Here is a 58,340-nt window from a genome sequence, read left to right on the forward strand (position 1 = left end):
ATGAGAACTGTGATCAATAAATTGAAATGTTGAAAAAAAATGGTGTTCTGTGTTGAAGTTTAGTATTTAAAAGGGTAAGAATAGGTCAAAATATAGTATTACAGCAAAACCTGTGGAAAAGTAGTGAAACGTGGGAAAAATATACAGTAGACGAAATGGGAAGTTACCGAGACAAACGTGTGTTCTCTCGCGCCATGAACCACCTCAGTCACATAAAGAATCTCAGTGATCCCACAATCTCATTTTATATGATACAAACTTAAAACATTGAGTCCTACATAATAATATCAGCATTGCAGGTTGAATAACAAAGTAGAGATAATTGGTTACTTTAAGTAAACTGATTAAGTTATCTGATAATATTATTTCTTTAGTCTTACTTTATATTCATGTGCATTCAAACCTAAACAGGACAACTGATCTCTTTGCAGCTGAGTTGAACCTGCAGAAGTCAGGAGCTGGCCGTGTGCTGCTTCACAGCCATTTTACATTCTCATAAGCTAATTAGAAGTGAGAGAGCAGCGATGTCCTGCAGCCCCTCTGCTCAGCACTTCCCACCCTGTAAATGTTTATGGCCCTGACCCAGATTGCATAGCAAGATTTGAAGGATTGGCCCCCTGTTGACTCACAGCTTGATGGTGACTGGCAAGCTCTCCCCTATCTCTTTGTTTATTGTGTCTCAGATTCTTCAAGTTTGACCCCCTCATCCCTCCCCAAACTGCATTTCCTTTAGATAATTGTGTCAGGTTGGGAATTAATAGCAGATCAAATCTCAGAGAATAGGGGATTCTCACAGTTTCCACAGAAAAAAAGTGCTAAATCTGCTGTTGCTCTTGAGTTTTTCGGTAATGTGTGACTTTGGCAGCGCGGTATTGTTACTGCTCTGACTTATCATAAGCTTCTTTCATGTGTCCGATAGTGAGAGTGGACGCCGTGGGTCTCTCGCCATACAGTGAGTCCTTGTTTTCCCCCCTGTTCCAAAGCTCCATTGTTTATTGATGGAGGCAGTTGTCATAGTCATGCCATAACAAAAGCCTGACTATTGCTGTGTTTACCTCTGCACAGGAACCACTGGGCAATTCTCCATTAAATTACAGCCATGTGTGGGCCACCAATCTCTTCCCCCACCCTCACCCGCCCCCCCCCCCCCCCCCCCCCGCTGAACCAGATACACACAGATCTCACTCTGGTCGAGCAGGATATTAAACTATAAGCATCCGCGTGACCTGAAAATCGAAGCCTGAATGATAAAATAAAACACAGTGACTTTTTGCTGTTGTTAAAACACAAACACGACAAATAAGTGACGGGGATCTGGAAAGAATTATGAGCCAAAACTAAATCTGAAGCATTTATGACCTGCAGAAGTTGTTTGTGGAATGCTGTGGCACAAAATTTGCTCCTTCCCCCACCCCCAGCCTCTTGGTTTCTGTGGCACTCATCTCACTATCTCTACAGAAACAGACCTGGTTTACAGACACGGCCCTTAATACATCCTGTTTCACTCAGGTGTCACAAACATTTGCATTTCTATTAAAAAAAAGAAAAAAAAACTCCCTCTCTTCTCCTACCTTTTGTATGAATTTGAAGACATTTCTAAAACACTGGAAAGTTCAGTCTTACTTGTGTGTGTGTGTGTGTGTGTGTGTGTGTGTGTGTGTGTGTGTGTGTGTGTGTGTGTGTGTGTGTGTGTGTGTGTGTGTGTGCTGGAAATGTTGAGGTTTAGACGTCACACTGTAGGTCGCATACCACAACTGACCAGACTTAACCTCACATTCAAGGCAATAAGGAAGCTTCAAGAAGCTTCAAAACTGGTCCCTCGTCAAACTCGCACGGCCACTATTCTTGCGTGTTGGTCACGCAAGCCAGGTGATTGATGCACGCAACATGAATACTTTATCCACAATATACATGATGGACTTAAAACAGGAGGTCCAGAGAGATTAAGACAGCAGTTTAAAGTTCTGGCTAAATATATGGACTCAATTCTCATCTTAATTTGTTTTTTTTTTCTTTTTAAACCTTTAAATTTTTTCATGTTTTTTTTTTTTTTAAAGAAAGCACTGTGTATCCCTGCTTTTGAAAATAGCTAGTTTAATAAAATGTATTTAAGTTAACATTAGCATTCGAAGCATTAACATTTCAGCTTTCTGCACAAATTTATTCTGATAGAAACAAGTAAACAAAGCTTATTAGTCAGAGGTATGATTGTCCAGCAACAGTGATGTTCAGTATATATATTACACAAATACATATACATATGGTCTAAAATACAGCAAATATGCGCAGCATGCAGTCTGGTATGGGAAGCATGTTACTGGGTGGTGCATGCAGAGTTCAGGAGTCTGATCGTCTGTGGGTAAAAACTCTTAGATAACCTGGATATTCTCAGTGACATAAATCTGTCAACAATAACACAGATTGACTCTGTTTTTGTAGAGGGGGAAAAAAAAAAACAAGAAACATCAACATGCATTATCTGATCACTTTAAAGCAATTTATAGATTTTTGCATTTCATATTTGTTGACATGCTTTTCTGGGTAAAATCTTTTACCGTATCATCCAGCATACTGTTTTCTGTTTTCAACTCAGTTTTAACCCCTTATTTTTGACTCTATTTCACAGCAGTGATGGTTCAAAGGGAAAAGTATTTCAGTTGGTTTTAGTTTATTTCCAAACATATTACCTGTATTAGTTTTACAGTGTGGTGTTACTTAATTTTTTCAATTGTTTATATTGTTTTTTTTTTTGCTAAGCACTTTGAATAGTACCAACCTGCAAAAAAAAGCGCAATAGAAGTATAATTTTGACATTATTGATTAAATACCATCAGTTTCTTTTCAATTCTCTGAACAATCAATGGATTTAAGTATTAACAAGAGCTCCTTTAAGTGGAAGTATTCCCTGTTTACGCCTATGTGTCCGGCTGACCGGTCCATGCATGAGGCAGCCTGTATATGTGCAATGCTTTTGAAAAGAGAAACATTCAGTGGGGAAAAACAATATTGGCACAGCAGACAAACATCCAATACCTTTCACCTCAATGCCCTCGGTCTCTATTCTAGGCTGATGCTACCCAACAAAAGAACTAAATACACATGTTCATGAAAAGGAGGACATTGGAAGGGAGTTTGCTGATCAATAATGAAAACAGTCTGACACTATAGTAATTGCAGAGAGCCATTATACTTGTATTTTCTGGATAATGCCATGTTTAGATGATTGAAAACCAGGGAAAATGACTGTATAGTCAGTCTTAAGAGTGTGCCTGCCAATAAATAAAAAAAAACTGATTACCCACAATCCCAAGCTTATGTTGTAATATGACTAATATTAGTGGAAAGTAAACACAGGAGCAGCGTATAGTCCGAAAAGTACAAAAGGTCACCTGAAGTGTTTTTATTCTCGTGTGCATGTCCTCGGCATTTTGTACCCTTTCCATAGGAATCAAGTCTTGCATGAAAAAAAAAGGAAAAAAACCTTTCCGCCTCTGTCCTTTGTGTAGGTTTAATGGCATTATTTATGACTACAAGAGGGGGAATGTTTCAAGGGGCACCTGGAGAAGGCCAACACAGGATAAAATAATAAAACGGATCTTGGACATACACTAAACAGAAATTCAGAAATTCTGCAAAACCGGTGAACCGTTAAATGACACACACACACACAAGGTTTTAGTGTCACTGAGGAGTCACAGCGAAACTGCACTGGTGTTCTCAGAATTTTTGAAATTTAAAAAGCAAATTGATATAAACATGCAAGATCAGAAACATGAATAGTGATACACGCAGTTATAGTGAAGAGTGCAGTGGCGGGATGCGCTCTCTCCTCACAGTGAGCATGTCCCAGTGTTATTCATCTCCATTTACACATGTACAAGACAGTAAAGGCCTGATTTAGTAACATCTTGCACACCGATTTGTTACATGTCAGTGTGACTCAATCTTCAGTGGATGAACGTCAACAAAGTGTGCCTGTTTAAGTACTCACAATGCTTTAGTAGATCAGCCCCATAGTGTTACTCTGACCTATAAAAAACACAAAAATAGACGTTTACAAATGTTTACATTAGAGACATTCTGTGTAAAGATCAAATAAGTGTCTGACCAAGCTCCTATTCTAAACAAGACTGAACCAAACAGTCTTTTTTTTTTTTTTTTAAACTAAAAAATAGACTTCTTAGGTTTTGACAACGGCACGTGAAATAGCCCATCCGTCCCATCTTGGGGGGCTGCGCCTTTCATCTTTTACTGAGTCCTAAAAAACACATGTTCAATTCACAATTCCTCAGCAAGTGTTGGGCCGTTGGTGTTCGTCCACTGCGAGGTCGTCGTAAAGCGCCACATCTGAGGAGCGTCTCACAGCAATCTGCAGAGTTCACAGCAGATCCACAGACAATCCTTCAAAGCTCACCGGATGGACGGAGCAATAAAATAAACATGATGTGCCAAGTGTATGCAATACAAATATAAACATTGACAAAAAAACAGAGATTTTACATTTTATAGCATTAAAAGATATCTCAATTGGATAAAATTGCTATTTACTGTATAATATTTTACCAAATCATGCTGTCACATAATTAGTTTTAGCATATGAGGTATAAAAATGACCTTGATTCGGACTAAAATGACATTGAATGAATATTTTAAAATGGACTTAACATCATTTGTCCCAGATATCTATAAGACTCCACAAAGATGATAACACAATTGCAATTTGTTTTTTCATATTCTAAGGCTAAAAGCTTTCATCATTAGATGCTCCGACTGGGAGGAGCAAATGCTTCACCTGAAGTGATTTTACACATTTCAGTACAACCTGTCTTAATACACTGAACAAAAATATGAGAGCACCACGTTTATAATGTGAGCATTTCCCCTCTAAAGTCGGCTACAACGGGTCTCGGATAATCTTGGAGGTGGAGACGCTGGCCGTGGAGGTCCGGCGCTCTGCGGCTGTGAGGCTGGTTCGATGTACTGCCGAGTTCTGTGAAACACGTTTGGAGGCGACATATGGTGGAGAAATGAACATTCAATTCACGGTTGTGGTGGACATTCCTGCAGTCAGCATGATAAATGCACCCTCCCTCAAAACTCGGGACATCTGTGGCATTGTGCCGTGTGATAAAACTGCACGTTTCAGAGTGTCCTTTTTATTGTGGCCGGCTGAAGACGCGCCTGCGGAGTAATCCTGCTGTCTAATCAGCGTCTTGATCGGCCACACCTGGGTGGAAGGAGCATCTCAGCAGAGGGAAAGTTCTCACCAACACAGATACAGACAGATCTGTGAACACTATTTGAGGAAAAAAAATGGTCTTTTTGGCCTTTTGTATACAAAGAAAACGTCTTAGATCCTTGAGTTCAGCTCATAAAAAATTACATTATACAAAAGTATATTTTTTTCACACCACTATTTAATTGTGTATTGTGCAAAGAAACTTTGGAAAAAAATTAGGTTAAAAAAAGCTACTCAACTCTGTCTTCAGTGTAGATTTGGATTTTTTTCACATTCAAAGCTATTTTTTATGACTATTTCCTGTTTTATTAACATTAGACTAACATCAAATGATCACAACAGATCAAAATATCAACTCCTTCATTTTTAGAAAAAAGAATACTATTATATGCTGAAAATGTTCAATAATGTCACTTTTATGCAGATAAACTTATTTATATTCATTGTTTTTTTCACATATCCTGTAACTTTCCCTTTTTTAAAATATAATTTTGACCTGTGTATCTTTGATGTTGTTTTTCTGAGAGACACCAACCATGGTACAATATGACATGAAAAAAACCATCATTCATTCTGTCATTTATTCATTCAAAGTAGTATTTAAGTGCAGATATAAAAAGGTTCAGAATATAGATGTACAGCAATGTTTTACTTTTTTGTCCATATATAGGGGGAAAACACAACTTTTCAAAACGCTGACGTGCGTGGGCTCCAGGATCATGGTTAACAGTGCTTTTCTGCACATGCACAAGCAAATGGCCAAAAAAACAACAGCGACTTCCAGAGTGGGGTGACTCCTGGTTCATTCTCTTGGTGGTTTTATAGTTGAGAGTCACTCATAACAACAGTCCAACCAAATTGTCTGTCTGTCTGTGCAAATGTTGTGTACTCGCGATAATGTTCATAGTAAAACAGCAGCCGTGACCTCAGTCATAACCATCTGTGAACCCTTCACACTGTAAAACATAAGACCAAAGACATGGCCATCACTGCCCTTCTTTTGTCTGCGACGGGCATATTTCATTGTGGGTTTTTTTACAATGTCAATAAAAGCATTCAGTTCAAACTGCATGATCACTGAAAGAATTTAATTTTAACTCCCCATTTTTCATCATCACATCACTGAAGATCAAAATAAGGGAGGTGATGAGTGACAAAGTCAAAGTATGATAGAAAAAACATCTTTTTTTTGAAGTCATCAAATAAAAGTCATTGGGGACCATCTGAGGAAACGCCGCTCACCACAGTAACAACAAAGAATCTGCTGAACCAGGAGCTGATTTTGGAGCTCTTTTGAGCTCTCAGTATTTAATGCATGTAAATAAAACATCTCTCCACTGAGACCATGCGATTAGTGTGGTGAATGTACACTTTGTTGAAAAAGCGCTGTTGAGTTTAAGAGTGAACAACACAAATGTTGCAAATGCCTATAATCTGACGTTATTATGGTCGACCGGCTCACACATGAACCACAAAGTAAGACATAGTGCCCATGTGCAGTGCTACGTATTTCAGAAAAGTTGAATTTTCTTGCAATCCTGTTGTGTAAGAAAACAGAATTTCACAGAAAAAAAACATAAATTCGCAGTTTTTGATTGAAAATGTCATGTCTGAAAAAAAAAAAAAAATCACAGACAAGGTAAATGCCACAAGTTTAACTCTTTGGACACGATTCTTAAAATGTCTCCATCTCCACCTCTGGCTGATGTCTTTCCTGCTCTCACTGCTGAGTTTTTTCCCCACCTTCTTCCTTTTACGACTGAACACTGAGCCTTAAAAACCACATGTTCAATCTACAGTCCCTCAGCAAGTGTCTGCCTGTTATTGTTTGTCCACTGCAAGGTCGTCGTAAAGCTCGGCAGATGACGCGTCTGAGGAGCTTCTCTTCACCTCGCGGCTAAATTGAAACTCCACAGGAACTCAAGATTGCGCCCAGAATATAGAAAATAAGCGCCCCTTTGTCACTGACCAGAGGTTGTTTTCCAACTGCACTGCCAGCCATTTCAGGGGCCTTCTGTCACGGCTGTAGATTCACTATTGTCAGAAAGTGACCCAGTCATGGACATGTTATTGTGTCAGTTTTCTCTTTTCGCTGCTGCTTTTTTTTTTTTTCCTTCTTTCAAAAAAAAAAAAAAGAAAGAAAAAGTAATGACTGTTATTGATGAGCACGAAATGGCCACAATGGATGTCAGCAGCCAACAAATAGTATACATGAACAAAAAGAAAAGAAAGTCAAGGATCTATATGTCTCCGTGATGAACTGCTGGAGATGGATTTCTATTCTTTCACACAATGATGCCTGATGAATGTGCCAAGAAGACTTTTTTTTTATCATTCTTATTATTTTTTTAAGATTATTGTTTTATTCTTGTACATGTTTCACATTATCTCAAGCAGTTGGCCATCAGCTGATCTCCCTCCGGTTCCCACAACTGCCGTTTTACAGCCGTGCACAGTTTGAGTTGTTTGGATTGAATGTAGGAGAAACTGTGCATTCACATATAGTTTCTTATTGGGGCAATAAAGCGTCTAGACAGCACTCCCCTCTTTTTCACCTTCAACCTGTCCCTTAAAAGGCATTTGTTTATCTGAATGTATTGGCCAGTCTTTTGTCCCACGCTTATCGGCGCTCGCCCTACAGAACACAAGCTGTGGTATTTTTGCCTGGAGAAACAAGGCGGAGGGACCAAATATTAAAAAATGTGGCAAGGTTACTTAAACTTCGTATATTGCAGTGAGTCACTCTGTTATGCAGGTCGTGCAAAAGGTTCCTGACTGGTCTGCAGGAGTCACATTTGTCACCTCAATCTATGAGGGACGATCACAACATTAAAAAAATTTCATTCAAATTTTTTTTAATTTATAAAACTGCAGTCTGTGCACACCTTGACTAAGATATACATCTGACGATGTATACATTGAACTCAAAGGTAAAGTCGAGTTGAGAGCAGAACTCCGGCTTCAAGAGTGTAAGTTTAAACCACCGTTACCAGAGAAAACACTTCTTTTGAGTGGCCCTCTCCAGAAAATTTGCTGGCCACCCCCGACTGTGATGCATCAACAAAGCTATTTTAACATATTTTGCTTGACCTGCTTAATAAACAATGCATTCCTCTGTGATTGATCTTATCTGTGTCTTTTCTGCTTCAGTTTAACCTTCTTCTGCTTTAGTTTTCTTTTGAATGTGACCTTTCTTTTTAATTCCCAAACATCAAGAGAATTTTTACCTTAACGCGTTTTTGCAGCAGCATGTTTGTTCCCTCTTTTATGCTTTGTGCGTGTAAAATAATGCCTGAAATGAAATTTTCCCACACTTTCGGTCACCTCTGATCCAACGGTGTGCGTGTTTGCAACATTTGTGCACAGCTTGGTATGTGTTTGGTAAGCAATGCTCCAAAAATAAATGCATGTCTGCGTGAATTAGAGTGAGAAAACTAAAGACAAGACAGAGATTACATTTAGATTTGATACTGCGACAGATGAGTTGTATCATCATCCAGAGTCAGAAGATGAATTTCCAGAAAAACAAGAAGCGTGAGTGTGATGTGTTTTTTGTATACAGGGCTTGATCACCATGAGCTGCATTAATTAACCCCCCCTTTAGTAATTTATCCTCAGTGACATGAAGTTAACTTCCAGGAATGTGTCGGGCTCAACAAGAATGCTAATGTGAAGAAGAACTAACAGAGTTCATCCTGTGTGGAAATCCAAGATGGTGAAATATAATTATTACTGCAAATATGGTAAAACTCTGGCGGCTGCAACTTTAACTCACAAGATCAGAACTAAATAAAACTGTATATGGTGTGGTCCATGGTTCTGTCATTTCATCCTAATCCAGATTTAAAGAGTGACGTGTTCTTGAGTAGCTAAAATGCCTGCATCTGTCGCCTTTATTTGATAAAACAATCCGTTTTGTCATTTTTCCACATATGTGAGTGTGTTTGTGCTGCTGTTGGTCTTTAGTGATGAATTCAGTGTCTTAAATAAATAATACATCACAAAAGATACACTCAACAATACACCATTAAACAAGGGATTCATCACTATTGGTAATTTATTGAAGTATCTGAACTAAAATCTGCTCTGGTCATGTTCTTGCTCCTTCATATAATCCAGATCGTTTTGTATTTGGTACTTCTGTGATGGCTGAATGCATTTTCTGAAACTAAAAAAAAAAAGCAACAACAACCTTATGTTAACTAAAATACACTAATCCCTGCAGCTTTCATGTTGATTTGATAAAAAATAAGCTGTGTTTGGTCATTTGTTTAGGATATAACTACATGTGTGAGACTGCTGCTGTTCTGTGAGGAAAATAGTTTCTTCATCAAACATGGAACCGCAAAACAAAAAAAGATCAAATCCAGCAATTCTCAAGGAAATCATCACTGTTTGAGGGTGGGTGAGGGTGGGTGAGGGTGGTTTGGTTATCAATCTGTATGGTGACATACGGATTGATAAATAATGATCTGTAATGTTCCGAGTAAATTTAAACTATTAGAGCAGATGTAATGTAGTAAATATGAGGATAACTGTAAAATATCATATCGCAATATGAAAGCTGAATGAAAATCCTTTGGTTCTTTTTCTTTGATAGAAAACATACATATTTGTGCTATTTTGTAAACTCTTTAAAGCCTACTCTCTAATCCTCTTATAATCACTGTGATTAGCTCATGCTTAAAACTGAATGCAAATGTGTTCTTATCAAAACACAACTGAGAATTTTGCACTTTTCCTCTTTGTTTAAAGAAAGAAATAATGTTAAGTGTTATTTTCTAATCTGGAGCCTTTAAGAGCTTCTTTGATCAATTCAGACTCATTGATGAAGAATAGGTCGCCATAAACAGATCATCTCTAACAATAGTTAATGAACTCATCAGTGGTTGTTTATTGAAATCTGTACAACTGCAATAGTATCATGGGCATGGTAATACATTTAAACTCTTACACAGATATATGTGATAGTAAAAGTAGGGGAAAGTGCCATTTCAAGTCACAATATTAAAGTTAAATGTGTGAAAATGTGATATTATTATTCCATGTAATTTCAGAGAACTGTTTTCTGTGTTAGCTGTTCCATATGATCCTGATGTAAGCTTGAAAGTGTGTGCATTTTCTCCCTTCTTGAAGCAAATCTGAAAAGTTACAACAACAATAAAGAGTTATTTATGCAATTTCCTTGTTTATTTCATGAATAAACTCACGCTTGTTAACATTTTCACAAACAGCAACACTACTGCTGCTCTTCTGTGATTAACTTAGTGCCCTCAATGAAAAACACATCCATACAAATCCATTATCTTTCACTTTTTTCAACCAAATCAGCCTTGGAAGTGCTTAAGTGACATCTGTATTAAACTGTACAATCAATTTTATGATCCTTGATGGTAAATTACAACTTTGACAACACAATTTTGTTAGTGGCTTTGTTTATTTCTTTATAAAGGACACAAAAGCAGAACTATATTAACGCCATCATAAAAGTTCAAAGCAAAAACAACGCATCCATAAATCCCCCTGTTTCAAGTATCAACTATTGGATAATGTGAAGAGGTTTGCATGGAACCTAACAGTGAAATTAAAACAAAGTACCATTTCAAGTTATATTACTGAATTTACAAGTCAAAGCCTGCATGTTTTATTTTCTTTTAATAGTGTTCAGTAATATTTTTAGGGGGCATCTGAAAAGCCTGCTTTAAAAATACAACATAAATATCAGTTAAATATTTTAAAAGTGTACATTTTCTTTGTAATGCTTGAGGTCAGTTTTTAATTATTTCAGAATAACCTTGGCACTAACAGTATAAAGAGTGCTGTAGATGTGCTTTGATACTTAACCTTTCCAGAACAAGCATTTGAGAGTGACACACGGATTCCTTTGCTGCAGAAACCTTGTGAAACCTTGGGTTAAAGTTGTAAAATCTGATTTTGGTGCGCAGGAACGGGGCTGGTCAGCACTTTGTCACTGAAACCGACTCCACAAAATACGATCAAAAGCTCCTTTTAACGGTTTATACACAGACGAGATTCAGTGCGCCGATTGAGATATGGTTATTTCATTCAATCGGGGCTGTCGGAGACAAACGAACAAGGAAAGAGAGCTCTAAGTTTGGGTGTTATTGACCCTGCCTCCATCGCGCAGGCCGGCCACTAGCGTGCGTCCTCCCGCCCCCTCCTGGCACTGCGCCCCGCTCATCAATAGAGAGCGCATTTGAATAATGTGTGAGCCTTTGGACTGGAGCCAATCAGCTGTCAGGGCACCGTGATAAATCGCAATGCATTATTGATAATAATAATTACGTTGACATGCGCATTTCTACTTGAGGGGCTAATTTTCCAAGCCGAAGAATTTGTAGGAGAAGGGGAGGTATATTGTCTGTACCTCTCTGCTCCTGATGGTTGCACCATGTCGCGGCGCAAGCAAGCCAAACCGCAGCACATCAACTCTGACGAGCCCGGATCCATAGAAAATGGTGAGTTTTTACGCACGGGGCACGCGTGTTTTGGCACCGGGAAAGTTCGGATTTACTTTGCACTGTAGATGATCGACTTTCGATCGCGAACTTTAGGCTTCTTGTTTGACTTTTTAGATCGTTTCTCTCGCACTTTGACCAGTGGCCGGTCCCTCTGAACTGACCAGGAGTTATAAAAAAAAGATAAAAAAAAAAAAAAGGAAAGAAAAAATCCCTTCGGATTCCGGAGAAGCCATACATTTTGAAATCAGGTGCGACACGAAAAGTTATACTGTAAGCTTTTATTTTAGAGTGTTGTAAGATAAAGTTGCATTTAACAAGTTGTTTCACCACTTTTACGCACAATTACAACTTTTTCTAGAAGTGAGGTTGATTTGTGTGAAGATATTGAACTTTATTTTTGGTGTGTTGGGGTTACCTGCATTTTGCTTCTTCGCACATTCTAGAAGTATTTGGGATGTTGTGTGGCAGAGTGATTGGCCATCGTGGTTGGAATATGTCTGGTTTCTTTAAACCTTTAAAGCTTGGTGTATATATCTTTTCAAAATGATTAAATATTTGGAAAATATAAGTTTATATCGAATTTCTATCACCGTCCTTGATGTTGCTTATGAAGTTCTAATTTTGATTAACAATTTGGTAAGACCACTAATAAAACTCTTGTTTCTATATTTTTAATGTATCTATTTTTGTAAGTATTTGCAAGAAACTTCATCTTTCGAACAAAGGTGCCCTCCTAAAAACTGTATGAAATGTGACTCTGGAGTAAGCTGACCTAAAGGCAATAAATCCCCCAGTTTAATGCATGACTGTTTCCTTTCGTACATATGTGGAGAGGTGGGGGATGGAGCACTGGCCTTTATGTGGAGACTGGGTGGGGGTGCGTTTTGGTGTTTGCCATATGCAAGTTCCAGCGCTGCCGGAGACCTCACCTTATAATTAGGAAAGTCCTGCTTTCGGAGCCCGTCTTGTGCCGCACTGCAGCCGGGTTTGCGTCTGCCGTGTGCGACGCGGCGCGCGTCAAAGATTTTGGCTTTTCGTGTGAATTGCGCGCACATTAATACAATGTTTAGTCTGACCTCGTGCCATATAAAGGTGATCAGATACAGGTCATGCGCCGTCAAGTGGCGGACCGGAGTGCTGCCGCCTCTTGTATTTACACAGTTGTGGTTTTACGCACATCGAGGAGACCTTGCCTTGTTTAAATCATATGTGCGCCCTTGGGTTTTTTTTTTTTTTTTTTTTTTTTTTTTTTTTTTTTTGCTGTCCCGTGCGTAAACGTGTGTGGCATAAACATGCTTTCTGCATCATCGCGGTGCAGTTGGTAACTTTTTCTTTTCTTTTCTTTTTTTCTGACTGACGCCGCTTCTGACCCTCCTGGTGAGCAATTAACAAGTCCAGTAGTTTTCCTTGGGCAAATGCAAACAGGTGGTCTGACCCCTCCTCCAGCTTTTTGGAGGCATTAGCATTTAACAATACACCCAGTTGTGAAAGTGTCTCTTGGTTTGCAAGTAAATTAAAATGCACATTTCCAGCATGCGCGATGCGTTCACATGCTGTGATAAATCCCCGAAGGTAATCAGCCTGTTTAAACAATTGGCAACGCCAACGCTTCCTTATTTATTTATAGTCTAGCAGTTTCAGCGTCACATTAGTGCTAAAAGTGTTTGATTTATTGCAAGATCCAGACTTTAAATTAATTTTCTGCTATTTGTAGTATTCTCATAAGTATGTCAATAGAAGTGCCCAGGTGTCTTCATTCCTTTTTTTTTTTTTAATGCCTCTTGTTAGTTTCTTATTACATAAACATAGTGCTTCAGTGCTCAATGTATGGCCCTTTGTCTCTCTGGACGTTGTTCTGGGTAATGTCAAAGGTAGATGATTGCCCTCTGCTGGCTCTGTGAACAGTAGTCAGATTCAGCATTTTTAGAACCCAGTGCAGAGACTGTGTGAGAGAACAAACTATAAAGAACATTTGATTTGATGAATGCACTGCATCTGACAAGCTGTTAAAAACAAAAAGAAAAAAGTGCTTTTATGTACTATACACAGATCCCAGTAATCTCCTTAGAAAAGCATGATGATGATACTAATAAATTGTGTTTTCTCTTGTTGAAGGGATTCATCAAGATAATCAATCTGAAGAGGCTGAAAGTGAAGTGAAAAGATTCAGGATGGATGAAACCAGAGTTTGCAACAAGTGCTGTGCTGAGTTCTTTGACGAAGCAGAGTTTGAAGAGCATGAAAAAAATTGCACTAAAAATCAGCAAGTGGTCATCATGAAAGACGGAGATGGCAATGAAGTGCCCGAGGAATATTCACAAGATTCTCCTGAAGGCCACGTGAATGACCAGGACAGCCATTCCAGCAATCATTCCATGTTACAAGCCAGCGCAGACCACCTGGACAGGACCGAAGAAGACTTGAGCATGAATGCAGAGGACTCAGAAAACCAGGATCAGGGAGAGTCGCCTGCCAGTCCTGCGATGACATATGAAACTTCACCCAAAATGCAGGATTCGAATGCTGGAGCTGAAACCATGGCTGACACTAAAGTCGCCGTGTCCCAGCGACCTTCAAACTCGTCTCTGGCTTCGTCACAGGAAGCTCTGCAGGCCATCCCGGTGATCCTGGAGCAGCTCGTGTGCCTCCAGCAACAGCAGCTACAGCAGATCCAGCTCACTGAACAGATCAGAATCCAAGTAGCCATGATGACCCCACAGGGTCTCCAAGCATCAGCAGGGGCAGCAATGGACCCTTTGAAAGCTCTCGGTGCCCATTTGTCTCAGCAGCTGTCTGCTGCAGCGGCCCTGATCGGAAAAAGAACTGGTACTCAGAACCTTTCCATGGAGACGTTGAAGCAAGGTAAACTACCTCTACCCACTGGCCTCTCTACCTCCCTTCCCACAGGCTTGAGCTCAATGGCTTCAAAAGCGGACATTTTGAAAGGTGTTCCTGATCTGGCAAGCCGTTTACCTGCCCTGCTGCCCCAATCACCTGGCATTTTGGGTTTCCCGGGCGCGTTCAATGGCATCCAAGCCGGGATTGAGTCCTCCAAAAAAGTAAAAGCCAAGATGCTGAACCTCCCGCCAGAGTCAAAGAGTGGGGACTCCCTGTACAAGCACAAGTGTAAATACTGTGGAAAAACGTTTGGCAACGACAGCGCCCTGCAGATCCACCTGAGATCTCACACTGGAGAGAGGCCTTTCAAGTGCAACATCTGTGGAAACCGCTTCACGACGAAAGGAAACCTCAAGGTGCATTTCCAAAGGCACAAAGACAAATATCCAAACATCAGCATGAATCCCCATCCTGTGCCAGAGCATCTTGACAATATTCCCACCAGCAGTGGCATTCCTTTCGGTATGTCTGTCCCCATGGATGAGTCTGGTCTTACTGAGATGAAGCCAATGTTGGGCCATGCAGCTACAGGTTTCAACCCGGCATCCATACCAGGATTCAAAACCTCTTTTGATGGTTTTAGTGGCGATCCATTTTCCCAGGGACCCTCCCCATCTACAAGTGATGCCTCTCCATCTGTTTCCTCCATGTTTAGTCAAGAAACAGGATTGGATCCAAGTCAGAAAGATGCTAAGGATTTTCTTGGAGCACTGCATCATATGAATGGAAGTTCCCTCGCTGGAGAACAGAGCTCAGGAACGGCGAAACTTCAGCAGATGGTGGACGGCCTGGAAAAGAGGACCAACGACCCGAATGAGTGTGTAATCTGCCACAGGGTGCTTAGCTGCCAGAGCTCACTGAAAATGCATTACCGCACACACACAGGTGAAAGGCCCTACAAATGCAAAATCTGTGGCAGGGCCTTCTCCACAAAGGGCAACCTGAAGGCTCATTATGGTGTGCACAGGGCTAACACTCCTCTTAAAATGCAGCACTCGTGTCCCATCTGCCAGAAGAAGTACACAAATGCTGTGGTTCTGCAACAGCACATTCGCATGCACATGGGTGGTCAGATTCCCAACACCCCACTGCCAGAAAATCAGTTTGAAGCAACGGAGGTGATGGAGCAGTCTCCAGCTGAGGAGAAGCCTGTTGATGCCAGTAATTTTGAAGCAAACAATGAAGATCAGAAGCCAGAGGTGAACCCTCAGAAGCCAGCCGATAAGTCAGATTCACTCCTGTCTGCCTCTGAAGAACAAGCCCAGAAGAACGGAGCCCCGGGCATCTTTTCCAGCCTGGAGGTACTGAAGAGTCTCACCTCTGCTCTTGCACTGAAACGACAGAGCAGCACCACTTCAGAGGGCGAGGGCACACCCAAAGAATCCGAGTCTGCTCCGAAAGATCCAGAATGTCAGAATGGTCGCAGTCCTGCCGTTTCGGACTCCGCCATGTCATTTAACTCCTCTTCCCCCGCCAATCACACCAGTAGTAAGTCCCCAGAGTCGGCTGTCGATGACTTCACCCACAATGCTTTCAAACAGGAGTCTGATGCCATTCAAGATGGCGCCGAGTCAAGCGGAGCGCTTGACCTCACAGCTTCCAGCAGCCTCACTCCCAAAGCGATTAAAGAAGAACCTGGCCTGCCCTTTACTAACGGAGACTACAGTAAGTTAAATTGTCAGGACAAGTATCCTAGAGTGTTTCTCAGTTAGTGCAAACATCTAAATTCTCTCTTCTTTGTATTGACAGCTCCCAGCAGCATGCCTTTCATGAGAATACCACCTAGTCTGGCCAACCTGGAAATGAAGATCCCTCCAGAGAACCCTTTGGGTCCTCACAGTTTGTTCAGCTCCCACATGCCTCAGGGAACAGCCATGGCCTCCTCCATCTCCGCTGCACCACGGCGATCCAGCAAACACCACATATGTAATGTCTGTGGAAAGAACTTCTCATCTGCCAGCGCGCTGCAGATCCATGAGCGTACTCACACGGGTGAGAAGCCTTTTGCCTGCAACATCTGCGGCAGGGCTTTCACCACAAAGGGCAATCTAAAGGTAGGCCGTTAAAGAAAAACTATATGAATCATTCAGCACATACATGAAAAGGTAAATTCAACTGTTTCTTATATACTAAACTTCAATCTGTCTGGTTTGTTTTTCAAGGTGCATATTGGCACTCACATGTGGAACAACTCCTCTCGCCGCGGCCAGCGTCTGTCCCTGGATAACCCCATGGCACTGATGGCTATGAGCACGGAGGCCAAGATGATGCCGGAGATGATGCAACCGCCCAAAGAGCTGGCAGCTCCGTCAATGAACTTTGACCCATCGCTGTGGAACCAATACGCTGCTGCCGCCTTCAGTGGTGGCCTGACCATGAAGACCAATGAGATATCGGTCATCCAGGGAGGCGGCATCCCGCTCCCCGGGAGCCCTGCTGGGGGGCCTCTGATCGGATCCACCGGAGGCCTCGTGAAGATGGACGGGTCCCACTCTGGCCTGCCAGCCACCTTGGCTGAAATTGAGAAGAGCAGCTCTGACAGTGTGCCAAAATCACAATTCCCACATTTCATGGAGGAGGGAAAAATTGCAGTCAACTAACGTTTTGGTTTTTTTTTTTTCTTAAGCCATCAGGTAGTCGCCTCTATTCAGTTTGTGAATGTCTCCTTTTTTTGAATGAGGTACAATCAATTTTCAGAAGAAAAAACCTTGTAGAAGTATCACATTGTTTGATTTTTTTCCCCTTCCCCAGTGACTTCTTTGCAGCTTTCTCTACCCTCCTGATTGCCATTCTCAAGTGTTATTTTTAGTTGAACTTGATATTACTACTGTAGTTGTATTTTATTTTATATGAATATATATATGCGGGTAAATTTTTCCTGTGACTGTTTTTTTTTTTTTTGTTTGTTTTTTTGCTGTCTATCCAGAAGGTTGAATGTATAACTTACTTGAAACTGCTTTAATTCAGACTGTCTTCTTGATACTTCTGAAGGACTTTTGACTTTGTTAGGAAATGTTTCAGGGCATGACTTTAGCAGACACGTCTGGCCAGTCAGGACACGGCTTTAATAGCATTGTCAAACTGTACATGTCTGTGATGACTACTTTCTTCTGTTGTGTGCCATATGTTTGATGACATTATGTTGTTGTTTTTTCTAAGTGGTAAATGTCATAAGGTTTTCTCAGTTTGATGGCCCTGTTGATCAGACCAACAGATTATTCCATTTTCTACTTAAGGTGAGGTGCAACAGTTCATTCATCGGCAGATCATTTGTTAGTGTACATTGTGACATCTTTGTTGCATTAGTTGAATTCATTAGTTGTCATGGCTTTTGCTAAGTGCCTAAACTGAATTAATCATTTTTCACAGCACCAATACTTTGTTTCAGAGCTCTGAAATGTAGAAATTGGTGTAATCTCTCCATTCATGCATTTACCTTGCAGATCTGCAGAGTTAGCTGGCTGAGCTCTGAAGGCTATGCTTAATGTTCTTGTGCCTGCACTTTATTTCAGGTTTTAGTTGCGTATACATTTCACTGTTTGCATTACGATGGCTAAATGAGGAGTGGGCAAATCATGTCTCAGCTTTTCCTTCCTGCCAAAAACACCCATTCAGAGATTGTCAAGGCTGTTTATTTTTTCCATACGTTGTCTTATCAACTTGTAGCATCATTAATTTATTTATAGTACACAAAATGCTTGAGTTTAGGGGGTGAGTTCTACCTCGTTTTAGATTTTAAGTTGATCCCCATATGCCCCTTACTCTCAATGCAATGGTCTGTACCTTTTCCAATACATCTAATTTCTTATTTTTCCTGAGTACGATTTCTTTCATTCTCAACCTGCTGAGTTGAACAGTCATGAATGTATCACTGGACACTTTACACAACTCAGACTGGTCAGAGTACTCCATAGATCCCTGCTGTACATTCCTTTTCAATATGCATTTGCCAAGTTGTGCCTTTCTTTAGCGAACACATGTCAAAACTGCTTTCAAGTTGTTTCAACAGTTCAGTTGATCCGATTTGATCTGTTTACAATGTAAATGTTTTTTTTTTTTTCAAAATGTTTTCTTTCCTTATATGTTTTCTGATTTTTGAAAAATAAAATCAGAGTGGATTTTTCAATATTCCTCCTGTGTTTACTTCTGATAGTGAGAGTTGTTTGGACTCATTGGGATAAAGACTTCTACATTTACTTGAAAATGCTGCTGATGCTACTTAAATGTTCGTTTGTTCTCGCTGGCTTCATTACCAACACAGGCCATTGTGAATGTACATCAAATCCCTCATTTACATGTATTCACCTTCAGATGCTTCTAGTGAAATCTTTCTTTTGCTTCCCATCGCCCACCATAATCCATTAATCCCTTCCCAGTTTGCATTGTCAACGAAAGGCTATTTGCATCCACAACTGAAGCATGCTGTCAAATTGTGTGTCCACAAACCATCTGAGGTCGTTTCAGCAATGGCCTCCTCCTGTGCAATTTTGCCATAATCCAGTGCTTTGCATGATTGTCCTTGTATGACATCAAGTAGGCAAAAGCTCAGAAGAGTCAGCAGGGATGTACACACTCTTGTGCCACAACAACGCCCATCCTTAAACAGGCCAGCTATCTACTGCTGTTAAATTTATGCTTAGAATTGGAACCCACATACAAAGAATATGAATATTATTACTTATTCTATAATGATCACCACTCCAAAACATAACAAAGGCTGCTGGGCATCTTTGTATATGAAAGTCTCGCAGCATGTTGTGGTAAGCAAATTTAATCATTGAGGGCACCACTCATTATTTAAATGGGAAACAATTTGCTACAGTAGTGTAGATTAACCCATTTCCTCCCTTTATTTTAATAATTGGTTGCACCTGTTATTAGAAGCCGGTTGCCCTTTCAATTGTACCTCTTTATGTTTTGTAGTATTTTTCATTCCCTGTAAATAGCCTGCAGCCGCACAATGGAGCAGTGGTTTGAGCTCTGTCTGTGAGGAGTTTGCATGTTCTCTGCGTGTGCATGGGGGTCATGTGGGTCCCCTGGTTTCCTCCCACTGTTCAAAAACATGCATGTGAGGTTAAACGGTGACTCTAAATTCCAGGATTATGACCGTATTTACTGGATTGCTTTAAAAGTTTGAAGTTTCAGGTATTTCAGTTGTGGCGGTGCAGTGGATAGTGCTCTCATCTCACAGGAACAACGTCAAGGGCCTCTGTGGAGTTCGGATGTTCTCACAATGCATGTTTTTGTCCACAGTCCAAATTCATGTGTGTGAGGTGACCATAAATTGGTCGGAGGTGTGCGTTTGTGTGGTTGTGTGTTCCTGTTATTGCCATGTGATGGACTGGTAACCTGTCCGGCGTGTATCCTGCTCTCACTCGTTGTTTGAAGGGATTGGCTCCAGCATCTAGCAGTCCTGTACAGGATAAAGCAGGATAGATAATGGATGGATGGTGATCAGGACTTTCTTTATTGTAATAGTTAAAAACAACAAAATTGTAAATACACTCTGTACATCGGCCACATCATAAATAAATATAATGTGGCATATGCTATTATTTAAAGAGTTAGAAATGTTTAAAGCAAGCAATAAAATGCATAAATAAAACTGTGCATGTACAGTAGTACATGTAGAGGTGGTGATATAATTATTTACATGCAATAATATATATATATATATATATATATATATATATATTACAAAAAAGTCATAAAAACAAATGGAATGCTGTTTGACATGCATGCAAAAACTAAATATGGGGGATAGCAGAAAAGAAACAAATAAGATTGATTGAAAATGGAGCTGGAAGAAGTATACACTTTTTTCTACAACTCTTTGACAAATTTTATGCTCTTTTAATAACATGTATAAACACAAACACTAGAGGTATTATTATGAATATGATTATTATTTTGATTAGTATTAGTGTTAGTATTAGTATTAGTATTATTAGTATTTTTTGAAGTATTAGTATCAGTGATGATGATGATGATGATGATGATGATGATGATGAAGCTGGGTGTGGAGCCGTCTGTCCCGGCGCTGTACTGAACGATCCCGGGTGAGTGACAGCAGGGAAGCCCCCGCCCCAGACCCGTCACAGAGCCTGGCTGACTGACTGCGCCTTCAGCTCGGAACCGGGGGGCTGCAGGAATGACCGACAATATCCCCCTGCAACCCGTGAGGAGGCCGAAGAGGCACGACAGCAAACACAGGAACGGGTAAGGGCGCTAATGGCCACCGGCGCGATGTTAACCTGTTTGTTGTGCCCTTCCTTTTCATTTTGTCTCTATGGCCGGTGAATTGTTTACAGGCGTGGGACGACATTACCAGGGAAAAACAGAAGCTTAGCGGGCGGGGTGTTTTTGTGGGGAAAATAGCCCGCTAAGAGGGATGAATTATCAGTAAAGGAGGAATAAAAGGCAATAAGCATTATGTTAAATGTAGCTTAAACGGCTAGGAGCTAGCTGCTCATTGTGCTATGCTCGTTCCGGGGCGCCGCTGGAGCAAGTGCAATAGACGCCCTTGTCAATATTTGCTCGGAAGACTTGAGCTCCGTGAAGGAAGAGAGCTGAAAGCTCAGGATCCCCGCGGCCTAAAATCACACGCCGACCCTGTGAGGCTGTGCAGGGTTCCTCTTTGACAGATTATAAGGAGGTGGGCTTTATAAGTGGTGATGGAGAGGATGCAGACAGTGCTGACATGCAGACAGTGCCCACTCACATGATGTCACCTCCTGTAATAAAGATTTAGAGCTGTAAATGTGCTGTGATAACACGGAAATGCTGCTCTGATCTGCACTTAGCAGGGGATTATACACTCAGCTCACCTGTCTGGCCCCTTACATAGTGAGGCAGAACTACCTTCTCACAAGAAGACCATGTAAGTACTTCACTGCAGACTTTAATAATAATAGGGAAGTGATGTAGATGACAGAGCAGGGATGGGCAGCTTCGATCAATGTGAGGGCCAAAAAAGTTACTTCGTCATTACCAGAGGAACCAAACTGTGATCGAGCATGTCTACTATAAGCATATGTGACATAACAAGTCTCTCATTTTGTGAACATTTTTATTTGTCCTTTAATTTAAGAACTGATAGCAGATTATCTACAATTGATAGCAATGTCAAATGTGGTTAACATGACTTTCCTTTCCAAGTCACCTGTATAATTGAAACTGTTTGCGCTTGTAATAAAATTATATTTCTGATCACTCACGCAGAGGATGAAGGAGGTGAGCTTGTTTAAGCCTCCTAAGGAAGTACATACAGTCCCTGCTGTTCCTCCTGCACCCCATGTCACTTGCTACTAGTCCAGCTAAAATATGGAACCCCATTCATTTGTAACTCTCCTCTTGCTCTACATCCTTGATGTGTGTAGGGACCAGAATTTTAATCTTCTGATTTCATTTTGTCATTCCCTTTGGTGTTTTTTCAGTTTCCAAGTTATTCCTCACAACACTATCTTCACAAATGTTCGCTTTCTCCTCTGTGGGACATTTACTTGTTTCGTATCAGTGCTAATGTGGTAGTGTCAGCAACAAAGTTGGCATGGGTGGGTAAGCAGTCGTACACACAGGATAAGCTACTGTACAACAATTCAAATTAAATTAAAATATTAATGATTAAGTTTTATTATAAAATGTCATTTATCAAGATTCTTTTTCTGCTTGCAGCAGCAAATGTAAAAACAATTCCAAACTTCTGTGCAAGTTGACTGTTTGTGGAGTCGACTCCTGTAAAAACGAAAATGAACAGATTAATGAAAACCATTCCACATGCTACTGATATGTAGGCCTTAAATGAAATGGATCTCGACATTGTCAATGCCTCTACTGATTATTTTTAAGCATTTTTGTCAAATAGATCATTAAAATGTAAGAACAAATGGAAAATGTCATCATGCACCTCCTAAAGACTGCAATGTACCCAAAAGTGTTTTTCTTTGTCCCTGAAAGTTATTTAGGGAAAACAGCAAACTGGATAAATTACATTTGGGAGGTTGGAGTCATCAAATACTTGCTGTGATTTTTTTTTTTTCTTTTGGTCTGGTTAATCGTTGGTTAATCAGCAAAAAATACATATTGTTTTTCTTCATGCTTAGTCTGAGTTCTTTTAGGAATAATGCTCCATTCATTTAATTGTTTATTTTGTTGAATATGATCAATAATCGGGTCTTCCGTAGAGCAAATGTTAACATGTTATCAACCAGAAGTGACCCTGGACCATCTGAAGCTAATAACTTGTCAGATTGAGGAAGCCCTGGTTGGAGTTTCGCCAAGTGGTTGTTTATGTTTTGGTTGGCAGTTTGAGTTCTTCCTCGACAGTCCGGGTGTTACTGAAAAAAAGTTTTCATGTTTCTAATTTTATTTTTGCACAAACTTATTATTGTTGCCACATCCTTTAAAGACTGAAAAAGCCACAAAAGTTCTGTTGCTGCTTTTCTGGTTGTTGTTTCCTTACTTTCTGAACAGCCCAGGGCATAATCTACCCTCCTGATTTCATATGTTAAAGGGAGGCGTCTTCTGTTTTCAGGTAGGGTTAATGTTTGTTTTGTGGGCCGTGATCTCAGCCTTCAGTCATGGCCTGTCAGCTCAATTCCGTCTTCTGTTGAATTGTGGCAGGAATAAGCAACACATTAACAAAGCAATGTGACAGGGAATTCATTAAAACTTCAGTCAGGCTGTCTCACAAAACCACAACAGCTTTTGAACCTTTTTTCTGTCAAAGTTACTCAAAAAAGTTTTTTCTTTCTTTTACTTGGCGTGTTTTCCTAGTGAACCAGATAAACTGTGTCTCGGCCCCCCCTTCTCCTGCGCCTCTCACTCTTCTTCTCTTCTTTCAGGTGCTGCCCGTGGTCACGATGCTGTGGCATCGGGGACTTCCGTCCCCGCACCGTGTGGCTCGGCCACCCAGAAAAGAGGGAGCAGCGGTACCCCAGGAATGTCATTAACAACCAGAAGTACAACTTCTTCACCTTCCTGCCCGGGGTGAGTGTCGGGCAAAGGTCACCACTTCACCTTTCCTCTGTTCAACAACAGCCACCCAGCTCTTCAGTGTCTGGCCTCGACTCTCTGTTAACATGCTGCACACGTTGTCCAGAGAATAATACAACAACCTCATAATGCTTTTAGCAGTAACTTCTGGTTAAGGCCTTAACTGCTTAACCCAGTATGTACACCCCCCTGTAGTTACAGGAGAGTAGTGTGGTAGCACAGTGTGTGTCTGTGGAGATGCAGTTGTTATTAAATTCTCCTCATCAGGTCCATATAATGTGAATATTGAGGTTAAATTCTAAGAGAGCTGTGAATCTGACTGGAACGTTCTACTCCAGCTCTAAAATGCTGATGCTACTCGGGCCTGTTTTGAATACCTGGATCACATTGATAGGTTAGGCCTGAGACAAATGATTTTCTCTTAAGGCTGTCATGAAAGATTTTCTCTTTAATCACTTATTCTCATCTGAACTCATCAGAATCCAAAGAGCTGTCAAATCTATAAATTCCTCAATTTGCTGAACAAAGCTGCCTTTAGCAAAAAGATAACTAGCTAGGAAAAAGGAGTGCCTAAATAAATAGATGCAACAAGTGTGTGAAATGATTTCATGGGTAACAATCCATTGATTAAATCCAAATAGTTGTTAATTAGTATTATTTCATGGACTCTTCCTTTCAGCTATGCATCAATTGTGTGTTTTGTTTTTCTGTTGTTGAGATGTCAACAAATATAAAATGAGATGTGCACATGTAAAGAACAAAACTCATGACACTTTTCTAGTATCTAAAGCAGACTTCAAACTTTTTTAAAAAGCCACCAAGAGTGAAATGTTTTAGGAACGCACCGCACCGTGTCTGTGAAAAGAAGGGAAATATAACTTTCCTGAAACGCACAATCACACTATGATTACTGTCAACCACAAATCAACAACAAGAGTGTTTCTGCTGCTCACTCTTTTGAATTTGACACACTTCCTTAATGAGGTTCACATTTTCTACCTTTGACTTCACTATCATCTGGCTCACATTCGGAGTCATATTTCTTACATTCCCAACATGCTGACATGACCATTTCTCAGTCTTAACTTTCTGAGAAAGAAAACTAAAACAAGTTTGAATGTTTTCTGTGGTTGTACTACAAAGATCACTGTAGCTGCGATCATTGAATTCTGAATCTAAAACCTGTGCTGAAGCTCTGTAAACAGCAGAACTGCGATGTCAGAAGCACTGCTGCAGTTTGGCTGCAGTCCGTTGGGCCGAACCATACGGGCCGTCCTTCACTCCCCTCAGACATCATTGAGACTTGGCTGCCCACGGTTCACTGGTTCACTCTGCCGGACCACGTTTGATCGATGCTGATCACTACAGACCCGCTGCAGTCCGGAGATACTCTTCCATGCAGTCGTGGAGCAAACACACATTCTCTCCTTATCAAAATCGTCAATTCTGTTTTTTGAGGGGGAAAAAAAAAAATTCTTGCTCACATTTTCCAGCCTCTCAGCTGAAGAGAGATTAGGCATGTTTTTCCAGCTTACATGATATGAAAGATAATCAGTCATTTTTCTGACAGCATGATCCCCGTGTTGAACTGAAGGCCACCAAAAATCAGAAATGTGCAACATTTCTACAAATCCTAGCTTCAGCTCTTAGCATGCCATCATTAACACTGCATTCCCATTATTAGAAGGTTATAAAAGTGATTGATGGGATTTCCAATCTATGTGTGTTTGATCACTGTGTTTACATATGTATTTGTTTTGAAGGCATGCAGTTTTCTTAAGACCTTTTCTTTTTGTTTGTTTATGAAGTCTGAAATTTGTTTGGAGAGCAAAAGACAAGAGCAATGACTTTTTTGCATTGCAAACGAAGATGCTTTGTATTTACATTGGTTTATGTGAAGAAATTCTTTCTGTCCGGAACATATTGCCCACTTTTTGTTTCCGTGAGTGTTCTTCTTCCACCTTGCAGTAGTTTCAGAGAGGGCATTAAGGGGCGATGTGTGGACACAGGTCTTTCCCCCTGGTTGTAATCTCACACACTGGCGGTAATGAAATTGAGCAAAGCTGTTGTATGTGTGCTAATTTTAGGAATGAGGGTACTGGATGTGCATGTTCATCTATATCTGTTGATTCAAGAAAACAGTTGTAGGCCTGAAAGAAATGATGGTTTTTGTTTAACATTTGTTGCAATTTCTGTTGTTGTAGTTATAACTTTAATATTTCTGAGTGGAAAAAACCAATGAGGACGATATTCAAATATTTGACAGTATTTGCATTCTGAGCCTTGTTTTCTGATCATTATTTTTTGTTTTAATGATGATTGTTTTGGGTTGATGTTGGTCCATGAAGAATCAGGATGAGTCTAAAAATGGACTGATCCCAGCTTGAAATTTTAGCGTGTACTACAAACCTTCATATTCAGTTTTATCTTTTTCACATAAACCCTCATATACACAAAGAGCAAACCTCGTTTCTGCTTACCAGTGTTAAACTATGTAGGAAGTGTTTCTCCTTGTTGCTTGGGACACAAGATGGGTTTTTGTCAGGCATATTTATTCTTTAATGAACCATACTCACCTTTTGAAGGTGCTGTCACTTCCTTATCAGCTCCTCCTGCAACAACATTGGATGTAAACAATAACAATTAAATGCTATTCTACTACGGTTATTTTTCTTTTACGATTTTAGTCATTCTGGTCTGTCCTTTTTTTAACTCTTCTCTTCTTATAATCCTTTTATTCTTTTCTGTTCTTTCTTTTTGCTGCTCAACTCTCTTTTATACTCTTTTCTGTTATTTTTTTCAGTTTTATTGACTTTCTCTTCTTTACTTTCATTCTACTTTCTTTTTTTTTACACTCTTTTTCTGAAAGGAAATCTAAATCTAAAATGCTCAGAACGTCAGCATTACTTCACAGCGAGGATCTGCGTCTGTCCCGCAGCTGTAGTTAGTGGACGATGTAACAAAATGCCACACAGCAACAAGTTCACGCCGTATGTCTTTGTTTTGTGTTCTCAGGTGCTGTTCAATCAGTTCAAGTACTTCTTCAACTTGTACTTTTTGCTTCTGGCCTGTTCTCAATTTGTCGAGGAATTACGCCTTGGTGCCCTCTACACCTACTGGGTCCCTTTGGTATGTGGCATTTCACTGTTAATCATTAAATTCAACCAGATTTCATTTCCCGGTGGACAGTGTCTCCTCAGTCACACACACACACACACACACACACACACACACACACACACACACACACACACACATAAAGATTGCTTGCCGTTTCCTGCTTTCTTTAGAGTCACTGTTTGACTGTGATGTTTTCCCCCTGCAGGGCCTTGTTTTGTTTATCACCATCATGAGAGAAGCCGTTGATGAAATAAGATGCTACCTCCGAGACAAAGAAGTGAACTCTCAGATTTACAGCAAGCTGTCGATGCGAGGTAACGGCTGAAAGCTCAGATGGCCGTCGATGCTGATTTGGCAGCATCTATGAACTGCAGGAAGTCGGTCCTGTTAAACCTTATTGGGGCTCGGGGAAATGGTGGGTAATTCAAAGCAGAAATGTAAAAGTGTACGTCAGAGGCCTCGGTATAAAGTGCTACCAGCAATAAAAAGCAGGGGACCTCTTGTGGTTTCCATCACTTTGCTCCTTTGATGTGGCAGCTTGTTTTACCCATAAACACAATGACTGGTTGCCTCCATGATCGCTGCCTCTGTGCATATTTAATGGTTTATAGAAGCTTTATGGTGTCAGTAGGTTTTTTTTCTCATTTCATCAGTAGAAAATGGTTGAAGCTGTTTTGTTTGTTTCTGTTTCAGATGAATCAAAATCTTTGCCTTTCTTATTTCAGCAGGAAGTTGCTTCAATTTGCAGGCTTTCTATTTTAATGTGTATGATGTTTTTGCATTAGTGGAGCAATGTCCTGATGCGAGGGTCCACGAAGCCCTAATGCACAGCAATATTAATGTGCTTTAATGTCTTACATATGCAAAGCCCAAAGGTCACCGCAGAGTTCAGGGGTCAGTGATCTCTTCCAAACAATTTTGCTCGTTCATTCCGAGTGGAATGAGAGAAAAGGCTCAACTCCCCCAGCATTCTTTCAGATCTGCATGGAGCATTACTTTCCCAAATTCACTGCAGTGACTATTCAACCGTGCAGGCAGCAGTTCACCCAGAGGAATATGTTGATGTCTGGTTTTCACAAAAAGACTCTTTTATGCCTTAGAATCAGAGAAGTATTTTAAGTGAAACTCTGAGTTTAATGTGTTTTAATTTGTTTTAAATATTCATATAATCGATCAGTTCATCTACAAACTTGTTCAACATGTTACTGAGTTGAAATTGTATAAAGATGTTGTTTGCAGCTTCAAAACTGTGAAGGTTTGAAGAAGCAAACAACTTTAATTTAATCAGAGCTAGACAATGCTTCACACAAAAGTCTAAAGTCTTTTTAATATGTAAGGTTTCAAATTGAACTTTGATTCACTCAGTATGACACAGTCCATGCGAATACTCACTGAAGTAACTTATGCATGCAAAAGATGTTGGAGCCTTCCTACAGTTGCTTCGTGAGGTATCAAAGACATTTAAAACACATTTAATGTCTTTACCTAGTGCGTGAATTACTTGAAAATACATGTAATTTTTCCACATGTAATCCATCTGTTCAAGCACAAAATTTGACTCAAATTGTAATCTGTCTTCCACATGCACTGTGGTTTGGAAGATTGACTAATGTATAGCAAAAAATGCTTTCAGTCATCTTAAAAATGAAAACTCTGTGTTACATGTATTACTGTAATTATTGTTGAAGGTTTTTCCATCATTTGATACTCTTAAGTTGCATCTAATCCATCAGCTCAACTTCCAACTCACTAAACGCTTTACTAACTTCAAAAATTTATCTTATCTTTCAGGCACAGTGAAGGTTAAAAGCAGCGGCATTCAGGTCGGCGATCTCATAATTGTGGAAAAGGTTTGTGGGAAGTTTGTTTCATCCACATCTGTGAATAGTTTTTGCTTTTTAGGTCTGTTGAGTTACCATTTACATGACAGCAAATAATGAGGGGGTTGTTAATCTGCTGTGCTCCACTGGTGACTGAGGTGAAAGGAGTTAGTAAAGATTTTGTAATCTTGTGATCAATGCTGGGCTTCAGCCTGTCAGACTCAATACATGCACAGCAGATGTGAACTTAAAATGCCTTTAATTGGATCGTAAACACAAATTCAATCGAAACGGGAGTTTCAGGTAAAAATCCTGATATTCTGTTTAAGGCGTGCAGTTTGATATCATTAAGTTTGAGTTGTCTGGTGGCGTCTGCTGTGTTTCCCTCGTGGCCCGACTCGATCCTCTGTGGTCTTTGTTCATGAAATATGAGAAGTGACTGCTGTCTTCAGTTCCCAGCTGAGGGCTTCTTTCTGAATCACTCATTTCAGTGCAGCTGATGGAAAGGTCACACGTGTTATCCTACACATTTTCCTGATATGACCGAGTGATTGAGAGTTATGCGGGACGTGAACTCATCAGAGGAGGGGAAACCACAAGTTGGGATGTTTAAACCAACCCTACATTTTAAGGGCTTTTGGAAGCAGCGGGGAGTGTATCAGGCCAGCCTGCAGCAGGATGATTATTGTTTTTACTGAGTGGCACATAAAACGCTGAAAGTTGCTTATCTACAGTTGAAGAGCAAAGGAAGGAGGACAGAAGGACCAGGAAGTGAAGTTGAAGTCATGTTTTTCTTTCTGCCTTTCTTTTTTAGAACCAGCGTGTTCCTGCTGACATGATTTTTCTAAGGACCTCTGAAAGAAATGGTAAACATCTGCTGGTCATTCATCCACATATCCACAACAGGCTGGCTGCCTGGCTGGGGAAATGACTTGTTTAAAAAGGCGGTGAGGTGCAGGGATTAGCCCTGAGCCCGGACAGGAAGCTCTAACATGTATAAATTGTAACTCGGCCCACTAGTGAATTATCAAACAAGTGCGGTGTGGCTGTGGGCCATTGGACCTGGATAATGTGCTGCCTTCGACTTTGTCAGTCACAAATTTTGTCTTTCAAATGAGAAGATAATGGAAAGGTAAATCAAAACTTAGAATGCAAAGATATCAGAGGGGGATGCCTCATCTGAATAATCAAATAGGGATTAGGACTGTGATTACACACACGTGGTGAATTGCATTGCTTTGTCCATTTTAAAAGCAACAGCCACGAAGTCGCAGCACGTCCAGCCAAATTTGTCTCTATAGGAAAAGCTGGATGCTTGTTGTTGTTGCGTCTTCCTGTTGGGGGAAGTAAAAATAACAACTTTGTTTTACTGGAAATAGTGCTTGGTTATCTCTCTTCCATGTGGAGGCCATTAGGTCAATTATGAAGGACCTAGGCCAGGATTGGGAGTCTCGGGCAGGATGACGCATGCAGGCTGGTGGGGGATGGGCTCTGGTGGATGCCTCCAGCTCTGCTGTAAAACACCACCCAGGGTCATCTGAAGAAGTCTCTCTTCCTCTCTGAAACCACCCTCGAATAGTTTCACAGCCGCTTTTTTTGCAGTTATTTCCACCTGTATTTTCAAAGGTGCTGTGCCTTCTTCAGCACATTAGCACAGTTAATACCATCATCAAGAATATCCATCAAGTCCTGTCTTTAATTGAAAGCCTATGCATTGTTGCCCCCTAGGGGTGGATTTGTTTTAATGAGACCTCCTCTCCTTCACAGGCTCCTGCTTCCTGCGCACTGACCAACTGGATGGAGAGACAGACTGGAAATTACGCCTCCCAGTGGCCTGTACGCAGAGACTGCCCACTGCCACTGTGAGTCGCTGAACACACAAGGAGAGTGTGCGAAACGATGTGTGTGTTTTCACTGCCGTTCTGTCTCTGGGTCTGCTCATTGAGATAGAATCATATTTCATTTGGTTCAATCTTCACACTTTATTACACATTTGTGCAGAATAAGCAACGTGTGTCCAAAATTTGATATAATAAAGTTAAAACTTCTTCCAATGTTAAAGTTGGATAGCATTGTTCTGAAATTGTATGTTTTCATTTTTTTTTAACTGTAAATGCACACAAATGAAATGATAAATTCACTGATTAAGTACAGAACTTTTTTTATTCTTTTCTATTCTGGTAAACAGTTTTGGTAAACACATAAGAAACTAATCCTTTTCACTGTATTCAATTAAAAAGAAACAAAGTAATCTTTAAGAATGTGGTTGTGATTCTTATTTATGTGTTCAATTTTTCCCAGGACCTTCTTCAGATCCGATCTTATGTGTATGCCGAGGAACCAAACATCGACATCCATAACTTCATCGGAACGTTCACCAGAGTAAGTAGTTATATTAGCTAATCTTCAGGACCTCGAGAACCTTGTTGTAAATGTAAAGTTGTTAGAGTGTGGTGTTGTCTTTTGAGTGAATGATGCAACTCATTTTGAGGCTCAGAATACCCAAACCAAGAAAAACTGGGTGTGATCATTGAGTGTCAGAGCGAGGGGCCCCAGATCTGACCGATCACCTGCAAAGGAGACAGACAGTGGTGAATGAGGATGCTCATGTTGAGATTATGAGAGAGGGGCCACGCAAGCAAAGACCAAGATAAATATCTGGTTATATATCTGATAAATAAAGTAGCTCCATTTCACTCCAAGGCCAGTTTGCAAAAAAAAAGAAAAAAAATGTGGCATGATAATAAAGAGAATGAGAAATATTGATATTGTTACAATTGTCATAGCCATCTATTTAAAATCAGTACAATAGGTAAGTCAAGATACAACAAAGTAGGTTGCCTCATTATTAACTTATTGATTTTTAAATAGTGATTTTTTTTTTTTTATCAGCCACAGAGTGTAAATCTAGAGAATAAAATTGATTGACTGAAATGCAAGAAATGGCAGTGAAACTTATCTTCTCATTGTTTCAGAGGTTACAAATGAACAGTAGCTGTTAATTTAATCTTAAGAACAGTTGCATAGTTTGCTTGATTAGTTTTTTGTTCAGATTTCAGTCCTTTGAGAGATCAGAGTATCCTGTTTACACGAACACTGAATACAATGATTGGATGTGCATGTAGGTTTATGTTCGCCTTGAATATAATGTCTTCCCACAATGCTTTGCACTGTGACAATAGCCATTTGGGACATTTGCACATTCAGCTGTACCCAGAACCCCACCAGGCGTGTTTTAACATTCTCTGTCAACATGTTGTGTCCACCGTCACAGGAAGACGGAGACCCCCCGGTGAATGAAAGCCTCAGCATTGAGAACACCCTGTGGGCCAGCACTGTTATTGCCTCTGGTAAATATGTGACCGGTGCTACTCCCATAAACCGGTTAATGTCCAGGAAGTAACCGGGTCCAGACTCCGCTGCACCTCATCCTCCTTGTCTAACCAAACATACACTCAGAGAAACATTTCTCATTCATAGCTCATTGACTGAGAGCAGTGGGGCAGCTAACCTCAGTAGCAGTAAAGAGAGCGTGCTCTTTCTCCATGAGGTTGAATCCACTTTGACCCACATGGACATGTGTTATCTATTAAGCAATTGGAAATCTGTGTCTGATATTCCTAATGACATTCTCCATTTGGAAATGTCTACTCATGTCAAGATTATGAGTCTGGGAAACGTCTTCCCGGCGTACTATATTTCATGTTTGAACTTTGTTATAATGACTTACGGCAGTTTTTTTTTTTTTTTTGTTCTTTTTCGCCCCCCCCCCCCCCCCCCCCTCCAGGCACAGTGGTGGGGGTTGTGATTTATACAGGCAAGGAGCTGCGCAGTGTCATGAACACCTCGAACCCAAGGCACAAGGTACAGTAGCGTGGACCCGAGACTGAAGAACATGGGTGCCGAACGTACAGCCCACGGGCCAAAACCGGCCCAGAGGAGGCCGCAGTCTGTCCCCTCAGGCTCAGAACAATCAAATTCAACTCAGTCCCATTTATGAAGTGTAGATTTATCCTCAGATTGAAGTTTATTGAAGCAGCCAACAACCTATAGTGTGAAAAAAATATGACCGTACTTTCTCAATAGAAGGAGTTACTGTTGCTGATTTATAGACTATGCTGTTTCACTAACAGCAAATGTTTTCACTTATTTATCACATTTCTCTCGTTTCAGTAGTCTCTAAACATTTCACATTCTTGATCACATTCATCCATTCTCTCACATCACTGCCACGTGAGATGCTCAGTCCTTCAAGGGCAGTTTAAGGTCGAGTATCTTACTCGTGAACACTTGAGCATAAAGGCAGGAGGGGAGATGGGATCGAACCTGTAACCTTGTGCCCTGCTCTACTGATCCACAGCCGCCCTGTAATTCGACAAAGTGAAGTCAGGCTATGGTTATAGTGTGACTGAGCCATTTCATCTGATATTCTTTGTCCCAGAATGCATTCAGAGGAGTGTAATCAATTCATTGTTCAAATCATGTTGCTCCTGAACTAAAATAAATTTGATTCCTGTGATTGACTCCTGCATTTGTTCATTTAGTTGAATTTAAATGTTTTTGTTTTGAAGGAGTTCAGAAAAAGTTTATGTCTTTGATCTCTATAACCTATGTTGTAAATCAGTCTTTTGGCTTGTGTGGCGTGTCTCTTTTCCTCATGAATAGGTGGGTTTGTTTGACCTGGAGGTGAACTGTCTGACTAAGATCCTGTTTGGGGCCCTGGTGGTGGTGTCGCTGGTCATGGTGGCCCTGCAGCACTTCGCCGGACGTTGGTACCTTCAGATCTTCCGCTTTCTGCTGCTCTTTTCTCACATCGTCCCCATCAGGTGAGATTCTCCCTCTCGTCATTTATCATCATGTGTTATTTTTATGTGCACAGAACTGAGATATTTTTGGTGTTTTTTTTTCCCTGCAGCCTGCGTGTTAATCTGGATATGGGAAAGATGGTTTTCAGCTGGATGATAAAGAAAGACTCCAAAATCCCTGGGACGGTGGTGAGGGCGAGCACCATACCCGAACAGCTTGGACGCATCTCCTACCTGCTGACTGACAAAACAGGTTAGGCCGCATACCCTGTATAGAATGACCAAACACTGCAAACCACAAGTCCGGCACTTAAATGAGAGGTTATGGTGCTCAGGATTTGCCAAGGAAGTGTCCTTAAAGACAGAGTTTAGTTGTTTCCTTCCCTGGGGGCATTGCTCTGTGGTGGGGTTTCTGCTTCCAGAAACCTGCTACTTAAAAGGCCCTTAAATCATAAAATCTCATCCATACATGTCTTTAGAGCCACACACCTCCGCCAGTGCACTTCCTCAGGCATGAGGTGTTGCACGTCAGATTTACAGCCCTCATGGCCAATAAACTGATCGGCCATTTCCCCGTCCGGAGCGCGATAAGACCCGTGAGGTCTGCGGGTCAGGCTAATGTACGAGCGAGGCCCCCTCAAGGCTTTTTGATACGCTGCTAGAAAATGCTTTTAAAGGAAGTGTCAGGATACAGAAGTTGTCTGTAGTGTCAAATGCTCCTGGTTTTCCTTCAGCCAGGTCCCCCCCCCCCCCCCCCCCCACTTACCGCATGTGACATTCAAACATCAATGAAAAGTTAAGAAATATGTTGGTTAATTGACCAAAAATATGTAAAAAAAATAGCATAAATGATGTTAGAAAAAAAATGTTTTCTGTTTAGTGTTTTGTTTTTAATGGCTGGAATGTGAAAACCCCCACAGGCACCCTCACTCAGAATGAAATGGTGTTCAGGCGGCTCCATCTTGGAACGGTGGCGTACGGCATGGACTCTATGGATGAAGTCCAGAGCCACGTTTTCAGCGCCTACACACAGGTAAAAACATGCATCAAGCCAAAGCAAAGCTATTTGTCAGGTCAAATAACTCACGACTTCTCGAGAGAAAAAGGAGTGAAATTCCCAAAGCTTGGGAAAGGGTCAGATAAACAGAACAAAGCATTGTTTTAGCCAGCATATGAGTTTGTGATTATTGTTTGGTTGAATGCTTCCTGACCTCAGATGACACTTTTTGTCCCCCTTGACACCAGAGGTTAGTGAAGCAGGAAACGGGATTAGCCCACAAGCGAAGCATTGACCGGACTCCTTTAATGACGCTACCATTAACCCCTGGAACGCACAGCCTTCTAAAAATAGCAGAAGCCTCAATGCAAAAGCAAATTGTTCATATTTACTCGACACATCTGGTTATATTTACAAGCCACTGTCACGCTCAGCGCTCACTGACACTAGAAAAGCTGCTACTTTCTTAGACTAAAACATAAAATGTGGACATATTTATATTGTAGTCTCTTTATTTTTTTTACTGGCTTTTAAGTGTGTGTTTATTGTATGTTGCGTTTCCTTTTTAATAGTTTGACTTTTTTAGCCAATCGTGGCTTTTTCTTTCTTCGACCCACTGATTGTTGGTTGTTTGTGCTGCAGCAGCTCTCCTCTGTTAGAAAAACCTTGACATCAGTGACAGTCTGCCTTTATAAAAGACCGTTATAACTTCTCTCAGATTCCTCTTAACCCTTCTTTTGATTGCAGTTTACCTATTGACCACAGTGTGCTCTTGTAATTGTCTTCAGCCCACCCATGACCTCCCGGCCTCCCGCGCTCCGGCGGCCACAAAGGTCCGGAAAACCATCAGCAGCAGAGTTCACGAGGCTGTGAAGGCCATCGCCCTGGTGCACAACGTGACACCCGTGTACGAGGCCAACGGCGTCACAGACCAGGCTGAGGCCGAGCAGCACTACGAAGACACTTGCAGGGTTTATCAGGCGTCCAGCCCAGACGAGGTACAGTGTCGCTCGAACATGAACACCTTCCTCTTTTTTCACTGATATTCTTACACAAAGGACTTAATAATCATTTGAGACAAAAAAAAAAACAATAAAATGTTTTTTCACAGAACACATGAAATATACATTCACCATAACTTGACTTAAAGAACAAAAAAAAAAATACAATCACATTAAAGCTAACTTGACTACAGTGACATAAAATCCACTTGTGTTTAACCAATAATCATTGACAAAATCAAATGAGCTGTGTTGTAAAATGTGAACAGGACAACCACAGAACAGGATTTAACATTGTTTTAAACTGATCTATCTTTAGAGAAACTCTTATTTATATTGTATAATAGTGTGTAATGTTGATTGCATCATTTTTAAACATGAAATCAATGCATCCAGTGAGTTATATTTCTGCTATTTCTATGCAGATATTACTGTTATTGTGTGATAATAATGCTCAACAGTGTTTTGGCAATATTTAATATTTTATAATGTAAAAATCCATTTAAAAAATGATATTATTATTCTGAAATGTGTGTGATATTGGTTGGTTTTACACTTTCCAAGAGATTTTTACCTGATTCAGTTGCATTTAAGAATATTTGCTTTAGTATTAAAAATGTCATAAATGTAACAAAAAGGTGAAGGAAAAAAATTCCAGAGCTGAAATATGAAATTCCCATTTGAATGTTTGCCTATTAAAGGGTTATCCTGAATGTGTATTTCATTAGATGGTTTTTTTTATATATACATTGTTATAGATTGTTCTTCCCACTCAAATTTATGTTTATTTTGATTTAATTGTTGGTCATTTAGAAGTTAATTGTGATCTTGCTTTGATTGTGGTCACTGTTAGCATCAAACAGACCTTTCAAATAGTAATAGAATTGTTTTATTGCTTCACTACATAGAAAACAAGATATTAAAACAGCAGATAAACATGAAAATATGATTTCAGGATTTTGTGTTTTCGGTGACTCTAAATACACTCACACACACACTCATGTGAATCCCTCTAATGTGATTATTTTGAATTGGCTTGTAGATCTTTTCATCTCCTCAGACTTAACAACAGACTTGTGCTCTGCTGATAATGAGGTTATCTCGAGTGTCGTTCTTTCTTGACGGGGTACCATTCATACAGACTTGCCTCCACAGTTGTGTCCTTGATCCGTATGAATTGTTTGAACATCAGGAAGAGAGCAGCGGAATTTGACTTGATCCATTTCCTGCAGTGTAAATACGGATTTCCTTAATGTGTTCCCCAGCCCATTGCACTTAGCCCCTTTTGAATTTCCTCCTTGATAGCAAATTTTAATAGAGGCCAAAGCAGGCTGTTATGATGAGAGGACTCGGCTTGTATCGGTGATAGGAAATGGAGTCATTTTAATGTTTTAAACTGCACTGGGTAAAGAAAGAACACACACAAAACCCTGCACTCTTGAATTGTTTTGTCAGTTTTGCTCCACCTCAGCAGATTGAGTTTGCCGCAGCTTTCAGGAAGTCTTATTATAGTTTTGGTTTTGACTGTGAGCACAGTTTGACCGTTGAATGTCTGGTTTTTATCAATGTGTCTGATCAAAAGTGACATTTTTCAAAACTTCTTCCTGTGTGCTGATATACATACATATCAGGGCTTGAGGGAATTGGTTAATTGGTGACTTTATATCCAAATGTGAATGTGTGCTTGCCTGTCTCTCTGTGGTTGTCCTGAATTGAACTGTGACCTTCCTTTACCATAGTCAGCTGGGGTCGGCTCCAGAGCTCTGCAGCCCCAAGCTGAATATAGAATAATATTTCAGTAAAGTAGCATCAGTGAAACAATTATGATCGTTGTAGCAAGTATAGCTGAGGCGTTTTGCAGGTGATTGGTGAAGGTACTTAAAGCAAAACAGTACGGTTTCATTAACGCATACATTGAGTTCACGGAGTAAACTAATCAGAAGTTCACGAGAATCAAGTTTCAAAGCTCTAGATGAGCTGCTGTAGCTCAGACTGCTGCAAAGGTTTGTTTGTCGAAGCATGCCAGACACACAGCGCACCACAGTTTGCCTCATGCAGGGCTTCGTAAGTGGGACATCCACACAGTGAGACGAGTGGTTATGATGTTGTGTCTGATCGGTTGTAGATCTGAATCATATTCGGGCAGATAAGACTACTCGTCAGCCGTGAGGCGGTTGTGACTCAAACCCCGCTGCCTGCAGCATTGTTCACTTCAGTTTGAAACGTTCAGCCAAGCCAGATGCTGCTATTATAAGGTGCTGCTGCTGCTGCGGTGCAGGCCAGATCCAAGAATTCTTCTTCAGTGAAAATTTCGAGACTGTGACGAAGCGCAATCTTCATATTTCCCAACCTGGATGACAAACTTCACGGTTCACAGGCTTTGTCAGACTACATGGGCACATATTTCCAAAATAAGTCATTTTGTAACCATGCACTCTGTGCTTTTAAAATTAGCATTGGCACTTGGACAGCCCAGTATTTTTCTTTCCTCCTCTGCTGTTTGTCCTGTCTGCAGATGAAGGATGAATCAGGTCTGTGATTTGGCTTGTTGTCTGGAAGTTATTGGGCAATGTCATCTTCCGTCTTTTCCACGTGTTGCCATCGTATTAATGGATGTTGTGTCCTTTAGAAACGATTTGAGCAGAACATTATTTTCACTTCAGAAATGGACGTCCTCCCAGTTTATCAATCAATAGTCTTAAGTGCTGAAAATGCTGGAGCTATTGATTCTCAACATACTGCTCTCTCTCTGAGTGGCCCTCGCTGTCTGGACTAACTTACTGACTTGATGGCTTTACTTTCATTAAAATGATGACAATAATGATTTTCTCCTGTGACGTCCTGAGTTATGGGCATACTGTATGATTTTATTAAAACATTAGCTCTCACATGCTGAATGATCCTCATGTTTCTGTCTCGTATATTCAGCGCTGCGTTTGATCGACCACCCATGAAACTCTCTCTGCTCTGTGGTGTTGATAGGTGTCGCTGGTGCAGTGGACTGAGAGCGTGGGCCTCACGCTGGTGGGGAGAGACCAGTCCTCCATGCAGCTGCGGACCCCTACTGGCCAAATTCTGAACTTCACCATCCTTCAGATATTTCCCTTCACCTATGAGAGCAAGAGGATGGGCATCATAGTGCGAGTGAGCGCCCAAATGACAGTTGTTCCGTGTCTTTTTTTGATTGCCGCAACTTGTATTGTGTTGCTTGATTTCCCTGTTGCTCATAGATTACTTTGAGTCAGGATTTGATGTAAGTCAGTGGTCGGTTGCTAGGATGTTTAATTCCTGCTTGGTTTCGACAAGAAAAACAGATTATTGTTGAAGCATATTATCTGAGAAGAAAAACCCCACCGCACAGCCTCTGACTAAATCTGATGACTAACTGTATTTTTGTTGGCCAGTGTATAACCCAGGAAGCCTGGGACTTTCATAATGGACTTCTTGTGATATGAAAGTTTGTTTTAATATACCTCTTGTGAAAATACAAATGAGTTATGTTAAGTAGTGTTGCTAGGCAACACACAATTATAAAATAGTGCATGCGTCTCTTCACTCATGTAGGTTTTCATTGCATGATTGCACGGCATTAACCTTTGCTGAACTGTGAGTGAACTGTTTGTGCAGGATGAATCAACAGGAGAGATAACGTTCTACATGAAGGGAGCTGATGTGGTGATGGCAGGCATCGTCCAGTACAATGACTGGCTGGAGGAGGAGGTATGCATTGACTCTGATTTCTTTCCTGTTGCTCAAATATAAAGAGACCTGCCAACCTGCTCGAAACCTCTATTTTTACAGTGTGGAAACATGGCAAGAGAAGGTCTGAGGGTTCTGGTGGTCTCCAAGAAGTCTCTTACAGAGGAACAATATCAAGATTTCGAGGTAGGCGAAAACTCTGGAGTTTAACAGGCATGGATGTGAAGCTGGGCAAGGGGCTGAGTTTCTGATATAACCTTTAGATATACGTTTGTGTTGCTGCAGTGTGCAGAATTTCACATGCAGCAATAAAAGTTCTTTCTTTTTCGCCTCTTTTCTGTAAACATGCAAGCCAGTGGACGTTCAACGGCTCAATAGTTCTGTCACATGTCACATGCAACAAAAAGCACAACTGTGGATTGATATTTTCGGACGACGTGTTCTGTATTTCTGAATGTCAAAGAATGTAATTGGAGTAACCTCTGACCCCCACACCCCCCTCCCCTCCCCTTTCCCCTGCAGCCCTCCCAGCCACACACACACACAAACACAGACCACTCAGACCAGGCCCCACTCATTGTTGGAGCTGGGCAGGGCCGTCTCCCCTGCAGTTGTTCGCCCCGGGCCCATTGCTGGAGTGTATAATTGAGTGAGCAGAGCTGGTGGGCAGCAGTGAGTCATCAACTGAGTCACACACAGAGTTTGTGTTCCTGTATGACTCACACTCAGATTGTTTTTGCTTTATCTCACTCGCAAGCTGCCCTGAAGTTTGAGCAGCGAAGATGGGTGTTGACCCATTGATTTCGTCAGTTTTGTGTTTTACAGCATTGTAGGACAAAACTCGAAAGGAAATACCTGCAAGTTTGGATTCCCTGATAAATGCAAGTAGTGTAATATCTGCCTCGGTTGCACGGTTCGCCTCATTTAGGTGACCACAGTGATATTATCCCCTCTTCCTGGCTCTCTCTCTCTTCCTTTGGCTCTCTAATCCAAACCCTCCCACTCACAGTATTCCCATCTTTTTGCAATTTCCCAGGCACGTTACGTCCAGGCCAAGCTCAGCGTCCATGACCGCTCTCTGAAGGTGGCGACAGTGATTGAGAGCCTGGAGATGGAGATGGAGCTGCTGTGTCTGACTGGGGTGGAGGACCAGCTCCAAACTGATGTCAGGCCCACCCTGGAGATCCTGCGCAACGCAGGCATCAAGGTCCGAGGAGGGTAGATCAGCTTAAAGCCGACTGGATGGAGAAACTCGAAAAACCTCAACATTTAGAAACAAAACACGTTTTGCATGTCCATCTGGCTGACACTTTAATTTCTGTTGAATATGTCTGTCTTAGAAGTACATCCTCTGGCCCAGTGCACTGCAGATGTGCACAATTCACTCTCCATATGAATCTATTTTTATTCTTTTGTAGTGCTGTGAGAAACAGAAATGAAGTTGAATTGAGTGAATCTCTATTGAATCTGTACAAAGGCCTATACAACTTTCAATAACCAATGCTGAATTATCTCAATAATTAATAGTTATATAATGAATAACTATAACGAATATAATAATATATAATAATGAATACATGTGATTTGTGTTTTTTTTAATAGAAAATTGAGTTGTAAAATGTGCAGTTGAAGTGCATGAATTGGTAAACGTGCCCATAAGTTGAGCAACATGTTTAAGCTTCATTTTAAACTCTGAAATTATAAAATCTCTCCTCAAAAATGCATGTGCATGTTTGTTTTTCGGTTTGTGGTCAGGTTTGGATGCTGACCGGAGACAAACTCGAAACTGCGACATGCACTGCTAAAAACGCCCATCTGATCACCCGCAACCAGGACATCCACATCTTCAGACCCGTAAGTGCACTTCAGCGTCCCGTCTTCCTCTTGATGTGGATAGAAACTGTTCATCCCCCGTTAGCGACACGTTCCTCACACTGTCGGCCCACGGTCATCCCCGCTCCGCAGCCACAGCCCATTGGCCGGTGGTCATGTTGCCCCCACAGAGCGACGCACGCCGACCGAACCAGCGTCCGCAGCCGAATAACTCGCCTCCCACCAGCCCGAGCATCCGAGCCACTGTCCGAGAGAACAAACAGGCCTTCGACTCAAACTCAGAGGAGAAACCAGCTGAGCCACTCCCACAGGGAACACGCAGAGGGTTCACTTCCTAATTTGTTTTGCAGGTTTCAGGCTCTCTCCCCACTTCGATAGTCCCCCTCTGCCTTCCCCTCTGGAGCCGTGCCAGAGCAGAAGGAGCGCCTGCCATGTAGGAAGGTTAAAACTTGCGTACAACTGTGGTTACTGGAAGAGAATAACAATGGCTGGCACGGCTTGAAAACCCGGGTCCCAGCGGACGGGGGAGTGCTGACTGGGCCTGCAGCACATGCATCTGGATTAGTTTCCTGGTGGCCACCAATGGCCTGATCTGGATTGACGTATGAATAGTCAGTCGGAGGAGGATATTTGTACCAGAGCATCGCTCTTGCTGACAGATTAACACAGTGCCATGTCAGAGCTGCATTTTTGGAGAATTTCTAAGTCTATATTTGAACTCTGCGGAAACTCTTCATGCAGTATGTTTTCCTTTGTCCCACTTTTCCTTTTTAGATTTAGATTTTACTGAAGCGCATCAAGTGAACATTTAATGGATGTTTGATAATAAATATAGTTTATTATAATATTGTTTGATGTCTTTAAGACAGTTGCACTAATCAATCACAATTTCTTTCATTTTTCAATTGGGATTATTTTTCCTGATTTAATCGTTATTTTATAACAGTTTGATTCAATGTGCAATGTAATATTTTTTTTTTATCGCGACCCCTCGCAAACATGTTGGCAAATTTCTATTTCACATATTGTAAAAGTGAACTTTTTATCTTTTCTCTCTGATGCCAGAACATTATGATAAAAAAATATGACCCATAATTTAATCTGGAGTTGTGATCTCCCAAGAGAGTTTTTAAGGTTCCATTTCTAGAAAGACAACACAGAAGGCATTGGTTAGTCCTGTCATCCCACATTATCCCCAACTTGGAGCTTAATTCCTGCCAGTTTCCTTCAGACTGTCGACAATGATTTCATGATAATCACAGAAAACACGACAGAGTGGTTTTACGCGGCTGCTTGTATTGGATTTTTATTATTTGTGCAAATAATGACAAAGCAACCTCAAACTGCTCCCAGTGGACGGATGGAGCGCCTTGCATGGCAGCCACATCCACTGGTTTGGTCGGTGGTGGCCGAGAGGTTAGAGAAGCAGACGGGTTCAAATCCCACAGCTGACGTGTCTCCGCTGTGGTTCTCTGAGGAAGACCTTTGACCTCAACCAGCTCCCTGGAGCGCCTTCATGTGCCTGCATCTCCACAATCAATGTGGAGAAATTTCCCTGAGGAGATTATTAGTGTAGTTTTATTCTGTCACTGATCATCATTCCTCTCTGTTCGTATCTGGACCTCTGTGTTTGCACTCGCGTGCATCTTAAAGGTGGTTGGCATTTCCGCAGGTGACAACACGAGGGGAAGCCCACCTGGAGCTCAACGCCTTCAGAAGAAAGCACGACTGCGCCTTGGTGATATCGGGCGACTCGCTCGAGGTAACCGCCTTCGTGTGTGTGTGCCTAACGCTCGTCCCACCGACTTATCTCACCTGATAAAACTGTGACGCGTTTTCATTGTGAAGCACGATAATATCACTTCCACTGAAGCTTATCTGGAAGTGGTGTCTGTGGTTAGAGTCCCTGTCAAAAACCACATTTGGAGCGAGTAACTGTAACTTGTGCTGAGATATTGAAGATTGGGCTGAGATCGGTTGAATGCGGTGGCCTGAACTCCTCTCCTGTCTGGGGCTTTTCTTGCAGGTTTGCCTGAAATACTACGAGTATGAGTTCATGGAGCTGGCATGTCAGTGTCCCGCTGTGGTCTGCTGCCGATGCACCCCCACGCAGAAGGCTCAGATAGTCCGGCTGTTGCAGGAGCGCACGGGCAAACTCACCTGTGCTGTAGGTGAGTAGAACATGGAAAACCATCAACCAGCCTTATTCAACTGGAAAGAAAGAAAATGGTTGATTTCTTCTTCTTTTTTTTCCACCCTTTGTGTCCCCCGTCCTCCTCAATACGTGTTTATTCATCTCAGCCTCTCAAGCCACCCTCATTTTCATGTTCTCTCAATCAGTACTTCAGTGTCCAACTGTGCTCATGTGCATATTAGTGCATATTCCTAAGTATGAATCAGTTATGATTGATCATAGTTTTAAAATAGAGACCATTAAATGAAAGTGAGAGATGCCTTTCCAAAAGACGACAGTGTTTCTGTTATGATGAGAAGTCTAAAGCAGAAGTCATCCACTTCCTCTCTATGCATCACCTGCGTTGGTGATGTTGTGTGTTCTGTGGTTGTCACCGACTTACTGTCACCAGTTGAAAGCATTGTGAAGAAATGCAGAAGTTAAAAAAAAAGCCTACTTTAACACAGTGAAGCGCACTGACATGATTGAATAGCTGTGATCAGGCCGACATCTGCTGAGAGAGTCTGATGAATGGATTGTGAAGGACATAGCCTCTAAATTAAAAAATATGTTTGATCAGACCTCTGTAAGGGAACGCAACCAGAAAGACTCTTCCACAAACGTAAGGGGGAATACACATTACAAAGTTATAGACGTGTACCTAATAAATTGACCATTAAATGTACGGTACTTACCTGTCTGTGAGTTGCACCTCAGTTTATACAGTATGTTCACACTCCAGGAGGAGGACGAAAGTGAAGGACAAGTGCCGTAATGTTTTCACTCAGCTCCTTCTGTCAGATAATATTGAGTCTGCTCGGCACCCTCTTCCGGGGTGAAGTTTCTTCTGCTGTGTGATTCGCGGAATCTTGTGTGATTGGTCAGATTTTTCTTGTTTGCTTCCATATTCCGCCAACTCACAAACCAATACTGATGCCAGCTTCATCACCAAAAAAATCATCCTCCTCCTGAGCTTCAAACATCTGTTTTTCTACCTCCTCCTCATCTTTTACCAACTTAAACTCTGCTCTTTCTGCCACTGTTACACCCTCTCACTGTATCATCGAAACGTCACAAAAGTTTGTCTTAGCAGGCGTGGTATGAAATGTTCTGACCAAAAATGAAGGTTTCTTTCTCCTGCTGGCTGACTGCAGCAAGTGAACTTTGTTCTTCTACCATTTGGATATACCAACAAGCACATTTTACTATATTCTTAAATTAGGAGTCATCAGCCCTTTAAAAGCAGCCTTACTTTGACAGAAGGGAGCAATAATGTTGGGCTGTTTTTTAAAAGAAACTTATTTCTTTTTAAACATTAATATGCAGCTGCAGTACTGTGTTTCATCAATCAATGTAAGCAAGAAAACATCTAACTGGTTCCACACATGATGTTTTTTTTTTTTTTTTTTAGAAATAAACTGTTTGTAAACTTACGTATATAGGAGCATTGATGCTGATTTGGGTTTTGAAGGTGGTGACGCTCAACTATCACCTTCACATTGTCTTAAGTGATATACTCACCGATCTGGGATCACGTCTGCCTTAAACATTGCAATATCTTAGTCTCGCTTTGTTTCAACATTTCAAAGTCTTGGAAATTCTTGATATCTTTTTTGATAGTTTTATATAATTGATTTTAATTTGAAATTACACTTTGCACTTGTTTGTACAAATTATTATTTGGTGTTTGTGGAGTAATCCAGCTATTTGTCATTACTGGGCTTCTGGGTAAATCTGAACATAAGATCATAAATCACTGATCATATAAATGTGATCAGTTTAACTAGAGTTCATGTAAATGTGACAGTGTGGCCTTTTTATGGGAAAAAAATGGAGTCAGATTCACAGAAACGGGCTTTTGTGAACTGATGTGACCCGACTCTCCCTTTCTTTTGATGTCTTCATCTCAACAATACGTGAAGTACAGTGCACATGCACACAATGCCCCGCAAACAGTATGTATTGGTGAATCACTCATGTGAATCCTGACACCTCCGTGGCTTTTGTTGTCTCTTAGGGGACGGAGGAAACGATGTCAGCATGATCCAGGAAGCGGACTGTGGCGTGGGAGTGGAAGGAAAAGTAAGTCTCTCTCCATCTCATTGCCTCACAGGTTTTCACTCCGTGTTTCCTGCCAAGATCTCTCTCAACATGACATGCTCACAGATGATTCCTCTTTTTTAAACATCTATTGTCTGAACAGAGGAAACAAAGACGGCAGGATGCTTTTGTACTTCTCATCAAACTGCCTCTTTTAATTATTGCCTCAGAAATTGTTGCCCACCTTTTTGCTATCACAGTTAATAATGTTTCAATCACAACCACAATAACTACTTTTAACGACTTGTTGGAAAAAAAAAATCATGTTTTATTTTATTGATTTATATTTTTTGGTTACCTCTACTGTTAGGTCGTACATGAGAAAGGTAAACGATTGATTGATGTTCTGTTACATTGCTGATGTGTAAAAAGGACAAGTTTGACAATTTTGTTGCTTCAACAATTTAACACTAAAAAATTAAATATTGAGACATTTATGAGCTGAATTTATTTACTAGTTATTGGTGACGTCATTTTAATGCAGCTTTCTGATCATTAAAGCCGATCCCTGTATGTGTGACAATTGGTGTGAGCTTATCTAGTTTATCTTGTTTCAAAATTGTGATGTTTTGCAGAAGTAATCATGAATTAATCAGGAAACAATCAGCATTCAGTCAATTCATTGTTGAAAACTCTGCTGTTAACCCATGACTTTGTATAAAATCTAATATTGTATTTGCAGTTTATGGAGAATACTGTAGTTTATACTGTAGTATTAATTGAAAATCAGTCGGATTATTTTGATAAAGAGAAGATTCATATCTGCACGCTGGGTTTCTGTTATGAAGCGAGAGTCCGCTCTTCATGCGTGTCCTCGCTGTCCTCTGTGCTGTGTGTTTGACAGGAAGGAAAGCAGGCCTCTTTGGCTGCCGACTTCTCCGTGACTCAGTTCAAACATTTGGGCCGTCTCCTCATGGTCCACGGTCGGAACAGCTACAAGAGGTCTGCGGCCCTCAGCCAGTTCGTCATCCACAGGAGCCTGTGCATCAGCACCATGCAGGTAAAAAGCAACCCCAACACCATGTCTGCGCGCATGACTCAGCCTGGAATTATAACTGAGTGTTTTCTAATTGATTTGGCTCAATTTCCTGTTAAATTTCCAAAAAGTCCTGACTGGAACATGCCGTACTAATAATTCTGGCCTTAACATCTGTGGAATCTGTATGGAATAAGTTAATACATCACATATTCGATTTGTTTTTCCTTATACTTCCTCAGCCTCACAGTTTAGTTGAAGGTGCATTGAAAAATCTTTATATACAATGTTTTTCATGAAAATGCTGTCATCTACATTTACAATAACTGGAGCTGATCCTTGTCCTGCTCGGATGGCGTCAAAAACCAGCATAAAATGTTTTATTTCATTTAGAACCTGAAAAACTGCCCAGTGTTTTCATTTTAGATGATCCTGGTTCTGTATTGATTGTTGACACGCATCCCAATCCCTGTTAATTCTCTTTTTACCACACAAGCTGACCGTGGTAATGGCATTAAAATGAGGTTAAATCGAGGCTGAGAGTGTTTAAACTGAACGAATTATCCAGACACTGTGGATATTTTCATCACACGAGCCAAACCAAGGCATAAAGTTTTAAAATAACTGACAACAAAGTAAAAAAAGAAAAAAGAAACCTCAAGTTTATGCACGGAAATAGTTGTTTTGTTCATTCACAACACTAAAACCTCCATTTGAGGAGGAGTAGAGGGAGAGAGCAGGTCAGGTTTCACGGGTGGCCATGGAAGGGTGGGGTGCAGGATGACTCAGAGGAGGCAGCCGGTGGTGCCCTTCCACTCCGACCCTCCCACCCCACAGCGTTCCCCGGTCCAATTCCCATGTCCCAGTCCACCCTCGGCCCCCGCTGCACCGGGACCGCTCATGACTCACTGCATCATGGACTTTTGGGGCTTTGGGGAGGCCGTCCTCCACATGTGTCACATTAACGCCGACCGCAGCTGCAGCCCTGACCCGTCTGTTTTGGGGCAGCGCGGACGGCTGGCTCACCAGTTGACATCTCGATATTGGCATCGTCCGAGCGCTGGACACTCATCTTAGAGTTAGTCATCGCAGTTTGAGCGTCTGCAGCAGTAGCAGTCAAACGGTAGAACGAACATTATTGCATTTTGTGTGTGAGCGCACGCCGTCAGTGTGGCTGCTGTTGGATTTATGTCCCTACATGTCACTGTGATTATAATAAAACATGAACTCTTGTTTTATTTCTTGCCGCATCAGTTGAAAAGGGAATGTTTGAAGCTTTATTCCTTCATTTATTTTCAATTCCCTTGGTATTCAATATAAAAAGTGTTTTCTTTGTGTCTTTTTCCCTCCAGGCGGTTTTCTCCTCTGTTTTCTATTTTGCCTCCGTCCCACTCTACCAAGGATTCCTGATTATTGGGTGAGAGTCAAGATCTGAATGTCGATGACTTATCAAGAGAGCATTTGGCTGCCTCGCTCCCCTGGCATTTCCTCTGTGTGTTACAGCACTGGTTAAATGTGAGAAGGGGAAAAATTGAAAAATAACTCTGAATCTCACAGTGTGACGCATTTTCTATGTTTGCCATTTTAATCTGGGTAATATCCATCACACTCAATTTGGTCTTGTTTCAGTTACTCCACCGTCTACACCATGTTCCCAGTGTTCTCCCTGGTTTTGGACAAAGATGTCAAGTCGGAGGTCGCCATGTTGTACCCAGAATTGTATAAAGATCTCCTGAAGGTATGGAACAAGTTATGACTCAGACTGTCACTGTTCCAGCTACATTATCTATGAAATCCCTGGATAGAAATCAGATTCTACTGTTTTGTCTTTGCAGGGTCGTCCGCTGTCTTTCAAGACATTTTTAATATGGGTTTTAATAAGTATCTATCAAGGTAAGAGGAGAGCATCAGAGCCATCCACCCCCTGTATGCACATTAATTTATATCTATTGACACATGGCAGGCTGCAGAGGCACAAGAGCAGATAGAAATGGAGCTCAGACGTTCAGTCCAGGACTGTATTTGGTATCGATATGGGTTTGATTCCAATACAGCAACTTTCCATTCAATGAACCACAGAGAGGCACCTCGACAATTCAATTCCTGAGAAAGCAGAGGCGACAAGGGAAAAGAAAAACTCCTTTTAACAAACCTCCACCGGATCTGAGACGTCAGCTTTCTGCTTGCAGGGAAGTAAAAGAGAAAGGGACTGAACAGATAACACAAACAAACAAACAGGTCGATGTCAGGCCGAAAGATAATCGGCACCCTGCTGACTTAAAAAAGATACAGACAGAATAGAGAGCACAGACTGCAGCAGAGAAAGTTACTGACGTGTGTTATTTAGAGTGAGAAAAGGAAGAAAATCTTCAGGAAGTCTAAACCCAACGCAGCTGAGCCTGTCTGAAACTAAAGTATGAAACCTAACAAATAACGAAATACATGGATTTATCAGCACACTCGCTTCTTATATGTGTTAGAACTGAGGAGACTTCAAAATGAAATATATATTATATATTAAACATGTGATAATGACCTTTCAAGATTCAGATTCAGATATACTTCGTGACTAGTGCGAATCCAGATGCTGAACTCAACTCGAAACGCCGCGGCCTCTCGTCTCCTCCACAGGGAGCATCATCATGTACGGCGCCATGCTGCTCTTCGAGTCGGAGTTCGTCCACATTGTGGCCATTTCCTTCACCTCCCTCATCCTGACCGAGCTGCTGATGGTGGCCCTGACCATCCAGACGTGGCACTGGCTCATGATCGTCGGCGAGCTGCTGAGCCTGGCGTGCTACGTCGCCTCGCTCGTGTTCCTGCACGAGTTCATCGGTGAGTGGAAGGCAGGCCGAGGGTTTTGTCTTTTCACGGAGACGAGCAAACTTCAACGCAGGACGACCGCTGTTGTTGTGCCTCGGCCGACCTTGAAATAGTGCGTCAGCGTTCGCCAGCGAGCTAGTCCTGCTCGTCCACGTCGTGTCTCCGGTGTGCGATTAGCCGCGGTGTTTTGGATATTAGGAAGTGTAGAGGTGAGCGTCTTGACAACCCGTCCTGGTGTGGATGGATTTCCAAAAAGGAAATAACAGTCCAGTTAGTTTCCTGCAGACTTACCAAGGTTTATGTGTTTATCGCGTCCAAGTGTGTCTGGTAGAAAAACACACAGTCATGCACATTGGGAGTTTTTTCGACGAAAACAAGTTTTATAGCAGAATAAAGAGTCTGTTGTTACAGTTTATCTCGCTCCACTTGTTGCCAGGCTGTTTCACATCTTATTTACTTCAGTTGACAGAAAAATAAGCCGTTTATAGTCGGGCCATATTAAGATGCGTGACATATACGATGCTGTGACCGAAAGCTGTTCAAGTCTTTATTTTCAGCTTTATGTTGGGCGTGGAGTTCCATTTTCAGCCGGCAACCTCCACCGCCGAGGACCGTGACTGGCGTGTGGTCAAGGACACTCTTTTTGGACGGATTTTCTCCCTCTTGAAGTCCGACAGGAATAGATTTTAAAGCCTATTCTTCTGTTGCATGTGCAGTTTGCACACTTAATTGGACATTTTCCAAAGTTTATTTTCCCTTTTTTTCCTGCATTCAAAGCACTCCAAGTAACACTCAAAGTCAGAAGGAACTTTTTAGTTTCTCATTCAATTGCCTAAATGGAGATATGCCTCAGCTGAGTTGAGTGTCAAAGGTGTGTGTTCGTGTGTGTCGGTGCCCTAAAACCATCAGGACCGTCGTCGCTGTCGTCTGGCCCACTTACGAACACGGTCAGCAGCAAAAGTTTGACTCACAGAAGCAAGTAAAGTCGTCGTAAAGCCCAAATAAAAATGTTGTGGTCTCCCCTCACCAGGGAAAAGTAAATGACTTAACCGCCGGGCCAAATGTGAATGACTAAAGGAATCCCCGAGCATAATAAAGTAGGTCACAGAATCGTGTTCTCTAATCCTCTCCTCCCTGCTAAGAAATGGAGGGGGCGTGTGTGTGTGGGCGGAGCTAAAACCACTCCCAGAAAAAAAAAAACACAGCCTTTCCTAAAACACTGGGAGCTGAACAATGAGTGGAGGCCAACATCAGCTGATCTCTTTAAAATAACCACAACTCATATTTCCCCTCAGAAAAGGAAACCATCCAGAAAATATTCACACTTCATGAAACTTCATACGAAATCTCAACAACTTCGAATTTTTTATTTAGGGAACAAGTTTAATCCGACGTCCTGCAAGCCGCAGTGTTCCTCTGCTGTTTTGAATGCTCATCACTTAATTGAATTCAAGCTGATTTTGATCCACTGGAACTTTTGACCGATGCTCAGAACCGGTTTCTCTCCGTCTGTCTCGAACCCTCCTGTGTCCAGACGTGTACTTCATCACCACGGTGTCGTTCCTGTGGAAGGTGACGGTCATCACCCTGGTGAGCTGCCTGCCGCTCTACATCCTCAAGTATCTGCGCAGACGCTTCTCTCCGCCCAACTACTCCAAGCTCACATCCTAAAGAGAACGGCAGAGGAGGGGGAAAAAGAAAAGTTTACTGCGGCATCAGACTCGGATTCATCCCCTTCAGCTCGGTGTGAAGCTATCGAGACGTTACAGGGACAGATTGCTTTTGTTAGTTCAACGGCAGTGTTAATTCTCCATGTGTTTGATGCAAGGACTAACTCATAAAAACTAAAGATTGATATTCAGTAGAACCATGTCAAGTGAACTGGAGGTAGCATTCCCACTCAGGACCTGATTCACTTTCTCCTCCAACACTGATTTCTAAAAGGAGTTTGAGAATCATACAATTTAGGAAAAAAAACAAAAAAAAAGTAAAGTTTACCGGCTAGACTTTGCATAAAACACACGTCTGCAAGTTTGTGTATTTGTTTGTGCGTCACCCTCGACGCTCCGGCCCGACACGGCGGAGGTGGTGCGGTGGCTTATTTTAGCATGACCCGTGGTGTCTGATGTTAAATCCGTCCTGGTGTCTTTGTGCGGACCCCGAGCCGTCGCTGTTTGTGGAGAGCGGCCGCAGAAGGAGCGCTGAGGGTTATTTGCAGCCCCAACCTTTCCGCTGGGGGCTTGGCGGCGCGGCGGCGGCGCGCGGCCTCAGATGTGGCCGCCCGGTCCGGCCGCGCTTCAGCCATTGCATGATGACTCACTGTAACAGTGACCTAAAGCCATAACTCAAAATACCCCGACCGTCCAGCCGTTCCCTCTCACGGAGTCTCATCTAACAGCGACTAACCTCCACACCTCAGAATAAAAGAAGAAACTCACCACAAATACAGTTAACATGTATTACCACTTTACACATTGAAGGAAAATAAACTTTCATTTCACTGGTAGTGTGATGATAGACTGTAAATATTTAGCAGCTAACAAATTAACACGTTACCACTTTTCAACAAGAACTCGGTTGTGCAAAAAACTAACTTATCTTTCTCATGTGACTTGGTGAAGTATCAGAACAGTGTCCTCGGTGCCATAATAATCATTTCCTCGGTATGCTCAACTTAAAAAAAAAAAAAAAAAAGAAGCCCCACTGAATTCAAGCTGTTTGCACAGAGATTTTTGTTTTGTACGACTGTTGAGTCTCTTTTTTATGTTGTTAAAGGCACATAAAACAATGTTAAAATGATGTGGCTGCTTGTAAATAACTTTTTTTTTTTTTAATTTATTAACATGTCTTATTTAAGAATGGTCATTGCGCTCAAATGAGCAGAACAAAAAGGGAGAATTGTCCTAATGTCAATGTTGTGATGACGATTAATAAACATCATGTTTTCTTTACTTGTTGGTGGTTTTGTTGGTACTTTTTTCCCCCACTTACATTCTACAACTTATTTATGGTACAGTGCTATGCTCCTGAAAAGTGTTACATACAACTAGCAGTTACAAAATCATTTTTTTTAATTGAATGTTCTTTTTTTTTTGTTACAGCTGGCATGTTGTTTATGATTGATGAGGTGTTTAATAGAAGAAAGCCCCGCTGGTTGTTTCCTCTTTGATGACTCCACAGATGCATGAAGCTGTGTCGGACATGTGATATTTGAAGCCGCTGTTTTCCTTCAGGACGTTCACAGTTTGCACGCGGAGGCCTTCCTGCTCCTCCGTGATGAGCTGCGAGCCGCCGGGTCCAGGCCCCGGGACGGGGGATGTCTGGCCCCCTCTCACCAGAGGGGGGAGTCCCTGACGCCTCCTTTCCACTGGTGGTCCCGTCCGGCATGCCTGAGGCTTCCCTCAGTCCTCAGCAGGATCGCGTGTCACAGTTCAGAGGTCAGGTTTCCTCATTTCAGGAGCTCCGTCGGCCTTGAGGAGAAGAACCTGCCAGCAAAACTACAAATACCTGATTACAGTCACAACCAACTGCTTTAAGTTATTACTTGATTAATACTTCATTAGCTATAGTTACTAATTACTGCTGCTTATACTGCATAGTTGCAGTTCTGTCAGTACCTGGAAATGAGTACTTGATTACAGTTAGTTACTAGTAACTTCAGTAAATTGCAGTTGAGTTAATGCCGAGTTAGTGCTTGATCACTTTAATTGTTTTAATTACTAGTTGCTGCTTCAAATATAATTGAAGTTAATCAACTAGTAGCTACATTTTATCTTTTGATTAAAGCTATATTGACTAGTTACATCTGTGAAAAATAATGAAAATACTTTGGGAGTGACTAAAAAATTAGAAGTACTTGATTACTTTTATAATTTATAAGTTGTAATGTTTTTTTTATGAGTTTCTAAATATTGCTAGAAATATTATTGGTTACTAGTTACTTTGGGTGTGTGTGTTGCCATGGTAACATTGGCAGCAGAATCTGAAGCCATAAAAGCCGGATTTCTTTCCGAACGTGCGGCGCAGCCCCTCAGCTGTGCGTCTCCGGACGAAATCCTCAGCGCTCCTCCAACTTTCTCTGCTTGTTCCGACGGCCACATGCGTAAGTGATACCGTTAAAAGAAACATTCCCCTCCATCAGTCCCATGGAAGCTGAAATTCCACTCCGCTCTGTGGTGGGCTGCCAGCAGCGGAGCCCCCCGCCGCCTCGCTGCCAAACTCGCAATCCAGCCAGAAGCCAAATAAATTCCCAAATCCACTTTGTGTTTTACAAGCTTTGGATTTTCAGGCCTTTAAATCTTTATTTCTTTCTTTTTTTAAGTAGCTTACAGCTTTTACATAACAGTTCCTTGTTAATGATGTCGATGTCGGCGCATTTTATCTTTTGAAGACAGGAGTGTGGAAACATGGTACACGCAGAGTACCTGCACCAGAAGACGAGTTACTCCACCAGAGAGGGTTCATGGGAAGGAAATAAATTAGATAATGATCATTTGTTAACGTTTTTGTTAGGAAATGATAGTGCTGAAGCTCAGTTTGTCTTGTGAGCTGTGTAGTTCTTCACTGAACATAACTTCAAATGTTCGTTTGATGTTCAAACAGTTTTGGGAAATCCGTATTGCTGAAGAACACGACAACTAACTAATGCTAAACCAAATAGTAATTTTCTGAAAAAGACATTTCCCCCAAAAAGAAAACCAGCTTTGGATTATGCTGATTGTTTTAGGAACTCAAGGCCAACATTATCCTTTCCTGTCTGTCTGCCAGTCTGAGAAGGACCTTAGATGGGAAATAATTTTGGATAATGTGAATTATAGCCTTGTCAGATTAGTTTCTCACTGAACGTGAGCATGATCCAGAGATGAATCCAATGCCAAAGTTAAAGGTCGGCTTCCTGAAATCTGCCTTGTGAGTATTGTGCTTCTACAGTGTAGGGCTGAAAGAGTGACATCACACCGCAGTGCATGCTGGGATTTGTATCATTTATTCTTGACGTTTCATTGACAGTTCAGCTGCTATTTATCAAATTACCTAATGCGATAATGTTATCTGACCATTTCTCATGCCTCTTCTGTTAATTAAAATGATTCCTAGAAAGCGTTACCATTAAAGCTCAGCAGGTCAGAGACAGCAGCTCCAGCTTGTTAAACGAGTGACGCCACGTGTTACTTTATGATGTTATGATGCGAATTAGGGCAAAATGTTTGTGAATTTATGCCACGTGGAGATTTTCTGCTTAGCTGCAAGAAGCTGTTTGGAAATAACAGAAACTCCTGGTGAATGGTTCGGGGTGACGCCGCGTAACCAGCAAGTCGCTGCACATGAATTGTTTACTACCGACTTGTTAGTGCTCTGTGTAAACACCGAATTTTGGCAATGATAGTCCTCTCGCTAAAAACACCGCACGCCCTCCGCCGGCACTATTTTTAGCTCCTCGGGCCTGGAATGCTTTGATTTGTGCTAACAGTCAGAAGCGCTGCACATGTGCAACTCCCCTCCCCGCGATGCGCTACGACAGCGGCTAAGGCCTCCGAAACCAAGCAAACAAAACCGAGCAGATCACTTTAAGACGGGTCGGATTAGGGACATCTTTTCCCTTTGTGAGGAGAAGCTGCTGCAGCGGCTGATTGACTGTGATTGTTGAGACCAAAACGCAGCGGGCCGTTGTTATGAGAGGAGCTCTGCTGGGAGGAGTGAGTCTGAAAAGTTGAACAGAGTCCAACCCGTTTGTTTTGACGACCTAATGCTGCTGCCTTTACGTCCATATTGCGCTGATATTAAACACAAAGCGATGTTTGAATTGTGAACCGCTTCAGGGCCGAACTGGAAATCTGGATAAGGCAGAAGATGGACTCGACATGTGTGTGTGTGTGTGTTGGGAAGGAGGGGGTTCATGGGATTTCATAACACGATGCTGCAAGAGGGAAAAACCCATGAGCCAGACTGCCACTTTTCCACTGGACCGAAAATACTTGAATTCTTTCTCCAAACATTTGACTATTGATCAGATTACATCAGGAGGTTTCCTCCAGTGTGGATGTATGCAGTTTCCATGTGGGTGGAACATATTAGTTCATTTGTACATGTCGGAAAAGCAAGCCAAATGTTTTCCAGGGATCTGGACTTGTGGCAGGAAGGAAACCGGGTTCCTTATTGCACAGCGCTGTGCCGGCTCAGCCCCTACCGGGGGTCTGTCAGCGCTGCTCCACAGCTACCACAATACAATCCACAAATTCTGCAATATTATCCTTAAAAATCCTGAAACATGAGAATCCAGACAACAGGTCCATGGAGAGGAGAAGTGAAGATGTTGTCATACACACTGCTGTTAATGTTAATTTCCTGGACGCTAATGGTTCATTCACGCTCCAGTTTTCTACAGATGCATATATGAAGCCTCCCGATCGTAGTTACTGGTTTGATGCAGTACCACCAGTCACCATGTGTGGCAGTATTGAGATTAGAAGCGGATTAAACATTCTCACAGCGCTGCTGCCAGTTGTGCCTCTTTGTCTGAATGAACTTGATCGCAGCTTCCTACAGTTGTAGTTAATGTTGACTTCAATCTTCTTCACTTTTAAAAAATAAAATGAAATAAATAATTTCACATCTGTGAGTATAAACTGGCTGCTACCTTTCAGTCTCCGTCGGCTGAATTGGGTTTCCACAGCATTAAGTAGGATAAACCAGTTCTTTTATTCCCTTCAGCTGAGACAACAGAGAGCTGAGAGTGATCGACAGTAATTGGTAAAGTGGAAACATCTTCAATCCATGTTCCATGTTCCTCCCTGGTCAAACATCAGTTCAGTAGTGAGAACCCAGACAGCCTGAGACACCTGCAAGAAGCCCAAGTTTCCCCTGAACTTTCGGAAAAGGGTGAAAGGTTTAATTGGGAGTAATGTGAGAGAGAAAGTCCTCTTGTTGAGATGAAAAGAGCTGCAGCGGAGTCAAAAGTCCACGCTCGTCGTTGCCCCCTGAATTTCCTCCGAAACTTTTCCATGAGACACATGGCAGTATACCATTTCCATATCAAAGTTCCACTGCTGGGATTTGAAGGCTCAATCACACATGTTACACTTGGAAAAGTTAAACAGGGCGACGCTCTAACCCAGACAACTGTACCTCAATGAGCTGTTTTACTGTGGTGGAAAAAACTCGCCTGAACCTGGAAAAATTAGACACAAGAGAGAGAGAGAGAGAGAGAGAGAAACGGAAGTGCAAACTCGGCCGTCTGGACGCAGGCAGTTTTCCTCTCTTCAGCGTGTGCCATACTAATTTGCTCATTCACGTCTTGCATTGCATAAGAGTTCCGTAACAGCGGAGGAATTTACATCTGGTAGACGAGATGGTTGCCACCATAAACGTGGGCCTGGACCGCTGCGGTTTACAGACTCACTGCAGTCACCTTGTTAACCCGACTGTCTAGTGCAGGCTCTCTCGCTCAGACTAATCCTCGTCTCGATCCCAAACAGATCCTCTAATTACCCCCCCCCCCCCCCCCCGGTTTTTTTCTCTCTCGCTGGAGTGGAGTGCGCACATTTTCCTTTGAATGGCCCCAAGAATGACACGACTGATGGCAGCAGTCACTGAGGCCATGCAGACGCTTCGATAGGGAAATATCTGTTCGGCTCAGGTGAGAGAGAGAGAGCAGAGGCTATGGGGTCAGTCAGAGGGAGGTCACGACCCATCGCAGGGCAGAATGCAAAGAAGCACAACGAAGGGCACACCTACTGGAAAGATGTTTAATAAATGGAGACTTTTTTTGGATTCAGCTAAACCCAAAACAAAATGTTTGGATTTTTCACTTTTTTAAAGCATCGCCCACTCAAACTAAATTAGGTTGTTTGTGAATCCCAAACGAGAATGAGTTTGACTCCCCTGTTATGTAACATCTTCATGTGGGTAGAGGTCGCAGGGTGAAACGCCGGTTAACCTTCAACAGTCCATTGCAGAGCAAACAGACACACACACACACACACACACACACACACACACACACACACACACACACACACACACACACACACACACACTGGAAATTCAAATTCCTCGGTTTACATGAAAACAATTCTATGGATTTTGGGAAGAAACCCGAGTCCCCAGAGAAAACCCACGTAAACACACTCCACTGCTGACAGATTTGAACCCTCTTGCTTTGGTGCAGCAGTGCTGACCACTCCTCCACCGTGCCGTCCGTATCTATCACGGATTCAATAGTAGTCAACACAGATAGCTTTATATACTTTAAAGGAATATCCAGATCTTTTTGAAAACATATTTATTACTCATTAGCTTGGATATCAAGGATAAGCAACGGTTTGCTCTTATGACGGCATGTACAAGCTCCATAAAATCTCAGACATTCACAGCACTTTTCTGCCCTCTGGTTGACAGGGCCTGTGTAGAGTTTGCATGTTCCTCCTTGGCCTGAGTAAAAATATTTCCCAGGTACTCCAAATCTACGCTTCTTCTACTAGTTGAGGACTTTAAAGTCTTCCTGTTTGAGTGATTCTTTTTTAACCCTGCAGTAGAACAGTGACCTCTGTAGGTTAGCTGGCATTGGCTCTCCCACATACAAGTGAATTACTTCTTCTTTTTTGTACATATTTAAATATATTTTGGATCCTTTACTGTGAGCACATTGCCGTATTAAATGCATGAGTCGCCTCTGACTCTTGGCATTGAAACACTGATGTATAGTTTAACTTGGCTGCTGCGGAGGGCTTGTTCAGCGCCTTCCTCTCCCGGGCACTATATGGAACCTTGTTTAGCTTCAGCTATTTTAAATTGACTATGCAAATGTATTCAGCTCATAAACGGCTTCCTGAAAACGCCTCAGTTCGTCACACATGGCGCTGGAGCAGCCGCGGTTCGGCAGTGTGCGTGGAGCGTAGTTTAACCCCATCAGGCTGATGGACGGGCCTTCGCCGCCCCCCCAGTCCCTCACAGACTGACAAAGCTATTAATACAGCTGACAGCAGATGAACTGAGACATGACTCAGACCTATATAGTGTGTAGGATTTAATCATGGATTGTTTAGTGAACGGAAGTTGCTTTAAAAGCAGCAACAGCACCACTGTAGATATTGTTAATTCATCATCTTGTGATTTATGCAGAGAAAATCAGACTTGAGAGGAAGTTAATGGAGACTTTCACCTTCTCCGAACACAGACTGACTCTTAACTCACTGTTATGGAGCGCAACCAGTAGTAGACTGTGGTTGAAAGTAGAAAATCTGGCATTTACCGAATAAAATATGGAGTTCAAACAGCTGACCTGTAAGCAACAAATGATTTGTTGATGGGATATACCAACAGGCTTTTAATAGAAGTCTGTGCAACATTTAATTTAAATGTTTCAAAGCTTTGCTTTCCAAGAA

At 41.7% G+C, this 58,340-nt stretch overlaps 2 protein-coding genes across 2 annotated transcripts; both read left to right on the top strand.

Annotated features, from left to right (window-relative positions):
• Positions 1–11,560: 11,560 nt before the first annotated feature.
• Positions 11,561–17,277, top strand: sall4 (spalt-like transcription factor 4). The gene is made up of 4 exons (XM_030118684.1): positions 11,561–11,718; positions 13,837–16,284; positions 16,369–16,673; positions 16,782–17,277. The coding sequence occupies exons 1-4, from the start codon at positions 11,652–11,654 to the stop codon at positions 17,217–17,219; spliced, it is 3,258 nt and encodes a 1,085-aa protein (XP_029974544.1). The 5' UTR covers positions 11,561–11,651; the 3' UTR covers positions 17,220–17,277.
• Positions 17,278–20,770: 3,493 nt separating this feature from the next.
• Positions 20,771–50,922, top strand: atp9a (ATPase phospholipid transporting 9A). The gene is made up of 28 exons (XM_030118380.1): positions 20,771–20,838; positions 23,463–23,607; positions 26,629–26,742; positions 26,939–27,047; positions 28,525–28,583; positions 29,368–29,419; positions 30,321–30,415; positions 30,855–30,935; positions 31,828–31,903; positions 32,341–32,417; positions 33,219–33,379; positions 33,469–33,611; positions 34,279–34,391; positions 35,144–35,353; positions 38,339–38,500; positions 38,984–39,076; positions 39,158–39,241; positions 40,092–40,262; positions 40,811–40,909; positions 42,561–42,650; positions 42,915–43,059; positions 45,079–45,143; positions 46,006–46,161; positions 47,490–47,554; positions 47,767–47,875; positions 47,973–48,030; positions 48,769–48,972; positions 50,495–50,922. The coding sequence occupies exons 1-28, from the start codon at positions 20,771–20,773 to the stop codon at positions 50,629–50,631; spliced, it is 3,141 nt and encodes a 1,046-aa protein (XP_029974240.1). The 3' UTR covers positions 50,632–50,922.
• The last annotated feature ends 7,418 nt before the right edge of the window (positions 50,923–58,340 follow it).

The sequence above is a fragment of the Salarias fasciatus genome, chromosome 20 (genome assembly GCF_902148845.1).
Source record: "Salarias fasciatus chromosome 20, fSalaFa1.1, whole genome shotgun sequence".
Classification (NCBI taxonomy): domain Eukaryota; kingdom Metazoa; phylum Chordata; class Actinopteri; order Blenniiformes; family Blenniidae; genus Salarias; species Salarias fasciatus.

Excerpts from the sequence above, each read along its gene's own strand:
- sall4 (XM_030118684.1), top strand. The coding sequence starts at position 11,652 with ATGTCGCGGCGCAAGCAAGCCAAACCGCAGCACATCAACTCTGACGAG. Across the intron at positions 16,285-16,368 it reads CTTTACTAACGGAGACTACA|CTCCCAGCAGCATGCCTTTC; the intron begins GTAAGTTAAATT and ends TTGTATTGACAG. Across the intron at positions 16,674-16,781 it reads CCACAAAGGGCAATCTAAAG|GTGCATATTGGCACTCACAT; the intron begins GTAGGCCGTTAA and ends TTGTTTTTCAAG.
- atp9a (XM_030118380.1), top strand. The coding sequence starts at position 20,771 with ATGACCGACAATATCCCCCTGCAACCCGTGAGGAGGCCGAAGAGGCAC. Across the intron at positions 28,584-29,367 it reads ATCTCATAATTGTGGAAAAG|AACCAGCGTGTTCCTGCTGA; the intron begins GTTTGTGGGAAG and ends TTTCTTTTTTAG. Across the intron at positions 32,418-33,218 it reads CCTCGAACCCAAGGCACAAG|GTGGGTTTGTTTGACCTGGA; the intron begins GTACAGTAGCGT and ends CCTCATGAATAG.